The sequence below is a fragment of the Balaenoptera physalus genome (assembly GCF_965194825.1).
Source record: "Balaenoptera physalus genome assembly, chromosome: 11".
In the NCBI taxonomy this organism is placed as follows: Eukaryota; Metazoa; Chordata; class Mammalia; order Artiodactyla; family Balaenopteridae; genus Balaenoptera; species Balaenoptera physalus.
The window spans coordinates 15,703,559-15,775,647 of record NC_138896.1 but is presented as its reverse complement, the minus strand read 5'-3'; the positions used below and the strand labels follow the sequence as shown (position 1 = coordinate 15,775,647).

Here is a 72,089-nt window from a genome sequence, read left to right as displayed (position 1 = left end):
AGACAGATGTCTGGAATGACAGGCATGAAATGTCAGTCAGCTATTTCTGGGTGTTTGGATTTGAGGTCTTTTGTTGATTTCTTTATGATGTTTCTTATACTTCAGGTTGCTTAGTTTTAAAAAAGAAGCATGAATAATCTTTTAAAACTATGGTAATTATTTTTTAATTTAAAAATTTCTAAAAGAAATTAGAGTTAGTGAAAAAGATTTAAAATAATTATAAACAATGATGATATATTTAATTTATACATTGTATATTTGAATTCAAATTAGTAAAAATAGTTTATCTTTTTTATTTCTAGGAACTCATTATGAGATATTATGGAGGTTTATTTTCATTGTCTATGGTTTAAACTTACACCAGTTTCACCTAAATCCTTATAATTTTCTTTCTGTTACTATACACTGTATCTGTTGATTGTGAGTCCAGTTGATTTTAAATATATCCCTGTGTCTGCAAAGAAATTTAGTTATCAATCATTCCAATGAGGAAGAGCCACTTTGGCAGAGACAATCAGATAGGACAGTAATATAGTCCAATTGCAAGATGGACCATCGGGAAAGGGAGTTGTGCCACAGTTCTGACAACTTGTTGCTGGAAATTGTGCATAATGCAGACTGAGAGCGCATCACTACACTGAAAACTGTGAAGTTAACAATCGGAAGTTAGATGAGCAGATCAAAAATCAATGATTCTATTCCTCACTGGAGCAGGATCAAAGCCCAAAATATTTATCTAAATAGTGAAGATTAGCTAAATATGTGGCAGAAGACCCACAGCAATATACAATTATCATGTAGCAACTGCATGCTTCTCCCCTTCGTGGGGCTCTTCTCCTTGGCACTTTGTAAACATCTGGGATCTTAGTTAAACATTTCAGGCCCACAGAAACTAAACAAAAAAGGCTAGGAACACCTAGCTTATAAGCTTTCAAATGTAGACTGGTATAGATATTTAGTATAACTGTTTCAAATTTAATAGCAAAGAACAAATGAGTAGTAGAATAACAAATCACTCAATCACTTGGATTTGATTCAAGAGTTTATAGTAATTAGACAAAGGCAGAATGAAAAGCCTGGGTGGGAGTTGTCACCATTACACTTTCGGCATTAGTAACATCATCATAGTGCTGAAACCAGCTAGTTCACTCATTCCCAAGTATCTCTAGCTATCCATATGTACATGTACATCTATATCTATATATAAACATTAATGTCAATTCAGCAGAATAAGAAAATTTGTCTCAGTGGTTGGTTAGTACCTTGTAGACAAATCAAATGATTGAGTATTTCACAGTTCAACCAGCAGTTGAAGATACAGAAGAGAGTTAGAGAAATAGAAAGACATACACACAGACAGTCAGAATTGTCTACTTCTCTCTCGCAAGCAGCCCAAGATGTCTTGATAAATCTAGCAGTTTCATTCAGCTTTGGAAAAAATAGTTGGAGAAAGAAAAGTGTTGGGCTGAACAAATCCTACAAAGACTACCTAGAGTGGCCATGGAAAGTAAAGCCAGACTACAGAATCCCCGGCCATGAGGCTCCCAGAAGAAAGAATCATGGACACAGAAGGGCTGTGGAAGTGCTCTGATTCCCTTCTAATCTGGCTTCTTCTGGTCATGCTCAGGTCCTTGTCCATGTAATAGTGAAGGTACTATGATCCCACCTGCACTTAGTGAAGAATCCTAAAAATTTGCTTGAAAACTTGAGATAAATTTGACAGCTTGCTTCTCAATCTTCAAAGACAACATAACTAAAAATACAATAAACTACAAGTTAACGTTTAGAACCAAGATATTGATGCAAGTACTGAGTCTGGGATTTGATGGAAAAAAGTAGGCTTTGTTTTATATTTTGAGAATTTTCTTTGTGAAAGATGGCTTGTCCTAAGATCACACCAGGGATCTGAGAAGGAACCTGGTGTGGGCAAAAAAGAGAGAGAGCACTAAGTCACTCGTGGTCCCTGATGTAGACTTACAACTCATGTCGGTAGGGAGATGGCATTTTCCAATATTGGCAATTTAGCCAGTGTTCTAATATGAGCTAATTTCCAGGGGAATGTATTCATTGTTTCAAGCTACTTTTGGATCACAGTGAATTAACATTCGGTTTTCATTTCCAAGAATACAAGAATACAAGGTACAATGTTAGGCTGTCTGGGAACTGTCTTCTCATTTCTGAATGATGCCTAAGATTCCACCATTAGAGCACTTTCTCTTTTTTATAAGGCTTTGGTCTCTATTGAAATTAGGATATCACTTTAAAGATTATATTTCTAAAAAGTGAACCTGATGATATGTTCTAGCACTTAAAATTCTTCATTTGCTCCCTATTCTTTATGATGTCTAAAATCTTATACAAGTCATGTGAGGATCTTTCTGATTAGAGCCCATGCCTGAGTCCTTACCTTTTCTTACCAGACCTTCCCTTTGGTTTAATACCTTATTCTCCAGTCATTCTGTACTACAAGAATTTTCCTGAATGGATCAAGTTGTTCCAGCCCTCTTGTTTTCTCACTTTCTAGCCACTCTGCCTGGAGTTCCCTTATTCCTCTTTGCCTAAAATCTCCTGCCTCAGTAGTTGTATTGTGCTCTCTTTTTGGTGATCATTTCCCTGACTCCTTCAGGGAGATTTAGGAACTCCTTTCTCTACTTCTGTCCTTTGTATATCACCTTCGTGATTTTTTTATATTGTATACCACATATGCTATTCCACTTATTATTTCTCCTAAGAAAAATATTAAATTCCATGAAAACAAAAGCATGTTGTTACATTTAAGAATTAAAACAAGTAAAAATGAAATATAAACTATAATAAAATGGATCTTTAAAAACATGTAACAAAAATAAGTTAATCATGAAAAGTATAAAATTGTTTCTATTAGTCAAGAATAAGGGATATTTGACTCCATATGTCTTCGTTTAAGGTGAAGATGAGATGAGTAAGGTAACTTTAGATTTTAATTTTATGTTAAGCACATCCCAGCCCCCATGTATATATAATCAAAAAAAGATATTTAATTGATGTGAATAGGATAGGTGGGGGTTTTAGTTGCAAACAACAAAATTCACTGTGGTTACTCTAAGCAGACAAGGAGTTTATTAAAGGGTTTTGAGTAACTCACCGAAGGCTCATTAGGGCCAGAAAGCCAGACTTGGAGGCTATACAGCCATGAATAAATACCCAACCACACTAAGGAATCTCTTATAAAAAAAATTACCGGGCTTCCCTGGTGGCGCAGTGGTTGAGAGTCTGCCTGCTAATGCAGGGAACACGGGTTCGAGCCCTGGTCTGGGAAGATCCCACATGCCCCGGAGCAACTGGGCCCGTGAGCCATAATTACTGAGCCTGCGCGTCTGGAGCCTGTGCTCCGCAACAAGAGAGGCCGCGATAGTGAGAGGCCCGCGCACAGCGATGAAGAGTGACCCCCACTTGCCACAACTAGTGAAAGCCCTCGCACAGAAACGAAGACCCAACATAGCCATAAATTAAAAATAAATAAATAAATAAAAATTTAAAAAAAAAAAAAAAAAAAAAAAATTACCGCTGTTGCTGAGCAAACATGACTCTTAACACTGGGCACTGGTGCTTCAGAAGCGACAACAGTCCTTGTCCCTGAGCTGGGCAGAAGGTTGATACTTCTACGCGGCCACTTCTGCATGATGGTTACTCCTGAACCGAAGCCTCTCATGGATGTTCTAATTGGCTGACCCAGGTCAATCATTATACCCTAGCTACAAGGCATTCTGGGAATGTGAATTCTACAGAACTTCCACCTATGTAGAAAATTAACAAAATATGAGAAGTGCACAAAAATGTTGGCAGCCAAAAATGACACATGTTTGCAGCATTAATCAAATTTTTCCAGGTGACTTTATTTCAAGGAGCTATTCAAAGTGATCTCCAGCATCTGTTCTTCCGGAAGGTATCAAATTATCTGGTAATATCTATGAAGTAGTAGGGAAAGTGTTGCTTATCTAATTTTCTCTGCCATTAGATTGGACTGGGAAAATACTCATGAAGATCTTTCATCTGATCCTTCAAGGCTTTCTTAACAAGGTTGAACACATTTTCAACAAATATGACAGATGTGTATATAACTAGGAGGTTCAGACCATGGAAATTGCCCAACTAACCTCCCTAGAGTGTATATCCCACAGCTCCAGGGTAGAATTACTGTGTTTACTTTGACTTACACTTGGAATACTGAAGTGAGCTTACTTTGTAAGGATAGGCAAAAGACGCTAATTTGAAAAGCCATTTTAAATCATGTATGCCATCCCCAGATTGAAGGTTTCATCCAGAATCACTTGAAGTTTTTACTGTGACTCAGTAAAGTGAATGAGAAATTTTCTTGGCATTAAGCATCAATATGAGACAACATGTTTTTACAGACACTGCTCATCTCCTCGTCTAGTTGAAAAAATAATTCAACATGTCAGTAGGTTGCCCTAAACTGATTCACAATTTTAATAGCTTTGTTAAGTGTTCTTTTTAAATCTTCATGAACGTCTCAGGTGACAAGGACTTGCCTGTTCATTCAAAAGATTTTGCTTCTGGGACACATCTATAATGCCTGAAACAAATCCTCATTTTGAACCAGCATAGCATGAGTCATGTTTCTCATCTATGCTATTTTTCCTGTTATTATTTTGTTCATTATATTATTCCTATTATTCCTATTTTCCTATGTTATTATTTTGTTCATATATTTTTCACTAAGTTATCAATATCACCCAGTTTCAATTTCTGTATAGTTATCATCTTATAAAACCATAGTATACTTGTCAAAACTGAATTCTTACATTTTTATTAACTAAACTCCCAACTTTATTTGGATTTCATGAGTTTTTCTACTAAGCCCTTTTTCTGTTTCAGGATCCCATCAGAGATACCACATTGCATTTACTCTTCAATTCTCCTTTGCTCTGTGACAATTTCTTTGTCCTTGTTTTCATGATCTTGACTGGTCACATGTTTTATAGAATGTGCATCAATTTGGGTTTGATGTTTTTCTCATGATAAGATTGGGGTTTTGAGTTTTGGAAAGAATACCACAGGGTGAGATGCCCTTCTCATCACATTGTATCAGGGAGTATATGATATCGACATGACATCACGGGTGAGGTTAAAATTGGTCAATTAAAGCTTCTCCATTGTAAAGTTACTATTTTCCGCTTTCCAAACTCTATTCTTTGGAAGTATTAAGTCCAGCCTACTGCCATCTAGAGGGGGTGCACTACACATATTATTTGGAAGTTTTTGTAGGGAAAATTTCTCTTCTCCCTCATTTATTTATTTATTTATTTACTTACTTACTTACTAGCTCATCTATTTGTATCAGTATGAAATGATGTATATTTATTTTATACTTTGGATTGTAATCCAGTACAATGCTACTTATTCTATTGCTCAAATTCATCTTACTTTGGCCATCTCCCTTTGACATGCTTCCACTATTTTGGTTTTTTGTGCACTACTTTAATTTCTGGCATTAGACCATGCTCCAAGCTCATTTTGTATTTTCCTTGACCCAGCTCTAGAATCAGCCATTTCACCGATGAGCCATGGTTCCTTTTATTGGAAACTGGTATTTACAAACCAAGATATGGGTGCTGGGCATGTCCATATGTTTTTTAAACACACAGAACAAAATTATACAGAACACAATGTTTTCTTAGACTTTTTAAATTATCAGACAAACACCAGGAGATTAGCCAAGTTCAAAGTAATTTTGAATTCATCAGTTTACATCCTCTTGGTTGTACTTGGGATAATTGTCACTACTTATGTTTTTTGTGATGAATTGTTTTATTTCATAGAGACCAGAGGTTAATGGGAAGGAAGGGGCAGAGTATGAGAACTCTGGACCTCAGGGGGAGGGGAAATAGAGTAACCAAAGTCCAAGGAGAAAAGGTACAGTCCGTGGGAAGAGTGGGGTTGCCACCTATAGCCTTCATGCGTATTTCATTTGTTAGATAGGGCTAGCACTCATCACCGCTGTGAGGATATTTGCAGACAAGTCTAGGCTTGTCCGAGGAAAGTAATCAATTCAGGTTTTGGGTTTTAGTCTGTATTAAATTATTGGTTATTTTTCATTAGGATCAGGTGGTTAGGACAAAGGATCACTTTATTATTAAAGAGCAAATTATCCTTATTTTAGCTCTAACATGAGGGTCTTTTTTGTCTCCAGCAAGTCTCTTAATCATCCAGCATTCCTGGTGTCACAGTAACATACTATATATGTTGGCCTGTGACTTGAAAGACCACATCACATAGTGTCCAGTAGGACAAAGCAGGCTCTGCAACTCGCACAGTGTGTGACCTTGAGCAAGTTACAACTCTTTTTAAATGCTCAGATTCCCTACCTGTAAAAAAGATGAAAATAACAATAAGACCCAGCTCCTAGAATTGTTGTGGGGATTAAACTGGAGAATGTCTGTAAGCATTTAGTACAATATTGGGCATGTAGTAAATACTCAATAAAACCCGACAGCTGTTATTATTAAGGTTTTTGTTTTTTTTTTTTTTTCCATTTTAGGAGTCTGTGTTACACAGTAGAGTGAGAGGCAGGGCTCACTCTCTCCTGCGTGGATGAGGTGGAGGCTCTGGGCCTTCTGGTGGACGCTCTGATGTTTTGGCCTCTCCCTGCTAAGAGCAGCCAGGTGGCGAGTGTTGACTTCTCCAATAAGTCAAATACAAAACCTGAATTTTATGCAGAAAGTATCAGCTGACCCTTCATGATGCGTTACTTTACATCCTTATAAATATCATGTGACTATGCTTAAAAATTCAACCCACTCTTCCATAAGCGTGATTTCGAAGTGGGTGGGGGTCATCTAGGTGGTCATTTTGAGCTGCTGTAGTTCTAATGTTTATGTAGGTGAAGCTATATGGATTTTCTCTGTTATGAAATAACTTACTATGGTAATAAATAAAAAGAAGTATCTGTTGCTTTTTTTCCCATTGCACCTGAAAGGTTAGGGATTACTTTTGTCGGTACGTGTTCCCAGTGTGTATAGGTGTGAGCGTGCCTGTGTGTGCGTATTGCAACATTTTCTAGTCCACTCTTAAAACCTTTCCATATTTTGTCTTAAGAACATCGGCTAATATTTCAGCTTTCAAGTGGTAAGGGTCAGGAGGCCTGAAATATCTGCAGTGTCCTCAGGTAGATCTGCTCTGGCCAGCTCTTACACATATTAAGAGTGCCTTGGGCTTCCCTGGTGGCGCAGTGGTTGAGAATCTGCCTGCCAATGCAGGGGACATGGGTTCGAGCCCTGGCCTGGCAGGATCCCACATGCCGCGGAGCAACTGGGCCCGTGAGCCACAATTACTGAGCCTGCGCGTCTGCAGCCTGTGCTCTGCAACAAGAGAGGCTGCGATAGTGAGAGGCCCGCGCACCGCGATGAAGAGTGGTCCCCGCTTGCCACAAGTAGAGGAAGCCCTCGCACAGAAAACGAAGACCCAACATAGCAATCAATCAATAGATCAATAAATAAATCTAAAAAAAAAAAAAAAAAAAAAAGAGTGCCTTGAATCCTGAGAGCAAACTAATTCAAAAAGTAGCTATCCAATCCACATTCCATCTGATAGTGTTTTACTTTAAAATGTTAGTTTCAAAGAAACAACTGCTCTCTGGCCTAGACAATGTCAAATAAATTATACTCTTGAACTTGCCACTTATCAACAGCTCATTTTGGTATTGTACAAGTTCAGTCATATAATTTTGAGGAGAACAAGCACTCTGAACTCATTCTTCACTTCTAGGAGGGCACTAGTGGGTGTCCTTTCTGAAAACAAGGAAGAAATACCATTCCACTCACTATCTTCCAGGTTTCCTCTTTAGACTTATGCCAGATTCTAAGAGGAAATCACTAGTTGCCTTCTAGGTTACTGATTGAAAGAAATGTTTCCAAAGTCTACATCCGAACTGGCTTAAACAAGCAAAACTAATATATGGTATTAGAGGTCAAGATAGTGGTTAGCCTTTGGGGGCCATTGACTGAAATCAGACACCAGGGGCTTCTGTGCTGAAGTGGTTTGTTTCTGGATCTGGGGTGCTGGTGTGTTTATTTTATGAAAATTCATCAAGCTCTGCATTAATGATTTGTGTTCTTTACTGTAGGTATGTCATGCTTTATTAAAAAGCTTACTTTCTGTGGTACATCCAGACAATGGAATATTATTCAGCACTAAAAAGAAATGAGCTACCAAGCCAGGAAAAGACATGAAGGAAACTTAAATGCATCTTACAAAGTGAAGGAAGCCAACTGAAAAAGGCTACATATTATATGATTCTAACTATATGACATTCTAGCAGAGGCAAAAACAAAACAAAACAAAAAGACACTGTGGAGACCATAAAAATAGCAGCTGTTACCAGGAGTTAGGGGGCAGGGAGGGATGAATAGGTGGACACAGAGGGCTTTTAAAGCAGTGAAACTATTCTGCATGTGGATACATGTCATTATGCATTGGTCAAAACCTGTAGACTGCAACACCGAGAGTGAACCCTCATGTAAACTAGGGACTTTGGGTGATAATGCTGTATTGATGTAAGTTCATCTATTAACATAAGTGCCACTCTGGTGGGAGATGTTGATAATGGAGAGGCTCTACATGTGAGAGGTAGGCGGTACATGGGAAATTTCTGTACTTTCTACTCAAGTCTGCTGTGAACCTAAAACTGCTCTAAATATAAAATCTATTTTTTTTTTGTTTAAATCATACACTTATATACCAAATTCCCTTCTAAACAAGAGCCTTTCTTTTTCATCTTGAATCTCTCAGACACTTAGGCCATGTGGTACAAAGTTGTGTGAAGAGTGATGGGGAGAGGAAGACAGCAAAAGGATCTTAAAGCCAATTCCTTCCTCTTTATGGAGGGCTGGCCTATTAGAAGTGAACAAACATCTTTTAAAATAAGAATCATTTTACCATTGAGTTATTTATCAGTACTCATTATTCAGAGCAGCAAACAGAAGACTGGGATAAATCAACACTTCTCTGTATAAATTATTGGTTACAGGACGTCCCTGGTGGCGCAGTGGTTAAGAATCTGCCTGCCAATGCAGGGGACACGGGTTTGAGCCCTGGCCCAGGAAGATCCCACATGCCGCGGAGCAACTAAGCCCGTGCGCCACAGCTACTGAGCCTGTACTCTAAAGCATGTGAGCCACAACTACTGAGTCCACGTGCCACAACTACTGAAGCCCATGCGCCTAGAGCCCCTGCTCCGCAACAAGAGAAGCCACCACAATGAGAAGCCCGCGCACTGCAACGAAGAGTAGCCCCCGCTCGCCGCAACTAGAGAAAGCCTGCGCGCAGCAACAAAGACCCAATGCAGCCAAAAATAATTAATTAATTTAAAAAAAAATTATTGGTTACAGAATCCTTAGACTTTTGCTTGTTTTATAATTATTTAACATAGTTTTAAAATACCCGGAAGAGAAAGTAGATAGTAAAGTCACCCACTATGCACATAAGCAGATCAATAATATCAGTAGAGCATGACACATGCTATGACAGGACAGGGTGTTGTAAGAGCTCCTGGGGGCCCTGAACTAAGCCAAGAGAGAGGTCTTGAGAGGCCTCTTGGCGGTGATGGCACCTGCCATGACCTTTTGCACAAGAGTTGTAGACTGTTCTCTCAAAACACAATAACAGAGACTGTGGTGACCCTGTATGCACACAGTGGGTCAGAAAGCACCTCTATGTCCCCTGTGTGCAAGTCTAGTTGGTTTCAAGAAAGATATAGAAAAGTTAGAGACACTGCGGAGAAGAGTAATTCAAATAACAAAAGAGATTAACTTCCATGTGGGGATACCACGTGTTTCCATGTATGAGTCAATCTCATGAATACATCTCTTAATATTTGGGCCCTCAGCACCACTTTCTTCCCTCCCCACCCCAGTCACCAACTGGTGCTGCCTCAATTACTGATGGATAAAAACTGGCAAGCTGCAATTTTGTTTATGCAACATTCTGGAAGAAGACATCCACAGAAGGTGGCCTTAGTGGCAAGACTACTGTTGATCTATGTAGTGAATAGAAGCTAAAATATGAATTTTCAGGTTTGAGAATTTATGTCTATATAAATATACCTTATGTCTTATGATGTTGTGATAGAGTAAAAAGCAATTCAGACTGTTCTTAATCTGAAGCATTTAAAATAAATATTTGAGGAGAAGATTTGGTTAAATTTTATAAAAATCATGAAAAACAGAATTGACCTGTCTTTCTATGTCGCATAACTCCAGGGGTGCCATGCATCATTTGCATTGTGTTCAGTACCCCCTGGGGCTCTGCAGTGTGGTGACCCTGGAGATGGCGTACATTTGTACGGTAAATCTCAGAGTCCTTCAACTATGGGGTAACCACTGAAGCTGGAAAAATATAAATTTAAGACAAGTTAAATAATTTCTATCTAACATAGCTGATAAGAAAATCCTAAATCTTAATTTCTTAAAAAATTGTGCAGGCTGAAAATATAAAAAATAAATAATATAGTATTGGAATATAGTCCAAAGAATAAAATGAATATCTATGAGTCTATAATGATAACAATAAATGATGGACTAGATAAATAAATAGGGAAAAAGAGACAAATTTTCCTCACAGAAGAATTCTGAATACTATATGTTAATACTTTCCCTCCGGAAAAGGGAGCTTAATTACCTTCCTCTGAAGTGTGGCATGGACTTAGTGACTCATTTCCAAAGAATAGAACATGGAGAATGAAAAAGAGAAACTTTACAGTGGTGAAACCTGGCAGACACAACCTTTAAGCGGTCAAGGTCAACCTCAACAGTGACAAGCCATGTGGACATCATGTACCCCTAATATCATGTGATGAAATGGGCACCTTATCCTTCGTTTTTCTTTCCCAAAACTTACAACCTTAGTCTAATAATGAAAGAAATATCAGATAAACTCAAATTGAGGTTCATTCTACCAAATACCTGACCAGTACTCTTCAAAACTGCCAAACTGGGCTTCCCTGGTGGCGCAGTGGTTGAGAGTCTGCCTGCCGATGCGGGGGACACGGGTTCGAGCCCTGGCCTGGGAGGATCCCACATGCCACGGAGCAACTAGGCCCGTGAGCCACAATTACTGAGCCTGCACGTCTGGAGCCTGTGCTCCGCAACAAGAGAGGCCATGATAGTGAGAGGCCTGCGCACCGCGATGAAGAGTGGCCCCCACTTGCCACAACTAGAGAAAGCCCTCGCACAGAAACGAAGACCCAATGCAGCCAAAAATAAATAAATAAAATAAATAAATAAATAAATAAATAAATAAATACTGCCAAACTCATGGAAAACAAGGCAAGTCTGAGAAACTCAGAGACCAGAGGAGACTAAGATGACATGACAACTCAGTGCAATGTGGTCTCTCTAATGGGATCCTGGGACAGAAGAAAAACTGGTGAAATCCAAATAAAGTCTGGAGTTCAGATAATAGTTTTGTAGCAATGTTAATGTATTAGTTTTGACAAATATGCTTCAGCTATATAAGACATTAAAATTAAGGGAACCTGAATGAGTTATACAGGAATACTCTGTGCTATCTTTACAACTTTTCCATAAATCTAAAATTATTCCAAAATAAAAAGTGTATTCAAAAATATATAAATATATTCTAGAAGTATTTATTTAGGTTAATAAATGATAGACACACGATGTGATGTTACAGGAAGCCAGAGATATATGATGCAAATCTTCTACCTTTGGGGTATTTGTCAAGGAGGGAAATCAACCCAGTCAATCACTTATTAACTGTAAGATCTTTCAAAATTTGTATTCTCTTTCCCTGACTTCAATTTCTACGTCTTTAAAAACTGGGATACTACAATCTACTTTACAGGATTATTAAGTGAATCAAATGAGATAAGACATATAAAATGCACAGTGCCTGGCATATAGAAGGCAATTAATAAATAAACAGTGCTTTCCTTATTTTTCATAATACTTATCTTAAACTATCACTATCAGACAGGGTATTATTTTTTATATCATGAAACTAACCCCAACTGACAGTTTTTATAGAAGAATATTTTAAGTCTGAGAAGAAAGATCAATACAAAGAAATTTAGTTCTTGAAGGAACTGTTTTAGTAAGACAGATTGAATATACACAAAAATTTCATTAAAAAATAAGTGGAAAAGAAAACCTCTTAAAAAAGTGGAAATGAATCTAAAATCAACCGAGTGATTAAATGTCAAGGACAGGCAGCGAAAAGTAGAATAAGTCAAAGAAGACTTTCTGGAGGAGGTGAGATTGGGAAAGAGAAAAGGGGGATGTGTGGCAGGTTTGGGGAGGATTACATTAGAGGATGGCAAGTTGCTTCTGAAGCAAGGAAGCTTAGAGGCTTGGGCCAATAACCCACGGGCAAAATTGTGAAAAGTTCAGTGTAACCTCAGTTTTCTCCTTCTCTCCTTTGAGAAGGGCTCTTAATCCCTCCTGGTTTGGCCTTTCTCTCTCCCCTTAGCTTGAAGATCCCTCATGTCACCTCCCAGCTGTTGAGGACCATGCCAAGTGGGATGTCATCTAGACTTGCTCATGGACTTCCCAGACCTCTGGCCATTTATCACAAATTATCATCCAGGCATCCCATTCCTGGTGGCTCTTATAGACTTTAGAAGCTAATCTTCATTGCGAATGCCTGAGAATGAATTGCTATGCTTTCCTTCCCAGAGAGCATTTATTTTTAAATATTTGGTAGAGCCAAAAAGAGAAATAATTTTACATAGGGACCAAATGTGTAGGTATGTAGGTCGGCTGAAGCCTGGATCAGAGCATGGAAAAGCAATATGGTTAATGACAAGAGAAGCCAGAAAGTGAAGAGAGGAGGGGTAGGAAGGTACTGGAAACATTAAGAGTCAGGCAATGTAGTTCATCCAGAAGGCGCTTTCTCCACCTCAGCACTACTGACATTTGGGGCTGGGGAGGTCTTCAAGGCGGAGGTGTCCTGTGACTGTAGGATATTCAGCGGCATCCCTGGCCTCTACCCAGCAGACGCCAATGGCACCTTCCTACTTGTGACTACTGGCAACGTCTCCGTACATTGCCAAACGTCCACTGGAGGCAAAACTACCCTTGGTTGAGAACCACTGGGTTAGAGAGTCAGGCTGTTATCAATGTGGATGTTTTTCTATTTGTTGTGTGGAAGACATGGAGTTAATTTCTGGATAATTTCAGAATATCCTGCTCGGACAGTAGTTTGAATCAAATACTCCTAGTTGATTTTTTGCTCTTGTTTTTCTAGGTAGGATCAGTTGGTAGAGAGCAGTGAGGTCTCCCATTGGGAGTGTGCAAATTTTCCACACTAATGGGAAGTAGTCGCACAGCACCTCTCATTTTTTCCCATCAAAAGCGGCAGCTTCTGGGTGCTCTGTGGGTGTAGTAGAGCCCTAGGTGGAAGGGAGTGGAGACAAGTTCTGGCAAAGCAGATTTTTACATGTGGAGGGGGGAGTTTCCTGAAAAGCATGCTGTACATCTTCAAGGAGGATGATGAAGGCACAGATGTCATCTTTTAACTCCAGGAGGAAAACATATTTGCAATTAATAAGCAGCTTGGATTGGGTGACCAGTATATTTTAGGGAAATATTGGTCCTTAGGTAGTGTGATCATAATACTCTCACAAGAGACAGACTCTCTTCTGCATGGGGGACAGGATAGGACATGAAAAGGTGTGGAGGCATGCCAGTGTCCCTCTGTAGGTTTTCTCTTGCAAGGTATCACCTCTTCTTTTCTTTCATTCCCACCCATATGTGGGAGACCTGTCTTTGAGGTGGCATATGAAAAAGCAGCACAACAGTTTGAGATCTGGGGAAGAATTTTCAATTTATTCTAATTCTCAGCAGGTAATAAGTGTGATGATACACCTCCTCCCTACCCCATCCCCTAATGACCTCTGTCCACATTTTATTCCTTTTTTCTTCCCATTCCCTGGGAATTCTTTATATATTGTCACATTATTCTTTATGTATTTCTTTTCTTTATATATTGTCACATTATTTATTCAAGAGATAATTATTGAGTATTTATTATGTGCAGAGCCTGTCAGGCCAAGGACTGCTGGTACCTAGAGACCCCATGCTGCCCTCAAGTCACCAGGTGGTACAAGTGACCTGGGAAGGTAGCAGCAATAGGAGAGGGAGGAGTCTGGGAGAGGCAGGTGGGATGTCCAGAGGAGGCTGGCAACTGGAGATGGGCAGAAGTCCCAGCCTCAGTTCTATAGCCTGCATTGGGGTCAGGAATCCAGTCCCCTACTGAAAAAAAAGACCTGACAGGGAACTCTCCTGTAAGAACTGGGGTCCTAGGCAACTTATCCATACAGAGACTGAGAAGAATAAGCCAGAGGCCAGTGACAGGGACTGGATGGGGCCAGTCCCCAGCTGGCCAAGACCCCAGCTCCTTGCTAAGGGCAGGGACACTCTGATCAGAGGTAAACACCTCTGCTGTTCCTGCTACCGCTCACTCGCTGTAAAGTAAGCCTGATTGCTTCTGAGCTACCTCAGCTTCTGGTCTCTGCTTCCAACATTCCAGTGGTCCAGGAGCAGGACTGGCCTCAAGCCTTCCAGAACCCAACATCCAAGCATATCCATGTCCTAAATGTCGAAAAGGGAAGCAGTATAGACCAAAATAGGAAAGAGAAAGGAGAATGCTGATGGCTTAGGATTCTTAGAACTCTGCTTTCTCAATCACCTGTATCCTTGCATAAGAGTGCTTGGATTATCGTGTGTGTGTGTGCTTGTGTGTGTGTGTGAAAGAAGAACAAGTGATTTCTTTTCTGACATCACATAAAGTCTCACAATATACCTGTTCTCTGAAATAAGTGTTCTTGACCTGAGCTCCACGGCTGGGTTTCAGGAAATCTGTGACTCTGAAATTGTAAGCACTAGTAAATTTTTTTTCTTAGCAGGGAGGTCCTCAGCTGTCTTCAGATCCCCAACGAATCTGTGACCCACGTAGCTTAAAAATAGCTGTGCCGTGAGCAACAGGATCCTGGGAGCCTGATATGTGATAGAGAAAGACCTCTCTATTCATGTCACCCCTTCTTTTCCTCATTTTCCTCTTTTTAAAAGCTCCCCTCCTGAATTTGAGTATTCTCTCAAAAATCCACTTTAGAACACAGAGTATAAATCAATAATATAGGGTCTGATTCCATCCAAACAACTTTGAACACTAGCATACCATATCAATGACTTTCATTTACATTATCTTAGTTCTCACAACTACTCTAAGAACTAGATGTTAAGTGACTTGCTTAAAGACACACAGCAAGTAAATATTGTGCTGAGACACAAAACCTTTTCCTCTGATCCTGAGAACAGCAAGCTATCTTTTCAACTACCCCATAATCCTGCCAGGCTGGAGCAGGAAGACAAAGATCACAGTGATCAGAGATTTACCAGGGTCTGTTATATACCACTAATAATTCTTCATAACCACATAAGTCTCTACATCATACCATGCAGTTGCATTTAACTAATACAGAAACTGAGGCCAAGAATGGCCTTCGTCAGCAATGTCAAAAGTGCAGGGGACTAGATTTCTTAATTGTTGTTTCTCCTGAGGCCTTTAAACAAATGACAACAATGGAGAACAGTCACTAAAAGTTAAAATTCAGCGTACAAAAATCTGTGTTGATAATCTCGGAGTTGGACTGTCTTGAATCTCTTTGGACTTGTACGGACCCAAATGGGCAGGTCTACCCAGCTGAGAATTGCCGCCATTAATCAGATTATTCAAGGTGAAAAAACACTATTGCTTCTATTACCTGGAGACTTCAGGCATTTTGTTTTTCTTAAGAGAAGCTTCCTTTGGTCTGGCTTATCTGGATAATCCCCTGGTTCTTAGCTTTGTTTTGCTTGATGCCACTGTGATCATAAAGGATTTGATATTTCTGGAGCAAAACCATTTACAAATATTATGGAAATAGTGCTATGAAAAACCATTTTCAGCAGGGCAAGGGCTTCTGTTAAATAGGCTTCTCAAACACACACACACACACTATTAGGGCTCCTTTTGCTGTGTGGAAAGAACACCTTTATTTTATCTATAGCCTTCTAAAGCTCCCTTCGCCTCACGTAGGAATGCTGCATAATATAAACATAGATCATGTTTATGATCAGCTAATTTTTCCTCTGTTCAGCGATCTCCCTCCCTCTTTCTCTCTCTCCCTCCCTTCATTTCTTTTTGCCGTTCAGTGCTTCTAAAAGCCCCAACAAATATCTGAAGAGCTGCAATACCCACAGTAAGTCCTCGTTGTGTTATGAGCTTGTAAGACACACAATACCAACCCCACTCAGTAATCTTGTCAAGCCTGCCTCTCCACCTTCCCATCCTCATTCCAGGAGCCTATTAAATTAATGAGATAGAAGTCCGCGCTACAGCGGTCGACATGTTACTGGTGTAGAGCGTCGGCGCTGTTACAGTGTGCCTGTTTTCTCTCCTGGGACGTTTAATTTCCGCTTCTCAAATGAGCTGCGAAGCCGTGAGGCCTGGCAGTGTTCGTTCTCGGCACTCCGTGATGCAGATAATGAGGGTACTGATAGGTGCCTAGGAGACTGTGATGGCTCCAAGCGCAGCCATGGTCTGATAATGCTTTATGCCAGCAGTGTCACAGCGGAACCGCTATCATCCCTTAAGGAATGGTTCATCTTTATGTGTAATACAGCAGCTGTCACCTAAATGGCTAATGGGGAAGCAAAGTAGAACCAGAGAGCTAGTAATCTTTGTCACTTAATAATTTTAAAGTTATCAGACTTCAGTGGCTCCTGCAAGTTCCAATAAAAGTGCACTTGCCGATTTTATGCTATTTGTGGTGGCTTAACTGTAAATTGAGAAATCCGTGGTGCTGTTCTGTGCAAATCTAATTTAGTATAATTTGAATAGCCAAGTAATTAAAATGTATTATAGGTATAAGATGCTGGGATGGTGGAGTGCTTGCATTTAAGAGGAAGATTTATTGGGCTTGCAGCATCCACTGTGAACCTTCTACAACCACATTAGCTAACATCTGTTGGAAAATGTCGAGATGCAGGGCAGAAGACATGCACGCAGAATGTATGCTTTCATGAGTTGGAACAACTAACCGGAAACATGGGGTAGCACTTGCAATTTAAATTAATTAGTAATGGGACCTGTGTCTGCACGGGCACACACATGCATGAGTGAGGGGTATATGGGTGTGTGAAGGGGCATGTGTGTGTACTCGTAGGTACATACAAACACACATCCTTTCTAACTCACTTCCAACTCCTACAGAGTAGGAATTGAAGTTTGATTGGATTTAAGGAGCAGGGTAATAATAATGGAACAGTTAATACAAACGATGTCTGTGTTGACACTGTCCCATTAGTATTTCCTGGCAGATTATTTTGTTTGCTTTGCCTAAATGCACAAGATTATAGGAGGTCATTTAGTAGGCTAGGGCACTGGATTCTGAAGGCAAGCCAAGCTAATTTCAATCACACCTACAAACCAGACTGTTAATCTTTGGGGAGTTACAGCACCTGTACTGGCAAAGGTTAAGAGGCAAGAGATTCTAGAAGGCACAGATAGAGCAGTTGTCCAGGGGAAGAGGTAGCAAAAGAATGGACCCATAATTCTCTTAGGGAATAAATTAACAGACATTTTGAAATCTGAAAAATATTCTCGTAGATAACTGTGAGGTATACTGCCCAAACAAATACAAAACATGTTCCAAGGAAATACTGACCAGGAGGCAGTCAATGTGCTTGCTAACAGATGAGAGAGAGTCAAATGCGTGTGAAATATATTTAAGCAGCACTACATATTACATTCTTCTCTTTTCGTCACTGAGTGGTTTGGGCCTACTGTCAAATGTGAGTCCCACTAGGAGAAAAATAACTGGGATGGGACGGAGGAATTGAGGTTCCGGATGACATTCGACATCTTCACTTCATCTCTGCCTTCCAAATCATTCTGCTATTCTCTTTCTAAATCTCTGGTCAAATATGAGCAAAGCTAATGAGAAATTTCAATGCTGTAATCAGCTTCCCTCCAAAGACTGAGCTTCTCCTGCTGAACTCACTTACTGGAGGACCTTAGGCAGTCATGCACCGGGGGTCCGAAGGTATAAATGTTTAGTTCAGGTCCCTTAAGTCTCCACTTTATTTACAGCACATCTCAGAGGATGCAGTCATAGCTGACTGTTTTGAATAAATAGATTTTAAACAAGGTTTTTAGAAGCACTCTCAGGTTTCTGATATCTGAGCCAAAACCAGGTACGGACACAAGTGTTGGAAGCATTTACTAACACCTGCAGTCTCCTCAGTCATGTGTCTCTTGGCAAGTAAGAAAAGAAACGCAGATACAACAGTCATCAAAAAAAATTAGACTGGTAATGGAAAAATAAAGAAGAAGTCTGCATTTGCCTAATAGAATAACAACACGATGTTCAACATATAATAAAATTGGTAAAAATTTCTTCAGTTGGGCTTCCCTGGTGGCGCAGTGGTTGAGAATCTGCCTGCCAATGCAGAGGACACGGGTTTGAGCCCTGGTCTGGGAAGATCCCACATGCCGCGGAGCAACTAGGCCCGTGAGCCACAACTACTGAGCCTGCGCGTCTGGAGCCTGTGCTCCGCAACGAGAGGCCGCGATAGTGAGAGGCCCGCGCACCGTGATGAAGAGTGGCTCCCACTTGCCACAACTAGAGAAAGCCCTCGCACAGAAACGAAGACCCAACACAGCCAAAATAAATAAATAAATAAATAAATAAATACATAAATACATAAATTAAAAAAAAAAAAATTTCTTCAGTATTCATTAGAAAATTGCTAATCACCATGAGCTCCTTATGGATCCTTATGGATGTGATTAATAAGCTCTATGCAAAATCCATTCAAATTTAGCCTTCTTTAAAGTGCACTTAATATAAAATGTCATTATTTTAGGTCAGATCTTCATTTCATTGCCATTTCAATGGGAAGCACTGTATTTGTGATTTGAAAATCACAGAAAAGATGTTTTTTCTGAGGTAGGAGTTTGAAAGTCAATATTATCAGCATTTAAATAAAAGGAAGCTAACATGTCAAATGTCTTACTTTTCTCATGTATTCAAACCAGGTTTGAATCCTTTCTGTTTTTGAAAAAACAAAGGTTTTGCTCCACACAGAGCGCAGAGGTAATGATTGTGCATCTGTTGCTGTAATACAGCAAACTGGGAAGAACTAACTACGTGCAATTCAATAAAGTATATTTAGCATATTTTCATTGCACCGAATATCAGCTGATCCACCTCTTATTAGTATAAATGGCATAGATTAGTGTCAGGCATTTTCAACAGTGAAGAAATTACAGGAGTCTGCAAGGCTCATTAGGCTCTGGCTGCATGTTAACGAGGGGCCAGGCCTTATTAATAAGAAGAGGAAAAGATAAAACTAAGCTGCGAGGAAAAAAAAGGAACAAAATACTCCTTTAAAAATTCTCCAGCATTTAAAAAGTAAGACGACTGCACTGGGTGATTCTTTTCCTTCCTGATTTTCTAGACATTTGTGAAGATCTGTACTGCCCTTTATTTATTTTTTTGCCTTAATGTAAAAAACATTATCCTGGTTCAGTTAATGTCAAATAAATAACAGAAACCGTGTTATTCTAGGCGAGTGAGATGGTTGTCAACTTATGCTTTTGATTAGCCATTCTGCAGTCAAGTTCAGGTTTTGTATTTACACCTCTACTTTCTCCCACCTCAATCAGGTAAGGAAGATGGGGAAATAACCTGCCTCGGCTTTCAGAAATAAGAGGATTTCTGACTCCCTCCAGCTTCCACACCTCACTGTGTTTGAATATCTCGGTGGCAATATTCGAAGAGCAATCCTTCCTTGGAAAGGAAGGTAAAGAAGAGGCTTTGCATAGTGTCACATCCAATGAGGACTTTCTCTGTTAACCCAAAGGTCAGTGTGATGAATTCTGATTGGAGAAAAACAACTCCATAATTGGCATTTTTGCTTAAATTTTGAGAAATTAATAAAGCCTGACACCAGAGCACAGGGAAAATAAGAGCTACACACAGAAGAGTAAAAATAAGGATCTTGGCTAGAGGCCGTGTTGATTTGGAATTGTGTCAAAAGGCAAAGAACTGAGAGCAAAGGAAAACCCTCCAGGCTCAGTACATGCTATGAGATGCTTTTCAAAAAGGGAGAGAGAAACAAGTTACGTATCTGTCAGAGTATTAAAATACACGCACATTCACATACATGCATATACACACATACACACCCTCACAGTGGAGCAATTTTATTGCACAGCTTTTAAAAGCAACACCAAAATAAACGTAAATGATCAATTTTTAATGCAAAAATTAAAACCGCTCACACTGCACTTCTGCAGAGCCTTTCATCTAAGACTATTTCCATGTTTCTTTTAGGCTACATTGTTATAAAAAGATAAGCTTTACATTAAAGGAAAGATAACTGTGTTAAAGTAATAGTCTATTGTTGAACAGTCAACGGTAATTAATTTAGAGTTTCAGGATGTTTTGAATCATCCTTCATTAATGTTTATGATAGTATCCCAAAAGCTTAAAAATCACATTTCTTTTCTACCCATTTCCCTCCATTCTAATTCATCTATTGATTTCTCCCAACTGTGTTCAAAGTCAAAGTGAAATGATCATGACTCTTGAGGCTTGTTTTGAACCAGCATTATCACTGGCATCCTTCCAGTTCCAAAACACTGCCGTTTCTGGTAGGTGACAATTGTAAGGTGAGATGGGCAGTTCTCAGCACCAGGCCCATTTTGTATTTGCAGCATGTCTGCATCCTGCGCGCCAACACGGAAATGCGTGGATGCTGGGATGTGGAGAGGTGGGCGGGTATTCAATGCCTTCTAACTTCCACTGCCTCAAATTGTTTGGATGATTGAGGCAGTGGTAATTGGCATCTTAATCTGCATTAAGATTTTTTTTAAAAGCTTCTTTTCTCTATTTCACATGGCTTGTTTTCACAGACCAATAATCGGTTGCAAATTATTGCAGATCTGCAATAATACATTTAGAAGTATTTCCTCCCAGTAAAATGTTGTGTACATACAATATTATACCCTCAACGTATCTGAATATATGCTTATATAAACACTGTGGTTTTTAGGTACTGGATAAGGCATTTTCTGAGACAGTTAAATCAAATATCTGGGAAGGCAAATTTTTAAAAAGTAAGAACTACATGAATGTGTCCATTTTAATCATACCAGTTTCATCAAGGCAACTTCTGTGAGATAATTCCACAAAAGTTTCTCACAGAGTCAATGTGAAGGAAGCAGTTGTCTCTCTTTTCTTTTTAATCTTTAATATGGAGACATAGAAATATTTTCTGACCATCATTTTTCCAAGCAGGTTTTACCAATAGAATTGGAATCCGGCTCATGGAAACTTCGAAAATCTCAAACCTCCCAAATCCCCATCATGAAAGATCATGTGTATTATTTGATTTTCTAAAGTGAGAAGACATACATTAAAAAAAAATACTTCTCTTATTGTTACATTTCAGGCACGTTTACTGTTAGCTGCTTGGCTTCATTATGTATCATAGTCTGAATCTACAAATCAAGTATAATTAGACTTAGCAAACTGATTGGATTTCTAATTAAGCTACATTGGAAACAATGCACAATCAGTAAATACTCTGACTAGGTACATTTTAAAGAGCAACTCTTGGGGTTTTTGCTGATGACTAGACACCAGTGTCATTAAATTTGTTGGTGGCAAGCAAATTTTAAAGCTAAAATAGAGGCAATTAGTAAAGATCTTGAAATATTTAATCACGTTTGTCCAATTAGTATGCAATTAGGCAGTGGTGTGGCGTGGGACAGGCATTCTGCTTCTGTGCTTGGTGCAGAAGGATCCCTTTGAAATTTTGCTGTTTAGTTTATTGATATATAAAAAGGAAGTTATGGTTGTAATTTCCAATTTAAAAAAAATACTGTGCAGATGGTCTGACTATATATTTAACAATGTTAAACAAATCCAAACAAGGGAAGCATGTTACCTGAAATTACACAGCTGTGATCTGTGAATAAGCTCTGGATCATAGTAGATTACAGCTGTGCTTATCTCAATCCTTGAAACCGCCAGGCATTTTATACTGGAGAAATCTGGAACCTGATAAGCTCGCCCAACAGGTCTTAAAATGATTGGCATCTCCTTACTTGAGCAGATGCACCCTTCCTGGTGGTTAGCTCAGCTCCTAGGTCTGCACCTCTGAGTTTCAGTGGGTTAAATTTTATGCAGAGGGAGAGATGGGAAGAGATCCTGCAAGAAGTCGATTTGGGAGGTATCAATAAGCTGGAGAGCAATGTTACTTGATGTTCTCATTGCAAACCAAGAGCTCCTATCTACTTAGCTATATCCTTGGGATGGGGCAATGTCAGTGGGAGGTTTGGCATGCCCACTGCAAAAGGAAAGAAGAATGTCCCTTGTTTTAAACACTTAATTTGCATTGCCCTGCCACGAAATAGAGTACTAGTCTCTTTAGTTTTGCTGGAAAGCCAAGGGCATTTTCCTGACATTCTTGTTTGGATGATCTTTGGAAAGGCAATACCATTTCCATTTTAAGAGAAGGTTATGGAAAGGTCACAAGGCCATATGTGTCTCAGGCAGCAGTTAGACCCAGGGCTGACTGACCTCAAAGACACCTGGGAAGTGCCATTCCATGGAGTTGTCAGATAAGACAATGAGGTGACTGTAAGAGAAAATGAGGAACATAAACGGTGGGAAGGGGCTTCCCTGGTGGCGCAGTGGTTGAGAGTCTGCCTGCCAATGCAGGGGACACGGGTTTGAGCCCTGGTCTGGGAAGATACCACACGCTGCGGAGCAACTAGGCCCGTGAGCCACAACTACTGAGCCTGCGCGTCTGGAGCCTGTGCTCTGCAACAAGAGAGGCCGCGATAGTGAGAGGCCCGCGCACCGTGATTAAGAGTGGCCCCCGCTTGCCGCAACTAGAGAAAGCCCTCGCACAGAAAAGAAGACCCAACACAGCCAAAAATAAATTAATTTAAAAAAAAAAAACAAAAACGGTGGGAAGGGGTGATTGGGAGTAGGAAGGGGGGTTGGGAGGAGTGGAAGGATGTACTAAGAAGAAATCACTATGTACCCAGGTATTCTGTGGAACTTACTCGAGACAAACGAATGTCTCCCATTTTCTTCTGGGATATTGACTTCATGCTTAGTCAGATTTAACAATCTAAATACCATCTTAACTGGGAAATGAAAAGATGTTTATGGATAAATATACTTGTCTTTCTAAACCCTGGTAACCTAATAGGGTAAAATATGTTGAATCTCAGGAATCTAAGGAGGGATTTCTGGATGTAGATGCAGTTCTCCTAGGTGCATCGACATTTCATGTTACCAGATGTAATACAGTCTGTTGGATAACCTGGAAACCAGTGAGAGGAAAACCTCCTAGGTACTTACAAATGGAAAGGGAAGAGTTCAAAAGAAAAGTAAAATAAAAAATGTCCTTGAAAAAAAATGACAGGTGAATTTATGTGGAGGATGGGATTAGAGTACACAGGAATATAAGACTTTATAATAGGTTTACTGGGAATTTAGTTTAGGAAGCCTTTATCGTATTTATTTACATATCTACCTTCTTTCTCTAATTCTGAAGGTATTTTTTTTTTCTGTCTAACTTTCTGGAAGCAGGTTACAATTATCATAAGTCAAAGCCAGACATTTTGAAAGCTTTGAGTATAATTAAATTTTATACTGAGATTAAATTACATTCTTAATTAATTCTATATTTAGAATTTTCATAAATTTATAATTCTAAATATAGAGAATTCTAAATTAAAAAATTTAGAACATTAGTGAATAAGTTAGCCATGCATTGTTCTTCTGTCTTGCTCTTGCCTGAGCAGGAAAGGGATTCTAGCCTGAAGATGTCTGCTGTTGTGCATGGTCCCAGTGAAGTCTTGAGGGCTAATGCATTCTCAGGCCCTTCCGCCACCTAGACTGATAAGGTAGGGAAGATTATGTTGATTTTTACAAAGATGTGGCAGAACGGTACTTGAGCGGGTTTGACAAGGCAGGTAAATTTGTGCTCGGCATAGCCCTTCTTTGCTTTGTGGTCTTTCTACAGTATTCCTCGTGCCCTCCCCTCGGAGTCTCTATGTTTCTCTCTCTGGTTTTTCTACACCCCACTCCTACAACCTGCTCTTGGAAAGCCTTCTGGATAGGACTGACCAAATTCAGCAAATAAAAATACAGGATGCCCCGTTAACTTTGAGTTTCAGATAAAGCCATGAATAAATCTTTTTTAGTATACGTATGCCCATATATTACATGGAATATACTTATACTAAAAATTATTTGTTTATCTGAAATTCAAATTTAGCCAGGAGTCCTCTATTCAATCTGGCAATCCTACTTCTGGAACACATTCACACTAAGATATAAGTAATTAAGAAAAGCATCATCTTTCTCCCAAGGACAAGTCTTTTTTTGTGTGTCAATCAGAAACTTAAGTGATAGGTGGATGGCTTAACGTTGAAATTTTAGGCATCCATTAAGGTACTGGTTCTCAATTTTGGTTGCATATTATAATCACCTGGGAAGCTTTTAAAAACTCAGGCCAAAACAATTAAGTCAAAATCTCCAAGGGTGAGACCCAGCCATCAGTATTGTTTAAAGCTCCCTAGTGATTCCAAAGTACAGCCAAGTTTATAAACTATTGAACTAAGGAAGGGTTCTCAACTAAGACTGCACATTAGAACCACTGAGAGAATTTTTTAAGAAGTGTTTATGTCTGGACCCCAACCCCAGAGGGTCTGACTTAACTGGTCTGGGTGGGGGTCTGGCATTCACAGTTTTTAAACCTCCCTGTGAGATAGAGAATCACTGAGTTAGAAGACATGCAAAAGGGTCTTTTGAGGAGCAATGGGTCATCCTAGCACTTTATAAATCACACCAGAGTCCTAACGTGCCCGTATAGAAAGCTATATGTGATGCTTGTTTCCTGCAGGAAAAGATACCATCTTTCCCCACAGGATCAAATTTATCTGCTGCCCAATGTAAATCAGGGTCTTATATTTTGGAGACACTTAGGATGCCCCTGACAGTTGCCTTGGGAAAAAAAAAATCAGATGTGACTGTACAGTATTAAAGGCAATTAAAAAAATAATAATAAATAAAATAAACTGTATCCTGCTGAGCCAGATGGGTAGATGAGGGAGTTGCCATGGAATAAATGATTATCAGGAGATCTAGACAACCAAAGCAAGAAAGAGGCTGGACATGAAAAAAATGGACAAAGGAAAAAAAAAAAGATTCCACAGAAAGAGTGAGATGGGAATGAAAATATTAAGAAGGATTAATTGAACCCAAATGAAGCTTAGCTTGGTAGGAGATATTTTTGTTTTGTTGTATTTTATTTTTGCCACAAACCAAAACAAACCCTAAGGATGTGATGTGTGTGACAAGCAGCAACTAGGAGGGACTAGTGACAAAATTGGCTGAAATCATACTAACCTATGCTGTTGAGTAAACTCACTCTAGACAGTTGATAGACGTCAAATCCATATTACTTGTGACCCAACGTGCCCTTACAGCAAAACGTATTTGTCCATCTGTCATAGATTGTACAGTCCAGAAAATGAGAATTCCTCCAAGGTACTGGCCCTGACAAGAGAGTAGCTAAGCTAGAAAAAGATGCGGGGCAGGACCTAGAGCAGGTACCAAAGCCCCCTAAGAAGAGTGTGAGCAGATCCAGAGCTGGGCTGAGGTCAGGGACTGATGGAGAAGAGCAGAGGCTTACCCCAACGTGCGCACGTGAATACACGTGTGTATTTTGAGGATGATCCCAGGTGACACACAGTAGGCGTTGAGGAGTAGGTAAAACAAGAAGAAATTGGAAATGTATGCTAAAATTCCAGAGGAAGTTGCTGGGCAGCTTTCTGCTGAATTGAAGCCTCCTTCCAGGCCCCTGTGACCCTCCTCTGAGAGTATGGTCCTACTGCTAGATACAGACGTGGGTCTAGAGGTACACAAGGATGATTTGCAATGCTTGCCTTGGACGGAGTCTCTTTGAATGGAAGTTGACTTCTTCAGAGCCACTGCAGAAGGACCAGCCTCCAGGCCCATGTTTTGTACCATAACCCTAATCCTTACCCACACTGCCTGTCTCACAGCTAATTGGGACAGGTGTGGGTATCCTACTGCAGAGCAGAAAACTCTCAAATTGGACAGCACCTGTAACTCTTCAGAAAAAATTCAAACTGAGTCAATCAGCTTTTCTCTCTTGGAAATATGAGCTAAGACATTGTAACAAGTATGTTCAAATGGTGGGAAGGGGGGCTGCTTGGGGTAGAGCTGGGGCAGGAGACGCCCAGGTGGGTCATGTTTAGGGGGATTGGAAACCTTGACGAAGCAAAGGCAGCAAATAATAGAAAAGAAATAGCAAGAGAGATGGCACAGATGTGTTGAGAAATGACGAGCCGTGGGCAGAAAGAGATGATACTGCCTTTGAACGGAAGAGTAGCTGATCCCTGGAGCCTCACTGATCTCTAAAGAGTTTTGCAGTTCACGGTCCAGTTCCAGTCTGCAGGTATCCCTACAACAACACTCTGTCCCCTTTTCTTGTATTCTGAATGGGTCTCTTTTGCCCTAACCTGTCACAAGCATCCAACTAAAACAGAAGGGCACAGAATAGTTTGTAGCCCCCAGGGGGAAGAGCTACTAGTCAACAGGCACATGAGAAGAATCCCCCCTCTTCTCAACACCCTTAATGGGTCCCCATCGGACAGGTCCCGAGTGCTATATAGTGGGGCTCTGGGCATCTTCTCAGGACTACTTGTTCTCTAGTTCTTCAGAGCCCCCCTCCCACCATCCTGGCTTGAGAGTGTTCTACCAGCTTTCCCCAGGCTTCCAACTATAGGTTGCTATAATTTATAATCTCACAGTAATATTTTAAGCCATTGCTCATTTCAGCCCCAGCCCCGAGTAGAACACCTATCCTGAAGGTCTTAGTAGCGGCAGAGCTGACTCTTGGGTGGACAGGAAAAAAGAAGCTGTCCGCTTGGACTGACCCTCCCTGTACCTCACATTCCTTATTTGTAAAACGGGGATCGTAACCTAATTATGAGAAATTAAATGAATTAACACATGCAAAGCATTTAGGAGCGTATCCAAAAATATTAAACTCAATAGACATAAGTGATTGTGTCCTACGTTCTGTTCTTCTCTCAGGGACTTCCATTCTTTTTATAAACCCACCTACCTCCACTTCCCTAACTTGAACGTCCATCAAAGGTGAAGCTGTCTCTTTACGGTTGGCCTAATTGTCACCAGCAAAGCCTATTAACAATTCCCGGCAAGTAAAAATAGAATCTGGGTAATAAAGTCTAACCTGTTTTTTTCTTTTCCTTTGTCCTTCTGGTTTAACTTGCTTACAGGGTGCCGCGTGCAGAGGCCTCGCACCTGGCACTTCAGACCGGCAGTTCCCAGCGCAAAATGGCTGCACCAGACACAGCTCAGCGGGCCGTGTGCAGAAGTGCTGCACGTGACACCTCAATGCAAGACGGCGGCGGGGGGCCGTGTGCAGAGACGCTGCTCCGGCGCTGCGATCCGGAGCTATGAGCAGCACGGCTGCGCCTGGCCCAGGACAACCCCACCCCTGCCCCACCTCCCGCTGCCGGGAACCCTATAAAGCAGCCCCGCCCACGGCTAATGGGGGGAGCATGCGCTCTAGAGCGTGAGCGCGCACCTCTCCATTCTTGGATTCAAGAACGAAGCTTTCCTTTGCTCCTGAACCAACTAGGTCTCGTTCTGTTGGCTCCAGCAACACCAGGCTGAAGGAGCCTTGCTGGGGACCAACTAGGAGGCTCTGGAACTTGTCTTTGACCAAACACCCTCATTATGCTGCCTACTTCCTCCTTCCCTTGCTGAACTTGCTTTGTCTCAGGTGTGGAAAGCACTTTAATGTGCTAATGGAGACGATATCCCACCTTGTTAAGCAACCCATTTGGAATTCCAATGAAGGGAAGTTCAGGCTACTCAGTGGGATTATTTTAGGCGTGAATATTCGAAATGATCATAGAGCTTCACCCCCCATTTAACCTGATGGGAGACTAGAAAGCATGGCCATTGTGTCAGCATCAGAGCTCAGATGGAAGCAATGTTGATCGGTGTCTCCTCTGGTTATTATCTGGGCTGCTAAAAAGAGCAAAAAGCTAAACGTAGCAAAATGACTAATCATGACTAAATAACATCAACAGAATCGTAATGACCATTTACTATCCACACCCACCAAAAGTAAGGTATTATGCTGACCAGTGTATGCAAATGATCTCCCTTAGTCCTTCAACAAGTCTGTGAGGTATATAAATGTTTTCAACTGTATTTTTATCGATGGGAAAACTAAGGCCTCAAGAGGTTAAATGACTTTTCCAACAAAATAGCTAGCAAGGGATAAAGCCAAGGTCTGAATCCCAGTCTGTACACCTGTAAAGCCCAAGTTCTTGGCCTCCATACTGCACGGGACATGATAACCCAAGTGGTTATGACTTGGTGCTGGTGCAGAATCTCTACCCTGCATGTGTTCGAGTCCCATGCTGGGGGCCTTAGAATCCACAATAAGGAGAAAAACAGACTTCAGGAATAAACAGAAGTATGTTGAGCTCATCTGCACCTTTTTTTTTTTTTTTTAATGTTCTGTTTTTAAGGACAGCAATAAACAATTGAGCAGATTCTCCTTTTTGGACAGACTGATTCTAAGCTAAATGCATTTTGTATATTCTGGGGAAATCCAAAAGGTTCAGAGCAGAGATTTGAAAACAAAGCAGGTCATTGATCAGAAATATACTTAGACACATTTCATGTGAATTTTATTTGGCTTTGAGAATTCTGTTAATTTCCAGAGGCCTCTTCAAGTAAATGATGGCCCTCTGGAGAGTCATGAAAACAGTCAGGGAATCTTTGTCTCTCCTCCCCCAACCTCTCCACCCCCAGTTGGTACTCCTGCCTTTGCTACACACTTTTGGAAGGGAGAGAGTGATCACATGCAGCTTAAATTTTATTCATGGAAGAGTATAGTTAAGAAGTAGGTAGCTTGGGCTTCCCTGGTGGCGCAGTGGTTGAGAATCTGCCTGCCGATGCAGGGGACACGGGTTCGAGCCCTGGCCTGGGAAGATCCCACATGCCGCGGAGCGACTGGGTCCGTGAGCCACAACTGCTGAGCCTGCGCGTCTGGAGCCTGTGCTTCGCAACAAGAGAGGCCACGACAGTGAGAGACCTGTGCACCGCGATGAAGAGTGGCCCCCGCTTGCCGCAACTAGAGAAAGCCCTCGCACAGAAACGAAGACCCAACACAGCCATAAATAAATAAATAATTCCCATTAAAAAAAAAAAAAAAAAAGAAGTAGGTAGCTTCCCTCCTAAGTGTGATGCTTTGTGTAGCTCCGTGGTTTAGTCACCATACTTCCTTAGTGAGATCTTCCCAGAGGACTGAATACGGTACCCACGAAGGCTGTATTTTTTGCTGGTCCAGAACTTTTTGGTGGGGAGATATTTGTGCATCAAACGCAATCTCTCCTACAGCCTACAGTTGCCTGCCAATCTGCACAGCTGGTGCAGGACTCAGCTACTTTGAAAGAGGAGGGAAGATGGCTTTCTCCTTTCAGCCTCCCCCCCACCCCCCGGCTCCCCACCACCAGCCCCCCTCCTCCTGGTGACACTGCTCCCCCTCCCCGCATATTGTACAAAACCACGTGGATTTGCTGAACAGGTCTGTAAAATTAATTATACTGTGAGTGCTTGGTAACCAATGAATTGTAAATTGTACCTTATTAAAACAGCATCAGAGCTCTGACTGATCTATTCTTCTTTGGGGAATGAACAAAGATAAGAGCTCTATGTGCTTTAGAGGTCTTTCTTGCCACCTTCCAGCAGGCATGGAGAGGAAATATCAAGTATTTTTGCTCTGTTTTGTTTTGTTTTTCTGCCTGCTGAATTAAATAGAAAGTATCTTTTTTCTCTGCCTGTTATTAAATTGTTGTATGTGTCCTCACAGTTCTGTTTGTAGCCCCCAATAAGGTAGTGGGAACTCAATAAATACTATTCCCCAGCAATTGTGATAATATGTATCCATATATGCTCCTACACAAACGCAGTGCCGTGTCAACCTACTGTGAACAGAAGATATATGACATGGCATGGTAATGAAATAAATTGTGTTGATATAGTGCTTTTCTGCAACAGCTCAGGAAGAATTCAGAGTAAACAGTAGGAGACATAAAAAACATCGTTGAGTATTTGCCAGGGGCCTTGTGGCTTCAGTTGAAAAGGAAGAATCTGGAAGAAACGATTTTTCTTGTCTCTCCCTTCTAGACACAATAGGATGACCCCTGGGAGTTTTTTGTGAACCTCTCTTTTTACTGAACTATCTCCCTGATGCAGAATTTCTCAGCATCTTTCTTCCTGCCATGATGATTCCTTCCAGGCGCATCACACAGTTCTCCATGGAAACTTTCTCTTTCCACAGCTGACCAGGCCTGCTGGCCCTGGGAATGGAGCTGCCAGGCAGCCCCGCAGCATTACCCTTGCAAGCGGGCGTTCTAGCTAAGAGAACTGATGCAGGTACAAGGCAAAGCTCAGGTCATTCCACCCCCCAAATAAACCAAAATGTTTCTCAACCCACCATTTCAGGAGGAAATAGGATGCCTCAGAACTGGGCTGTGCAGGACCAGATATGCAATTGGTAGGGCCCAGTGCCAAAAGAAAACGTCGGCCCCATGCTCAAAAATTCTGAAGAATTTCAAGACAGTGATAGCAAAGCATTAAACTAAGTGTAGACTCTTCCAAGGGCAGAACCCTGAACAGCCCCACAGGCTACACACCCAGGAAGCCAGCCCTGGTGCAGAGGGACATTTGCTCAATGGTTTGTGAGGGCTTCTGAATGTTTGGTGCACTTCAATGTTCTAGTGGCCTGATTGGGCCATCAGACAAATTGAGGATTTCTTCTGGCTGGGGGAAGATACTGTCATCCATTCTTTTTCCCACCTGGAGCTACAGTGGGATCACTTCTCCCATCTCCATGGTCAGAGGGCAGCCATTCTCAATATGAGACTGCCATGGCAAAGAGGTCGAAGGGGAAAGTTGTTTTATGATCAAATCTGAAAAGGCTATGGGGGTGGGGGGGAGCTCAAAAAAGCATGAGAGAGACAGACAGAGAAAGACAGAGACAGAGAGACAGAGAGATTGCCATAGAAGAATGGACAGAAATCAACTTTCTGATAGAACGTTTATCCTTAGACATAGTTTCTCATGATTTTTCTGAGCACTCATTGTTGCCATCTTCTTGCCCTCCAAAGAACTCCTGTGATTTTGAAGGAAAAGATGACAATCATTTCTTTTGTTTTATTTTCAGTGAGCATATTCTCACCTATTCCTTCATATTTCGTTTGGTACAAGGAAGCAGGAGAGATGACCAAGGGACATGAGGACAGAGTGGTGACATGCTAACAGGGAGGATTGGGGGAAGAAACCATTATACAAATGGCTTGGGGGAATGATGTAATCACAGCGGAGAGCAGCTGGTGGGCAGGTAGGAGGGGGACGGGATGAAGGTGGTATTAATGAGCTGTACCCAGCCCAGCAGGTCTAACTTCCTGCAAGACCTTCTGATTTCTCCGTGACCCTGTCACCTTTGTGAGGACGTCAACCTGGCTATTGTCCTAGAAGGACAGACGTGTTCAGCTGGACAGGCATATGGAATGTATTCAGGCATATGTCTTCCTTTCAAGATCCTTATAGCCAGAATTGTATGTGAGTACTTTAGGGGAGTAAACAGATCAGCCCCGAGGGACACTGGTCCAGGTGATAAATTCAGTTAAGATAAGAAAAGAAAAGGAAACGGAGCAATAGCATGTCTTATCATTCATTTGCTGCTTTTGTTGTAGAAAATGGTTTTTGCTGTCGCCACAGAAGAAAACCAGCAGAAGTGGTTAAAGTACTAGTCTAGCCGCACTGGAACAGCCCTTGTTGGTCATCAGAAAACTAAGCCAAAAGGTTGCACCTTCCCCTAGACAGGCAGAAGAGGTTCCTGCAGGCAATAGGCCCTATTTATGAGTGTAGTGTGCCTTAAAATTCAAAAGAGGGCAGCAGATAACTGACACTGCCTGTAGGACCAGGAAAGTGTGTAACCTGAGGAATGTCAGCAGGAAAATCTGCTGGTTTATCAAAACTCCCGTCCTGCAAGGGTTAGCTGAGCCAGAAATTTGTGTTTCTGGAACTGTGTGTTTAACGTCGAAGCAAATATTTGATTCATGGGATCTAATGAGCTTTGGTGATGTTGAGGGCAAGTGTGGGCCTATTGCCCACCACGGCAGTCTCATACCACGTTATTTAGTGGTTTAAAACCTGTGATGCCGATGTCAGCAAAGTCAAGGCCGAAGTACAGGAGAAATGGCCATGAGGTTGAGGTGGAGAGACTGCCTGTATGCTTTTGCTGCCTTGTAAGTACTTTTGCTGATATTCTGAAATGAGCAGGACCTTCCCCATGGAGAGTACACAGTCTCTCCCTGCCTGGTAAATTCCACAGGGACTGAGGTTCCCAGAATATGGAAGAAAGTGATTCTCTTATTCTCTTTGAGATTTTCCAGTGCTTCCAGAAGAAAGTGTATGATGGGAAGGACAGGCCCCAGCTCCCTGGAGATTGGGGTTTCAGGGAGGCTGGGGGCAGGTGGGGTGGAGAAGGAGAAAACGTTGTGGAAGGGGAAGAGGCCTGAAGCACTTGGGTTAAAAGCAAAGCACCGTCCTCAACCCAATCCTGCAGAGTTAAAGTGTTAGGATTTCATCCCTAGGATCATTTCTTTGTGATCCTGTTTCCTAAAAAGAGTAGTAATCAGGTGTTGATTCCAAACACAGCCTCCCAGAGAAATTCTTCTGTGTCATTTGGCAGGGACAAACAGTGAACAGAAAGGAATCTTCTTTTTAAAATCAACCCTGAAATGATATTGCAAGGCTCATAATAGTCTTTTAAAAACATTTGATCTGGATTTAAGTAATTAATTTTCATTCTCGATCTTTTTTTACTAAAAGCATTTTAAAATCATGTCATCTACCAAGAAAGCATCAAATACGAAAAGAATCTAGAAGATGTTGCCTTTTAAAAGTTGAACCTTCTTTATTTTGAGCACATTTTTGATTTCTAGAAAGAATTAAAGGTTTTTTACTCCATCAGCAAGTTAGATTACACTGTGAAGAATGTCCATTGAGACTTGGGAAAATGCATGTTGTTTTTTTTTTCCATAACCTAAAATTAACAGCTGCTATACTGTCTAGGTACACAACTGATGCTAGACAAAGGGTTTCTGAGACACATGCCCTAAAATTGTGGACTGATTTAATATTAAACAATTACTATGGAGCTGAGGAAATCAGCCCCTTTACAGATGTTGGCAAACAGAGGATTCTCTTCTTATGTATTATAATAAAAACCAGACTTGGCAAGTGCTAACTGGTCTACAGTTATTGTGTATTTCTTTGTATTCTTTAAAATATTGAGGCAGGAGATTATTTTTTACTAGTGTTTCACATGTCATGGAATTAGAGCTGCAAATTGATAAACAAATTGATAGGGTCTCTAGTGCCCCATAGGGTCATTAAGGACTTCTGGAGCTTTTGTAGGTATCCTTGGAGTCTACGTGTAGAATAATATAATCCAGAGTAATCATGAGATCTTTCACCTCAAAATAACTCTAGGCAAAATGATACATTTCTCTTTTCCAGAGCAGTCATCTCTAGAATTTCAAAAAAATAGTTTTGTTCTCCTGAACATAGCTCACTCAGGAATGACTCCAGTCAATCCTCAAATTATAAATGCAAAAAAAAACCCAACAACAACAACTGATGGGAACATACTGTATAGCACAGGGAACTCTACTTAATGCCCTGTGGTGTCCTAAATGGGAGGGAAATCCAAAAGGGAGGGGATATATGTATATGTATGCTGATTCATTTTGCTGTTCAGTAGAAGCTAACACAACATTGTAAAGCAACTAGACTCCAGTAAAAATTAATTAATAAAAAATGCAAAAAGAAAAAAAAGAAAAAAAAATAGAAAATGACTGTATTTACAAAATTTTCATGGGAAGTAAATGATCCACAAGAAAAAAGAAATACACATATCACAACAAATAAGAACCTGATAATATAAATAACCATAAATCTATTGAACTTAATAAAGTTAAGGAGACTGCAGGTTGGAAGTCCTGAATTTTGCTGGCAGCTCTGACCTTCCACTAAGTCATTTTACAAAAGGCACATTTTTACATTTCAGAGCCTCAGTTTCCTTTTTGGTAAAGTAAGGACATTTGATTTTACTTCAAAATTCTTATTTTATGATTCACTGAAGTATTGCAATTGAGCCTGATTTCTTTCCCTTGTTGAATTAATCTCGGTTTTAGTTTATGACAAAGCATAGCTACCAGAAATTATGTTAAGCGTACATTATAAAGATAGACTTTTCTAAGCTATGAAGAAATAGACAAAGTTTAATGCTGCTTTTAACTTTTGTTTCTCTCTTAAATACCACCTGGAATCCTGTGTACCACTCCAGTGTTATGTCTTTGGTTTTCAAAATTGTTTCTCTACCGGGAGAATATTATTAGGGTGCCAGATTATTGAGCCCTGAATGTGGGAGTTTATGTGTGGAGTTCCTCCCTCTGCCCCCATCCTCAGCATCTCTCTCAGTCCTGTAGCACTTAGCTATCTATCAGAAAATAGATCAAAAAGCAAACAAGCCTTCCGCCTGACCATGTTAACAGCAAAATCAACAGCTATAAGGCCACCATTTTAATTTCCTGTAAACCATCATCTATCTTTTTCACTATCTGCAGTGCCTTCTCACCACTGCAGTTCCTTCTTGCTCTTCAGACTCCCACCTTTTCTCAAATCCTTCTTCATCCATCCACATTTATGTCATTTATGTCTTCCATATGCAGAGTACCCCTGGGTTATTCTGGAGAAAACGAAATGACAAAGAAAGCAGTTTCTTCACTTAAAAGGTTTAAAATCTTGATCTCCCCGAAAGGTTTGTGCGTTGTTGAAATCTTTGTCCTCCCTACTGAGGACCCAAGTGTGCACACATCCCTTGCTCCTTCATGCTTGATAACCCCGTTTTCATACTGGAAGAGGGCAAGTACACTTTTAGGTCTTAGAATATGAATAGAGGCAAGAATGATTAGAAGAAAGGAACTAACATATACTGACTAGTTCATATGGCTGGCACTATGTTAGGGGCTTTGCACACATGATCCTCATAAAAACTCTTACTGCTAACTATTGTAACCCCATTATAAAAGAAAGCTTTAATAAGGCTCAGAGAGGTTAAGTACCTTGCCTAAGGCCACACAGTAAGTGGCAGAGTTCAGAATCTAATTCCACAGACTTACTAATGTTTCCTTTTATAAAGTTCTTATTCACAATTTTGAAAAAAGGGAAGCTAGTGTCTCTACTGCTTTTAAAGTCATAAAAGTCATATATAATTTTAGCAAGAAGAAATCTATTACATGAAATGAAGGTACAATTGTATCGTATCCCAATTTTACATGCATATGGTATTTTAACATTTGCTAGCCATGAATTAGGACAGTTCTAAGGCAAACACAACAGATTGGGGCAAGCCCAATTAGACTGTTTTTCTGCATCATGTTAAAGGCAGTCCCTTAGGATGATATAATATACTAGGAGAAACGAAATATTTTTTCTAAATTTGTTTATCCAGAAGAATCTCTTTACCATTAAAGTAATACTGCTCATTGTTGCCTGTGCAGGCACACCTTCTCCAAACATTTTTTGGGTCATCATACAGATATAATCACAGAATGTAATGATTTGGAGTGATGTATAAGAGGGTAGAAACTGACCTCTTTCTTTTATGTCTTTCCTTAGAAATTGTTAATGGAATGGGTAAAGCAAAGTAGGTTATTATGAATGCCTTGAGTCATGGAGAGACTGGAATGAGAACCAAGGTGAAGGAGGACTCAGCGTCTCGCCTGTAGTCTTGTCCCAGCAGCCGCAATCCACAGTCTCACTTTTGAAGCCCTCTCTCCTATTCATCCCCTGCTAGTAAGAACTTCCCTTCTCCCACTAGAGAGTATTCCCATGACCTTTGGTTGATATTGTATTACCCCGTCCTCTTTACTTGATCAGAGCTCCTGGAAAATTGGAAAGTGGTGAAAAAGAAGGAGAAACACACCATGTGTGGCATGACAACAATAGCCGAAACCTACATAACATTTTACAGCTTACAAAATACTGTTTCTCAAAATGGGGTTCCTGGGAGACTTGTCTTAGATTCCCAGGGAAAAGCTAAAATGCAGATTCCTCATTCCCACCCTATACCTGATGAATCAGAATCTCAGTGGAGGGGAGAGAGGGATGGGTGGAACTCAGGAATCTAAAATTTAAAACTCTCTCCCGATGATTTTTTAATATATACCAAAATTATGACCATTGTCTTATAAAATATTTTCATACATGTTACTTTCTTTGTATCGTTCAAGAACCCTCTATGCTAGGTAATTATTATTATATACCCATTTTACAGATGAGGCAATTGGAACTGTGCAAAAGTTACTTGCCTGAGGGGACACAGCTAATTAGTTGTAGAGCTCTGAGTAGCACCCAAGTCTTTTGCCTTGGCCGCATAATCCGTGACCCCTTCCCACACCATGAGGTCTCTGTTGAATGGATATAATAGAGGATATAACAGTGGAGGATAATACAGGGTTCAAATCCTTTCATGCTTTTGGTTTTGGACTTAAAAATTCATCACCAAACCCAAAGTCACATAGATTGCCTCCTATGTTTTCCTCCAGAAGCTTTACAGTTTTCCACGTTACATTTAAGTCTATGATCCATTTTGAGTTAATCTTTGTGAAAGGTGTAAGCTCTGAGTCCAAGTTCATTTTTTGGTACATGGACATCCAATTGTCCCAGTGTCATTTGTGGAAAAGACTATCCCTTCTTCACAGAATTGCCTTTGCTCCTTTGTCAAAGAGCTTTGATCCTTGTTGTAAAAGTACTTTACTTCTATTCTCCTTTTTAAAAGGCAGCCAGATCAGTCCTGCATTTAATGACTCTTTGTTTAGGATTAGGACCCCATCTTTTTAGGAAAGAACATGAGGTAATTTGTAGATGAGAATATGACCTAAACCCCCTAAGAGTGAATTGGAACAGAATCCATCCATACTGAGGTTTGTGGCCCTGGATTAGAGATAGAAAAACCAGGTTCTAGACCTGACGCCACCATTCACATTTTGGGCTTGTCTCCTTCACTGGAAAACTCGGGGGATATTACAAGACATATGCTTACTTATCATATGATTAGTAAGGTAATTACTAATAAGGTTACTAATCATACGATTCCGCTTCTAGGGCCCCAGATCATAATAAGGGTAGTGAAACTTCCATCTGGAAAAGGGTTTCCCATTCTGGCAGCAAGCTTGTTCTCTCAGAACTGACTCATGAGGATTCACTGCATTTCTTGCTGCTGATCTATGATACCCACGTCACTTCACCAGTACCAGAGAGCAGAGGCCTAAGACACATGCAGAGACCTGATCATGCAATCTTTCTGAATACCCCCTGCCTGCGGCTTACACCCCAGACCCATCACATCCTGCGCCTGTGTAGCCATCCCTCCTCACCCCATGTTTTCATTTCTGGCACTGAGGTGTCTTTGTTTACTTATCCCAGCTGGGATCAGGAATGTTTCTTTCTTTCTTGGAGGTATAGGATCTGTTCAGCCTCTCTTCTCTCCTTCTCAATCTCTCCTTCCAACTCTCTCTGCCCAAGGCTGACCACACTCCCTCACTCTCAAGAACACACAGCTTATCTGTTTTCCATGTTTAAGGCAGCCAAAGGCTTTAAAAGATAATGAAAATCTCTCAACTGCACTGTTGAGTTGCAAAGAATTTGCTAGATTTGCTGGCACAGAGAGTTACAGGAATGTTCTTCTAGTACTTTGTGGTCTGGAATCCCTGGAGGGTCAGGAAGCTACAGGAAACACAGACATGTGAAAATAATTATACTATAGCAAGGGGTGTGTTGGCTCTTTGGGGGGTGAAGGGGAGAGGCATCATATACTTCTTGCAGAAGAGGGGACAGCTGGGTCTTACAGGATGGTGAGGAGGTCAACTATAGCCTAGACTGGGAGTGGGGGTGAAGGGATTCAGGCAGGGGTAGCACCATGTACCGAGGAAGGGAAGCATAAAAAAAGTGCCATTTTGGATGTGGATAGGTCAGCCCTACCCACAGATGGGCAAGTTGACTTAGCTGGTTTGGCTGGCTGGGCAGGTGCCCCTCCCCCCCCCCCCCCACAGTGTTCCACGTGTGTCCTTCCTGAGCCTGCTCTTTTCTTAACACTCAGGATATCAATCATACTCTGTCAAGACTAGAGAGATAAGCATGCTTTGCCGTCTAGCACCAGCAGGACGAGACCATCAGTGCAGCTGAAGCATAGACTGTGCTTCAGGGCAGCCAGAAGTAAAGGAGAGAAAGGACTGGGGGGAAATGAAAGTTGAAGGATCCTTCCATCCAGGTCATGGGGGCAGGAAGAAGACCTTGCCTAGCCCTGGGTTCTTCTTCTATCTTACGGTGCAGCTCCAAGGAGGAAGCCAAGCACCCCGTGTGACTGTGGGGATCTGAAGGAAGCACGTGGATTGCTACGTTCATCCAGCAATGGCAGTGACTTTTAGGAACCGAATTGGCTGGCACCCTAATCTTGGATTTCCCAGTCTCCAGAACTGGGAGAAATCAGTGTTTGTCGTTTAAGCCACCCAATCTATGGTACTTTGTTATGGCAGCCCAAATTCACTAAGACAATAAGGAATTCAGAAAGAGTGACATGTTTGCAGAAACCATAAAATGCTGTTTCAAATCTACTGCACTTGAGAGGCAGAGAGGACAAGAAGGCAGTTAGATATATTGGGCTGAAGCTCAGTTGTGAGTCAGTGTAGATGAAGGGGCAAATGAGTCACTGAACACTCTGGGAAGATAGATACACTGTTAAGGGGATATTCTTAATGCAGAGCAACAGATATTTTACCATGCCCTGGTTAAGCACCGTAGGGCATGCAAAGATGAATTCTGCATAGCCTTCTATCTTAAGGAGCCTACTTTGTTGTAATTAGGGCCATGGACTCAGGTCCAATATGTACAAAAAGTATTTCTAAGAAGTATTGCTGAAGTAAGGTGTAAAATTTATGTCTACAAGTTTAGGTCTGTTTCCCTGGCTTTCTCTGAGGTTTGACATATAAGTACGTACCCCTTTTGTTTTCATTCTTTTTTTTTTCTTCAGATTACTTATGAGATTAAACCAAATTCTAGGATATGATAAACATGAGAATTGATTTACTTGCTCTTTATTTTCTATCTTACTTTATGCTTAAACATAACATGGCTAACTCATAGCTGTCCAAAAAATGAAGGGTGCATCTTTACGAAAATCTCCAGTCTTAGGAATTAAAGTGGAGAGAGAATGGAGGAAGGTTAACACAGTTTACTTACTTTTTAGAGCAAAACACCTTTTAAAAAGATATTTTCCTGTATGTTGGTTAACTATTTTTAGGTAAACACACACACAGAGACACACACGCAGCTACAGTCTCTCAATTGACTGCTAAAGCTTATGAAATGTGCAGTAAATATTTAAGAAAATGCTTAAAATATTTAAGAAAATATTTAAACATTTAAGTAAATATTTAAGAAATATTCTAAAATATATGAATTTGCACGAAGGACAACTGCAGGACTGCTGTACAGTCCTTTAGAAATTAAACTTTGGAGTGAAAGATAAAATTTTAGAATTTGAATTTAATAGGCATGCTAAAAGTGCTGATATGCACTTTATAGCATCACAAATTGAGAAACGGTAATTTAAAGCAAATAATGGTATCCTGTTTCACCAGAAATTTGTATATTTTGCCAATACTTTTGTAATATCTTAGAAAATCTCTTTCTAAAGTATGAGATTTCTTATTGAAAAAACATTCAGATACAGTGGATTCATACAGAAAATTTGTCTTCGGTCTCTTTATTTAAAGATTTTAAGTTTAATTCCTCTTTAATCACATTTTAGCCCGTGGCATACACGTAACACATTTTGTTCTTCCCCCAGAAACTGATGTGTTTACTCTTTTATGGACTCAAAGGGGCTTTTCAAATTAACTTCAATTTTTATGGCCCCTTTTTCATATCCCATGTGTGAATTTACTGTGCAGACTTATGAATGATGGAACCACCTTCAGCAGCTGACTGTCGAATTGCTTTGCTTGGGTGAGTATAGAAAACCTTTGGCAATGTGGTTCAGACCCGAGTTTAGCACTTAAGCGAAACTTTTTAGAACTGGCCAGGATATAAATCAATATGAAGGAGGCACCTGAACGCAAAAACACACTTTTAAAAATTCATTAAAAATTTGAAATTATTTTCAATTAAGTTTCTACGACTGCAGTTTGTCTCTCTTGAACAAATTAGTTCCCTTTTTAAGAGTTTTCTTTATCTTTTCAAGTATCTATTGTGTCAGTGCTCAAGGTAGAACTCTAAGTAAAATTACAATTTTAAAACCTTTTGGGCAATGATTCTAATTAATATAATTAATATTTTAGCAAAATGTCATGGGCTGTAATTGAAAGAAATCGTCTGGGTCTGAAGAGTACCTACTGAGGGCAGCCCTACTAAGATTAATTCTGAGGTGGGTAAATTAATTTCCTGGACTTGCAAAGCAGCAAAGGGAAGCTTTTCCCTCCGCAGAAACCTGGAGGGGTTGGTCTTTGGCCCTGTTGAGACCCAAGGGCTAGCTGGGCTGATTAACATACATATAATTAAAGTGCATCAGCTAGAAAGGCAGAGCCAGTTTTATTTGGCTCTGAACTACTGTGAAATAATTTTTCTGTCTACATTATTTACCGTGTGTGTGTGTGTGTGTGTGTGTGTGTGTGTGTGTGTGTGTGTGTGTGTGTGTGTGTGGCAGAGGGGAGTCTAGTTTCCCTGAATATCATTCTGCTGCCTTCTTGGGATTCGTGCTTCCTCTCCTAGCAGACACCTAAGAGTAGACAAGATTTCCCTAGCATTCAAACTAGATTTTCTTTCCGTTCATATCACCATTTTCAAGACACATTTTTCACCACCTGGTAAGAAACACTGTAAATAATTGAGGTGATCCATCAAGAGACCCATTCTTGATAATGAAAAATTGCATAACTCAGTAGAAGTCAATTAAAAACCACGAACTTCAGAACCCTTTGCTCAGTGAAGATTTATTATAGAGGCATTTAATACAATAGATTATGGGGTCAAAATTTTTTAAAGTTCTAAAAAGTCAGTTAAATCTTGACAATAAACTTAAGATTTATACAATATCAAAGTATATTAGTTCTTCAAAATGAAAAGTTTTTTCTTTTCCCTCCTTTAACATAAAATGTCTGAGATGTTCAGGATTTTAAAACCACACGAGAAACAACATCCCACAGCGAGATTTTTTTTTTTTTTTTCTTTGTAGGTTTTAAATGATTCTTACTCTTTGGTTGTGCCTATACAATGAAAAGTAGACAAATTAAATGAGGTAAGTCAGGATATTTTTCTCTGTTAAACCAAATATCTGAATAATTAGAACTACCTACATACATGACTCAAAATGGTTTTGTTACCTGGTTACTTGGTTAGGACACAGCCAAAATTTAACAGAACGAACTATCTTATACAACTGCATATAATTAAAAAAAAATAAACAGTGACTTTGTTTCTTTAGAGACATCCAATGCTGTGTGAGTGGCCAAGGGGAAAATGCCAAGTCTCTCAAATGTAACATGCATAATACTTTTCTTGCCTTTTAGTGGTTTTCCATGGCCCACATATGAAATTAAGGAGCAACACCTATCTTCAAAAATCAAAAATATTTATTTTGAGGTACCTAGTCTCCCAGCATAAGTTTAAACTGTGCTTAGATTTAGGTGGAATATGGTACTCAGGCCTGACAGATGCCTAACTCCAGCCAACAGAGCACATGTGACTTGCTTCCTACTGAAATTAAACTGCCAAATAAAAAGGAGGGATTGTCCCCTTTCTTAATAACAACGAATGCAATCGTTATAATTCTTCAGGTTTGGAATTCCAGCACTGCTCTTGTGTTTTCCTCTTGATGTGTGACAAGAATGAGTAATATCAAAAATAAAAATAAACCTCATTTAAACAAGCAGTCCTCTGACTTTATAAGCCTCAACATCAAATACATCAAATTCTAAAACTACCTAAGACCCGTGAAATGTCAAAGCTGAGGGGATGACACACTGGAGATAGGGGACAGACTTTTTAAATCTTTCAATTTTTTTGAACCTACTAGCATTAACTTTGTTCATTTCTGTTGAGATATTGCCACTTCAACTGACTACGAGAAGCCATATTTCATATTCATATAAATATTTGACTTTGACCTCATAAAAAGTCCCTTGGGTCTATAATACTTTTATTCTTGTATAATCTAAAACAAATCCTTTCCTTTTAAAAATCAAACAGACCACGTTACACACACAGTTGACTATTTACAAAGCACCCAATTAAATCCTACTTAATTCTCTCTCACTCTAAAAATTCCATCTAACTGGTGGGTACTGATCACATTAAATGCATAATGCTCACAAGCCCTGAAAGTCCTATCTAACCTAGAAAACACTACCTTCCTTAAACAGAAAATAAAGTCTTAAAAATAAGTGTAAGGTTTTGAAGAAATGAGACCAGAAATCACAGTACAAGACAGATAAATCTACTTTAATATTCACATGTAAAAGTTGCACATCTCAAGAGATTGGACAGTAGTTTAGCGGTTAACTAACATAGCTATAGTGAAAACCATTTTTATAAAAAAATAATCTAGATGCGGTCATCAGAATTTTTGGTCTACTTAAAGTTAATGTTTGAAGATCGACTTTTACCCCTGCTTGAAGGATTTGCCATTATGCCTTTCAAATTTTTTTCTCCCACTGTTGCCTGTTAATATTCTTTGGAGGAAGGAAAGCAGAAAGTGTTCATTTCCAAGAGTTTGTCCTTTGGTAGCAAGCAGAGAACATTTTTCATTTCTATGATTTAAATAGTCTGTACAGACATGAAACTTAGTGACATTAAGTTTTAGTGTAAAATGAAGAATGATAAGTATTTTTTCACTTTGATTAAAACAGATTTCCTAAACTCGTAAGGATCCAAGCATTTCTCCATCCTGTAAGCAAAATCATTCAGAATCCATTTTGACCTCAGTTAAAAAACAAAAAACACACTTACTCTTTATATATTACACTATCAAACCCTGTACTTAAAAACTGATAAAGCATATTATCAACATGTATGCTTCAAATACAAAGATTTCAATCTAGGTTAAAGAAAACACATTTGAATGGACTCAGAACAAGTTTATTTTGTGATTAAACATCTCATGCAGTCATGCAGGACCACTAGCTATAACTGTTACTTCCGAGTCTACAGGACACTGGGCAAAACAAAAACAAATTAAAAGCCAGGCCAAACAGAAAAGACATTCAAGATACCAAGAGCTCTTCAACTGAGCTGGAAAATAATTTTCCAAAAGAAATATTCCCATAGATTAAAAAAAAACACACACATAATATTTACAAAAAAATATTTAATTAAAAATATCTTATAATTACAGTAGTCTATTAAAGCATATACTTTCTCACACTTATAGAACATCTCTATATATACATGGTATGAAATGTCACTCAGTTAACTATACAATATGTAACATTCCTGCAGGGAATAGAAAGTTCCCTGCCCCCTTATAATCATCTATTTTAAACAATAGATGTAAAAAAAAATATCTACAATGCTCTGGTATATTAGTAAAGCTTCAAAACAAAAATTGAGCTCCTTGGTCACAAAGTAGGTTTCTAAAAGTCGGATTTGCTCTTTATCTTTTATCAGTCCTGTCACACTTAAGCTTAAAAAGTTTAACTGCACCTCCAAAAAACACAGAAATGTACAATTTACAGCGGTTATAAACGAAACAAAACAGAATACGTATGTAGAATGTTTATGAACGTGCAAAAAAAAAAAAAGGATGAAAGTTTTATTTTTCTTCCCTCTCTCGGAATGACGAGTGAAACGTTTCTAGGATTTGCTGATGTTTTTTTCCTTTCCTCCGGTGGCTTTTTCTCTAACTTCTGCTCTTCCCCCTCCCTTTCTTGCGCTCCTGGCTCGGGCTCAGGCGGCCGCACACCTGTGGAAGAGGAATGAATAGAGGGGGTGTGTGAACCTTCCCGCTGCAGACTAACTGGCGCCACCGACCAAACTCAAGACATGCTTGATCAACAACCCAAAACAAACCACCGGGTCAGACTACACTCGCAGTTCGCCGCCCGGCCAGGCGCCGAGCAGGCAGCTGCGGGCCCCCGGGAAGCCCGTATAGGGGATCCACTCCCGGGTCCTGCCTGCGTCCTCTTTCGTGGGTGTCAGAGTGCGCGGCGGGGCCACTGGGCACCTCGCCCACGAGGGTACCCTCCCTCGGCGGGGAGAGGACAGTCAGAGCCCGCCGGTCGCTGGGGGCGGCACGGGGGGTGGCGGGAGCGTGAGCTGATCCGTCTCCATTTAGAGTGAATCCCCAGTTGCTGAAGCTAAGTACGGCTTCACTTACTAACCGGGTGGCAGGGAAAGAGAAGGGGTGTCCACCTCCTTGGGAATTTGCCCTCAGAAATGCTGGAGGCAAAGAACGCCGCTGTGGCTGGCACCGGAAGGCGCCGGGGACTGGCGTCTCTGGCGACCGGCCACACGAGAAGGGAAACGCGCGCTCACCTGGGCAGCTAAGCTCAGCGGCACAGAATGCTGTCGCCCTGCTTGTTCACCGCGCCGGCCTGGAACAGCAACGAACACCAAAGGAAAGGTGAGCAGGCGCGAACAACGCACTCGCCACGGTCTTCCTCGATTCGTTCTCGGAACCCAGGCTGGCCCGCCGACGCCCCCACCCCGGCCTACAGCCCTGGGGACGCCCCTTTCCCCGGGCACAGGCTGGTCCTGACAGGCCACGGTGCGCACAATCCTAGTCCCGCCCCGCGCGTTCACCCGGCCCGCCGCTGGCGGCCCCCGGCGCCGGAGGAGCGGGAGGGTGCAATTGTCACTCTCGCCCCTGCCCCGAGGAAAAGGGAGCGCCCGCGTCCCACCACCCCGCCACCGCCCTCCTGGACTCCGACGGGGTCCGCCCCGGGCCAGCAGCCGGCCTCTCACCGGGTCGGTGTTGAGCGCGGTGAGCGGGGTCCGCGGCGGCGCTGCCGGACAGGTCCCGGCCGGGTGGTGCGGCGGCGCCGGCGGCGGCGGCTGCCTCAGCAGAGCCGGGTGCGTCTCCAGCGCCAGCTGCAGGTCCAGGATGTAGTCGATAACGTGCTGCAGGATCTCCACTTTGCTCACTTTCTTGTTGGGCGGGATGGTGGGCACCAGTCTCCGCAGGCGGCTGTAGCAGTCGTTCATATCGCACTGCAGGCAGAGCGCCGGCTCGTCGGCCGCCGCCTCGGCCGCCTTGCAGCGCGCTGCCGCCGCCGCGGCCGCCGCGGCCGCCGACCCGCCCAGGCTGTGGCCGTGCTCGGCCAGGCAGCGCAGCGCCAGCTCCCCGCCGCCGCAGCCCGACGGCGCCTTACGGCCCGAGGGGCGCACCGGGCTCACCGCCTTCATCGCGCGCACCCTGCGCGAGCGGACCCGGTGGGGCGAGCGAGGGAGGCAGACAAGCTCCAGGCCCCCGCCCGCGACCGGCTCCGCTCCCCTTGCCTTCGCGCCCCGCGCGCTTGGTCCGCGCTCGGGGCACTGCGAAGCTCCCGGCGATTCCGCGCCCAACAATTGACGGGAGGGTCGCTCCGGGTTTTGCGAGGGGATTTCTGCTCAATGGGCGACACTCGGCCGAGACCAAAAGGCAAGAAAAATCAAAAGCACCGGAAGGAAAGCAGCCCACCGGGTTCCCTAGTCACTCCCTTCGGACCTCTAACCCGACCCCCGCCGCTGCGCTCCCTCGAGCCCGAGGTTTCCCCGCTCCGTGCACCGACTCACAACCGCGCCTCCGCTACGCTCTCGCACGGCTCGCCGCGCAGCTGTATTTATAAGCCGCGCGCCCCGGGGGCGGGGCCAGCGCGTTGGCCGTGTCGCCGGGCGAGGGAGCAGAGCCGGGCTGGGCTCGCGAGCGGGTGCGCGGAGGGAGGCGACGGGGGCTGGGGCTCCGGGAGATGCTGGGGGGCGGGAGCTGGGCAACCCGAGTGGAGGGGTGGGCGGGGTTCGGGAGTGGCCAGCCAATCAGGCGGACGGTGCCACCTCAGGGAATGGCGCTCGGGCCAATGGGAAGGGCACTCCATTCCGTCAACGCCGTGGGTGGGGGCTCTGAGAAAAGAGAGCTGGGTGGGAGTCGGGCCAGGCTGGTGTGTGCCTTAGGGAGGGGAAAAGAGAGGGAGAAGTTCCTGCGAAGAACTGCGGGAATGTGCGGCTGGAATTCACTCTCACCCCGGCTTAGGCGGCTGAGGGAGCGCTGGCCCCTGCTCGAGGCTCTCCTGTCACTCCGAACAGCGCGGCACCCAGGGACCCTCCGCCACCCGTCACTCCATCCCTGGGATTCCAGCGCCTTAAGAAGGACGCTGTTCAAGAAGGCACGTTCGTTCTTCTCTCTATTTTCCCCCTCCATTTCTTTATTCGCCTTTTCACAATTGCCGAAACCATAATGATGGAATGGAATGCGGAGGCTTTCTGTTCCTGTTTTTAAAACGTTAAAGCTTAGGGGGGGAAAAAAAAAAGAGAAAAAGAAGGCCAAATGCAGATTTTTGGTGAAGGGACGTATAAGTAAAACCAAAACGTCGTAGGGTTTTTCTTTTACCCATCTAGATGCAAAAGTGGGCTCAAGAAATGCAATTGCCTTCAGCATTAAATTAGAGCACGTAAATATTAAAAATGCATGGGCACGGAGTATTTAAAATTTCACCATGACATATAATGTTAATCTGTTTTATGTAAAATTCATACCTGTAACTTAATGTAGGCCATTAATGCCCTGCTTCACGTACCCCGCTTTAAATAAGATACTGAGAGTGTCCAGAATCTCCTCCTTTTGCAACGAAGCATTAAAATTCACACTTCCAGTCCCTGGAGTCCTGCTTGGGCCCCACCCTGCAGAAAAGTCTGCTAATTAAAGATGTTTCTGTGTTAGATTTCTAATGGGAAAGCTGTCCTTCAATGGCTCAAAACAAAATTGCACAATGAACTTTGATAGGGCCTGTGTGTACTCTGCAAGAAAAACTTGAGCCCTTCAGATAAGAAATGAGCATAAAAACTCTCTGTCAGTGGGGACATGAATTTTGTGTGCCTTTACCCTGCAAACCTCCCACCTTTAGACAAGCTAGGAGATGAATTAACTCAAGAATTTTCTTAATTTATGTACATAATATGGATTGATGCCTTCGTTTTTATAGATAATTGAAAGAAAGAAATATGGACCTCATTTTTTCTTGTCTACCCTCTGTAAGGAAACCCTCCCTTCCTTCCCAGAACTGAAATACCTGAATCAGGCAGGAATTTTGTTTAACCACGTGGGTACTTTATGACTATTGCATTGCTATTTCCCCACAGCACATTCCTTTTTCCTGATGAAGTGAGGAGTGACCTTTTAATTCTGGTTTCACAGGTAGATGCAACAACCCTCCTCTCCCCTAATCCTTATGCGTTAAGGCCTCTGATAATTGTTTGAAAGCGAGTGACAGTCTCATTTACTCATGAGCATACCTAGACGGTCTACATACACACTTATCAAGAAACGCAGAATTAGAAAACCCAAAAGAAGGCTCTCTTCTAAATATAGGCATAGTTTTATACAGGCTTAAATTGATATAAATACACACAGAGTGAATATTGTCAATTTAGATAGAAAGCTGGGCAAGGGAGCCCTGCTGGGTGTAAGCTGTTCCCCTGGAGCCAATCACATCAGCATAGGTGATAATAATAAAAGGATATATGTACAGATGTTTTGTTCCATTGATTTTTTTCCCCCTCCTTCCTAGAGTTTAAAAACTGCTCCAAAATTTAAAACCTAAGATTATTCTCTGTTTGGCAAAATGTAAGTATGCTAATATGCCCAGGGCACACTCACACTTCAGAACTTTACATGTCCTAGGTTGCTTAAAATTAAAATTTAAGTTTGAAATAGGTGACACAAAGGGACAGTCGTATCCATCTTTCTGGACTTGGTGACACCTCAGAGAGCCATGCCCTGGGTGTGGGCAGTGCCAGATACCAAAGTTTCAAGTTTTTTGGGGGTTGCTCTGTGTGTGACTCAGTCCTTCTGACTGTGGAACTCTGGGGGGTAAATTAAAGGAATGTACTCTGGCCACATGATCAAGAACACCCAGGAAAAATGTGATCTCCAAATCCTGCCAGCAGAGGAGGTAGAATCAGTTATTGTATCCCTCTTTGTGAAGGTGGGAAGGCAGGAAGATATTAAAAAAAAATCAAAGTTCTACATAAAACGCGATACAGTGGAAAGAAGGTATACATCCTGTGCTTTTTGGCCCAGGAAACGAGAGTCCTAGGAGCTACACAGCGTTATGTTTTTGATTTTTAGACACAGTCACTTATATGACGTCAAAGCTGAAGTCACGAAAGACTCCAGGCACTGATAGTTCAAAACAAGAGGTTACTCAGCACTTGCCAGCTTTTGGAAAAACCTTACAAGCGACATTATTTCTGCCGTGTAGAAAAAGAAATTCAGTTTCCCACGACTCTTCCTTTTACTTCAAACTGCTTCCCTCGCGCTTGTAAAAGTAAGGCAGGCTAGCCAAAAGCCCTTTGCCATGAAAGTGCTAGAGACTCCCAAAATATACCTCAATTGGAAACGGGGGTGAAATATTCATAGGAGAATTGCTAGGGAGTCCTGGTGACCAGAGTCATGTGTATACCCCTCCTCCAGACAAAGGGGTCTGCAGCCCTTTCTGGGGATGCTTTCTAGATGCTAATCAGACCCTCCCTGAACTGCAACACCCAGGCTCTTAGAATTCACAATCGCCCTGTGTTTACATGAAGCAAGGGTATCCAAGCATATTGTGCTATTCAGCCCAAATGCCTTTTTAGGACTTGATACTTCTTTCTCCATGGCCTGCAGTGAAACAGTGGGTGGGCTCAGGCACACAGATAAACATGAGCGTTCCCATGCCTTGGTCCCTCTCTGGATGTAAGTGGTCACTGAACAAGGCACATGCATTCTTTCCGGGCATGAGAAACCACTATGTACTCTGCTGCAGGAATGTCCCTTGCTCCAAAAGAGTAAATTGGGCAATGAGGCAATTCAAACTCAAGGCTGCTTTATCTGGTACTAAGCATTACAGACTTACTCGTGCTACCCTTGGACTGCTGATACGGGTCCCGGAAACGCTGATAACCTCTTGGTTTGCCCGGTCTTGGAAAAGGCTTATAGGAAGAGGACTTTATATACTGAACATAGCTGGGCAGTTGTGGCCATCAAAAATGCCAACTTCAGGAGTTTTGAAAGGTAGTCTGTTGAAATAAGATGTAGGTGATTTTTTTAAAAGCTCTCCTCAGACAGATTAAGGACAAAAAATGAGAAGACAGAGGTGTCATTTGTTTTTACCTTAAGAGACATCAAGAACATGGGCTCAAAATCAGCCTGGGCTCCAGTTTTGGCTCCTTGATTTACTAGTTTTATATCATTAAGCTGGATTCTTAAATTCTTGTGCCTTTATATATGAAATGAAGGTAAAACTATCTACTTCATAAGGTATTTATAATAAATATGCAAACTTATATAAAGTTTTTAGAACAGTGTCTGGCATATAAGGTGTGCAAAAAATGTTAACATTTATTATTATTTTTGGTAAATAGTTCCTCCCAGTTTGTGGCTTGTCTTTTCATTCACTCAATCTTTTGAGAGCAGAAGTTTTTAATTTTGATGATGTTCAGTTAATCAATTTGTTCTTTTAGGGATCATGCTTTTGGTATTGTATCTATCTAAGAAATCTTTGCATAACCCAAGGTAACAAAGGTTTTCTCCTATGTTTTCTTCTGGAAGTTTTATAATTTTTAGGTAGGGTTGGTTTCACAGTCCTGCAACTTATTCAGTCACACAGGGTCCTGCGCATAGAAGGGCCCCATGCTTGGTTTAATGCTCTGCTATTAGCATTTTGAAATTCTCAGTAATTTCTGAACAAGGGGACCCGCATTTTCATTTTGCATTGGGCCCACGATGTGTAGCCAGTGTTGGTTTTATGTTTATGTTTAGGTCTATGATCTATTTTGAGGTTACTTTGGTATGTGGGTCAAGATATGGATTGAAATTAAATTAATACTTTTGCATATGCATATCCAATTGTTCCATTGGATTGCCTTTGCACCTTTGTCAAAAGCTGGTTGTATATATGTATGGGTCTATTTCTGGCCTCTGAATTCTGTTCTGTTGGTCTATTTGTCTATTTTTACACTCTGACCACACTGTCTTGATTACATAGCTTTATAATGTCTTGAAATCAGGTAGTGCTGATTGGCTGATCTTCCAGCTTTGTTCTTTCTCAAAGTTGTTTGGCTAATCTGGAGATGTTGCATTTCCATATGAATGTTAGAATCAGTTTGTGAATTTCTTCAAAAAAGGACTTGTACCCAAAATATATAAAGAACATATATACCCAGGATATATAAAGAACTCTCAAAACTCAATAATAAGAAAACAACGCAATTAAAAAGTGGACACAAGACTCGCTCGGACAATCCAGTAAGTAAGATATATAAATGACGAACGCGCACATGAAAAGATGCCCAGCGTCACTGATCATTTGGGTTGTGCTTCAAAACTACAATGAGATACCACTACACACTTGTCAGAACTGCTAAAATTAAAAAGGCTGACCATACTAAATGCAGGTGAAGATGTGGAACAACTGGAACTCTCTGCACTGCTGGTGGGAATGTAAAAGGAGAAAAATCACTTTGGAAAACAGTTTAGCAGTTTCTTAAAAAGTTAAATGTACACATATCATATGACCCATCCATTCCACTGCTAAGCATTTATCCAAGAGAGAGAAAATCGTATATCCAGGGGCCACGAAGGGACATGAGAATGATGGATGTGTTTATTATCTTGATTGTGGTAATGGTTTCACTGATATATAATATGTTGAAACTTATCAAGTTGTACATCATATCTATATCTATATCTATTGTGTGCCAATTATATCTCCATAGAAGTATTTAAAAGTATTAATTTTAAAAATTAACATGAGGATCTCAGAAGAGTTCCTTCCATGAATGCACCAGGGTTTGTTTTCTATCTTCCATAACTGGGCATTTTATAGTCTCTCTCTCTCTCTTTCTTTTAAACTCTGTATCAAATTGCTCTCAAGCAGGCATCATAGGATTAACTGAATTCTGGTGAGACACCCTCCAAAGCAGGCATTAGACATATACTGCTTCACTGTATCAGCTGTCATGGTTATGCATTAACATATTCAATCACTTGCCAGAAGTAGATTCTAATAAAACCACCTCCACTCCTCCCTGTTTGGTATTGTTCTGATGTGACAGGGATTTGAGGCTCTGAGGAGGACTCAGCCTGATTATTTGAAATACTTTTCCCTTTTGCAAAAACTAAAGCTATGTTCTGGACTCTCATCTCCATGCTTCACCCCGGTTGTGACCTCTTCTGTCTCAATTACCCCAAATTAGCAGCTGCCTTGGGACAAATGCACACTGAGTGGAGAAGATAAGCAGCCTCGTCATTCTGTTTTCAGGATGGCCTAGGATTTTTTCCTCTTCACCATTTCCTTCCCAAGAAAATAAACAATCTAACAGGATTAAATGCATTCATTTCCAGAGCAGGGAGCAAAAATTCCCGATAGGCACCATATTTTTGCCTTTAAAATCCTATGGCTCAATCTGTAGCCTCAGCTTCTCCATCTGGCAAGAGAAGGGATTTACAGGGATGGAGTGAGGATTAGCTGCTTTGAAAGCCCCAGAGGAAAGGCAGTAAGTAAACAATAGGGGGCAGTATACTTGCGCATAATAGATACTCAATGTCCATTAATGTCTGTGCCATTATTGGAAGGGGCTTGTAATAGGTAAAATGGTTATGAAGATGCCAAAGAGACCAAGTTCCTGCTTTAGCTTATCATTATCCTTTAGCAGAGAAATTCAAAACAAAATTTATTTGTTTGTTTGCTTATTTATTTATTACTTAAAAATTCGTGCCAGTAAATATTGATATATATTTCTCTGCTTCATTCTTTCTTGGAGCAGGTAATAATGTGAGGCTTTGCCAAGAAATGTTCTGCTCATAGCACAAATCATTGCTAGACTTCACTGATGGAGGGGTTTAGTTATATTTCCCTTTCTTTTAAAGTGAACACAAAATAATCTCAGAATATAGAAAGAGCACAATTAAATGTGTTTTAACTACTTAGAGGAAAGATACCAAATAAACAGTAATCTGCTACACATCTTGAAACTGAATGTTGAATAGGAATCCATCACAGCAAATCTGCCTTCGCTGAGAAAAAACCTTCCCATTTTGTTGATATCTAGGTCATGGGTCCTAAGAACAGATACAATGTTCAAGGAACAGTTGCATTGGGGCTTCCATGGTGGCGCAGTGGTTAAGAATCCACCTGCCAATGCAAGGGATATGGGTTCAAGCCCTGGTCTGGGAAGATCCCACATGCCGCGGAGTAACTAAGCCCATGTGCCACAACTACTGAGCCTGAGCTCTAGAGCCTGCAAGCCACCACTACTGAGCCCACGTGCCACAACTACTGAAGCCTATGCGCCTAGAGCCCGTGCCCTGCACCAGGAGAAGCCACTGCAATGAGAAGCCTGCACGCTGCAACGAAGAGTAGCCCCTGCTTGCCGCAACTAGAGAAAGCCCACGTGCAGCAATGAAGACCCAACGCAGCCAAAAATAAATACAAAAAAATAAATTCATAAAAAGAAACAGTTGCATTATATTTACCCTGAAGAGGAATTTTGGAGACATTTTTGTAGAACTCACGCAGTTGTCATTGGTTATTGGATGGCTCACAGTGTCAGCGAACTATGTACCTGCGGTGGAAAATGAGTGTGTGGAAAGTAGATGAACAGCATGAAAACTCACTTGTATGTAGAATAATTAAACGAGTACATTTTTCTCCTTGTGCAACAAAGCACCAAAGGAATTAAAGACGCAGAATTAAAGGAAAGAGACTGAGTTAACTTTGAACTTTATCAACGTTGGTAATTGTATATAAAAATAGTTCACTTTGAACAAACCATCCCTTTGGGAGGGATTACAGGTAGAACTAATTTCTCTTGAATAAAATTAAATGATATTATAATCTTAAATGAAATATTTTTTCTTTTTTTTAAATTTTTAAATTTAATTTTATTTATTTTTTTATACAGCAGGTTCTTATTAGTCATCAGTTTTATACACATCAGTGTATACGTGTCAATCCCAATCTCCCAATTCATCACACCACCACCCCCACCCCCCTGCCGCTTTCACCCCTTGGTGTCCATATGTTTGTTCTCTACATCTGTGTCTCAATTTCTGCCCTGCAAACCGGTTCATCTGTACCATTTTTCTAGGTTCCACATATATGCGTTAATATATGATATTTATTTTTCTCTTTCTGACTTACTTCACTCTGTATGACAGTCTCTAGATCCATCCACGTCTCTACAAACGACCCAATTTCGTTCCTTTTTATGGCTGAGTAATATTCCACTGTATATATGTACCACATCTTCTTCATCCATTCGTCTGTCAATGGGCATTTAGGTTGCTTCCATGTCCTGGCTATTGTAAATAGTGCTGCAGTGAACATTGGGGTGCATGTGTCTTTTTGAATTATGGTTTTCTCTGGGTATATGCCCAGTAGTGGGATTGCTGGATCATATGGTAATTCTATTTTTAGTTTTTTAAGGAACCTCCATACTGTTCTCCATAGTGACTGTATCAATTTACATTCCCACCAACAGTGCAAGAGGGTTCCCTTTTCTCCACACCCTCTCTAGCATTTGTTGTTTGTAGATTTTCTGATGATGCCCATTCTAACTGGTGTGAGGTGATACCTCACTGTAGTTTTGATTTGCATTTCTCTAATAATTAGTGTTGTTGAGCAGCTTCTCATGTGCTTCTTGGCTATCTGTATGTCATCTTGGGAGAAATGTCTATTTAGGTCTTCTGCCCATGTTTGGACTGGGTTGTTTGTTTTTATAATATTGAGCTGCATGAGCTGTTTATATATTTTGGAGATTAATACTTTGTCCGTTGATACGTTTGCAAATATTTTCTTCCATTCTCAGGGTAGTCTTTTCGTCTTGTTTGTGGTTTCCTTTGCTGTGCAAAAGCTTTGAAGTTTCGTTAGGTCCTATTTGTTTATTTTTGTTTTTATTTCCATTACTCTAGGAGGTGGATCAAAAAAGACCTTGCTGTGATTTATGTCAGAGTGTTCTTCCTATGTTTTCCTCTAAGAGTTTTACAGTGTCCAGTCTTACATTTAGGTCTCGAATTCATTTTGAGTTTATTTCTGTGTATGATGTTAGGGAGTATTCTAATTTCATTCTTTTACGTGTAGCTGTCCAGTTTTCCCAGCACCACTTATTGAAGAGACTGTCTTTTCTCCATTGTATATCCTTGCCTCCTTTGTCATAGATTAGTTGACCATAGGTGCGTGGGTTTGTCCCTGGGCTTTCTATCTTGTTCCATTGATCTATGTTTCTGTTTTTGTGCCAGTAAAATATTTTTTTTTTTTTTCTTTTTTTAATTTTTATTTATTTATTTATTTATTTATGGCTGAGTTGGGTCTTCGTTTCTGTGCGAGGGCTTTCTCTAGTTGTGGCAAGCGGGGGCCACTCTTCATCGCGGTGCACGGGCCTCTCACTATTGCAGCCTCTCTTGTTGCGGAGCACAGGCTCCAGACGCGCAGGCTCAGTAATTGTGGCTCACGGGCCTAGTTGCTCCGCGGCATGTGGGATCTTCCCAGACCAGGGCTCGAACCTGGTGTCCCCTGCATTGGCAGGCAAATTCTCAACCACTGCGCCATCAGGGAAGCCCCATGTGCCAGTAAAATATTATCTTGATTACTGTAGCTTTGTAGTATAGTCTGAAGTCAGGGAGTCTGATTCCTCCAGCTCCGTTTCTTTCCGTCAAGACTGCTTTGGCTATTCGGGGTCTTTTGTGTCTCCATACAAATTTTAAGATTTTTTGTTCTAGTTCCGTAAAAAATGCCATTGGTAATTTGATAGGGATTGCATTGAATCTGTAGATTGCTTTGGGTGGTATAGTCATTTTCACAATATTGATTCTTCCAATATAAGAACATGGTATATCTCTCCATCTGTTGGTATCATCTTTAATTTCTTTCATCAGTGTCTTATAGTTTTCTGCATACAGGTCTTTTGTCTCCCTAGGTAGATTTATTCCTAGGTATTTTATTGTTTTTGTTGCAATGGTAAATGGGAGTGTTCTCTTAATTCCACTTTCAGACTTTTCATCATTAGTGTATAGGAATGCAAGAGATTTCTGTGCATTAATTTTGTATCCTGCAACTTTACCAGATTCATTGATTAGCTCTAGTAGTTTTCTGGTGGCATCTTTAGGATTCTCTATGTATAGTATCATGTCATCTGCAAACAGTGACAGTTTTACTTCTTCTTTTCCAGTTTGTATTCCTTTTATTTCTTTTTCTTCTCTGATTGCCATGGCTAGGACTTCCAAAACTATGTTGATTAGTAGTGGTGAGAGTGGACATCCTTGTCTTGTTCCCGATCTTAGAGGAAATGCTTTCAGTTTTTCACCATTGAGAATGATGTTTGCTGTGGGTTTGTCATATATGGCCTTTATTATGTTGAGGTAGGTTCCCTCTATGCCCACTTTCTGGAGAGTTTTTATCATAAATGGGTGTTGAATTTTGTCAAAAGCTTTTTCTGCATCTATTGAGATGATCATATGGTTTTTCTCCTTCAGTTTGTTAATATGGTGTATCACATTGATTGATTTGCATATATTGAAGAATCATTGCATCCCTGGTATAAATCCCACTTGATCATGGTGTATGATCCTTTTAATGTGTTGTTGGATTCTGTTTGCTAGTATTTTGTTGAGGATTTTTGCATCTATGTTCATCAGTGATATTGGCCTGTAGTTTTCTTTTTCTGTGAAATCTTTGTCTGGTTTTGGTATCAGGGTGATGGTGGCCTCATAGAATGAGTTTGGGAGTGTTCCTTCCTCTGCAATTTTTTGGAAGAGTTTGAGAAGGATGGGTGTTAGCTCTTCTCTAAATGTTTGATAGAATTCACCTGTGAAGCCATCTGGTCCTGGACTTTTGTTTGTTGGAAGATTTTTAATCACAGTTTAAATTTCAGTGCTTGTGATTGGTCTGTTCATATTTTCTATTTCTTCCTGGTTCAGTCTTGGAAGGTTATACCTTTCTAAGAATTTGTCCATTTCTTCCAGGTTGTCCATTTTATTGGCATAGAGTTGCTTGTAGTAGTCTCTTAGGATGCTTTGTTTTTCTGTGGTGTCTGTTGTAACGTCTCCTTTTTCATTTCTAATTTTATTGATTTGAGTCCTCTCCCTCTTTTTCTTGATGAGTCTGGCTAAAGGCTTATCAATTTTGTTTATCTTCACAAAGAACCAACTTTTAGTTTTATTGATCTTTGCTATTGTTTTCTTTGTTTCTATTTCATTTATTTCTACTCTGATCTTCATCATTTCTTTCCTTCTGCTAACTTTGGGTTTTGTTTGTTCTTCTTTCTCTAGTTCCTTTAGGTGTAAGGTTAGATTGTTTATTTGAGATTTTTCTTGTTTCTTGAGGTAGGCTTGTATAGCTATAAACTTCCCTCTTAGAACCGCTTTTGCTGCATCCCATAGGTTTTGGATCATCGTGTTTTCATTGTCATTTGTCTCTAGGTATTTTTTGATATCCTCTTTGATTTCTTCAGTGATCTCTTGGTTATTTAGTAATGTATTGTTTAGCCTCCATGTGTTTGTGTTTTTTACATTTTTTTCCCTGTAATTCATTTCTAACCTCATAGCATTGTGGTCAGAAAAAGATGCTTGATATGATTTCAATTTTCGTAAATTTACTGTGGCTTGATTTGTGACCCAAGATGTGATCTATCCTGGAGAATGTTCCATGTGCACTTGAGAAGAAAGTGTAATCTGCTGTTTTTGGATGGAATGTCCTATAAATATCAATTAAATCTATCTGGTCTGTTGTGTCATTTAAAGCTTCTGTTTCCTTATTTATTTTCATTTTGAATGACCTGTCCATTGGTGTAAGTGAGGTGTTAAAGTCCCCCACTATTATTGTGTTACTGTCGATTTCCTCTTTTATAGCCGTTAGCAGTTGCCTTATGTATTGAGGTGCTCCTATGTTGGGTGCATATATATTTATAATTGTTATATCTTCTTGGATTGATCCCTTGATCATTATGTCGTGTCCTTCCTTGTCTCTTGTAACTTTCTTTATTTTAAAGTCTATTTTATCTGATATGAGTATTGCTACTCCAGCTTTCTTTTGATTTCCATTTGCATGGAATATCTTTTTCCATCCCCTCACTTTCAGTCTGAATGTGTCCCTAAGTCTGAAGTGGGTCTCTTGTAGACAGCATATATATGGGTCTTGTTTTTGTATCCATTCAACAAGCCTGTGTCTTTTGGTTGGAGCATTTAATCCATTCACGTTTAAGGTAATTATTATTATTTTTTTAAAATTTTTATTTATTATTTATTTATTATGTTTATTTTTGGCTGTGTTGGGTCTTCGTTTCTGTGTGAGGGCTTTCTCCAGTTGCGGCGAGTGGGGGCCACTCTTCATCGCAGTGCGCGGGCCTCTCACTATCGCGGCCTCTCTTGTTGCGGAGCAGAGGCTCCAGACGCTCAGGCTCAGTAGTTGTGGCTCACGGGCCCAGTTGCTCCGCGGCATGTGGGATCTTCCCAGACCAGGACTCGAACCCGTGTCCCCTGCATTGGCGGGCAGATTCTCAACCACTGCGCCACCAGGGAAGCCCCTAAGGTAATTATTAATATGTATGTTCCTATGACCATTTTCTTAATTGTTTTGGGTTTGTTTTTGTAGGTCCTTTTCTTCTCTTGTGTTTCCCACTTAGAGAAGTTCCTTTAGCATTTGTTGTAGAGCTGGTTTGGTGGTGCTGAATTCTCTTAGCTTTTGCTTGTCTGTAAAGCTTTTGATTTCTCCATTGAATCTGAATGAGATTCTTGCCGGATAGAGTAATCTTGGTTGTAGGTTCTTCCCTTTCATCACTTTAAGTATATCATGCCACTCCCTTCTGGCTTGTAAAGTTTCTGCTGAGAAATCAGCTGTTAACCTTATGGGAGTTCCCTTGTATGTTATTTGTCATTTTTCCCTTGCTGCTTTCAATAATTTTTCTTTGTCTTTAATTTTTGCCAATTTGATTACTATGTGTCTTGGCGTGCTTCTCCTTGGGTTTATCCTGTATGGGACTCTCTGCGCTTCCTGGACTTGGTTGGCTGTTTCCTTTCCCATGTGAGGGAAGTTTTCGACTATAATGTCTTCAAATATTTTCTCGGGTCCTTTCTCTCTCTCTTCTCCTTCTGGGACCCCTATAATGCGAATGTTGTTGCATTTAATGTTGTCCCAGAGGTCTCTTAGGCTGTCTTCATTTCTTTTCATTCTTTTTTCTTTGTTCTGTTCCTCAGCAGTGAATTCCACCATTCTATCTTCCAGGTCACTTATCTGTTCTTCTGCCTCAGTTATTCTGCTATTGATTCCTTCTAGTGTAGTTTTCATTTCAGTTATTGTATTGTTCATCTCTGTTTGTTTGTTCTTTAATTCTTTTAGGTCCTTGTTAAACATTTCTTGCATTTTCTCGATCTTTGCCTCCATTCTTTTTCTGAGGTCCTGGATCATCTTCACTATCATTATTCTGAATTCTTTTTCTGGAAGGTTGCCTATCTCCACTTCACTTAGTTGTTTTTCTGGGGTTTTATCTTGTTCCTTCATCTGGTACATAGCCCTCTGCCTTTTCATCTTGTCTGTCTTTCTGTGAATGTGGTTTTTGTTTCACAGGCTGCAGGATTGTAGTTCTTCTTGCTTCTGCTGTCTGCCCTCTGGTGGATGAGGCTATCTAAGAGGCTTATGCAAGTTTCCTGATGGGAGGGACTGGTGGTGGGTAGAGCTGACTGTTGCTCTCCTGGGCAGAACTCAGTAAAACTTTAATCCACTTGACTGTTGATGGGTGGGGCTGGGTTCCCTCCCTGTTGGTTGTTTGGCCTGAGGCAACCCAACACTGGAGCCTACCTGGGCTCTTTGGTGGGGCTAATGGCAGACTCTGGGAGGGCCAGAGGAGTACTTCCCAGAACTTCTGCTGCCAGTGTCCTTGTCCCTATGGTGAGCCACAGCCACAGCCTGCCTCTGCAGGAGACCCTCCAACACTAGCAGGTAGGTCTGGTTCAGTCTCCCCTGGGGTCACTGCTCCTTCCCCTGGGTCCCGATGCGCACACTACTTTGTGTGCGCCCTCCAAGAGTGGAGTCTCTGTTTCCCCCAGTCCTGTCGAAGTCCTGCAATCAAATCCCACTAGCCTTCAAAGTCTGATTCTCTAGGAATTCCTCCTCCCGTTGCCGGACCCCCAGGTTGGGAACCTGACATGGGGCTCAGAACCTTCACTCCAGTGGGTGGACTTCTGTGGTATAAGTGTTCTCCAGTCTGTGAGTCACCCACCCAGCAGTTATGGGATTTGATTTTACTGTGATTGCACCCCTCCTACCATCTCATTGTGGCTTCTCCTTTGTCTTTGGATGTGGGGTGTCTTTTTTGGTGAGTTCCAGTGTCTTCCTCTCGATGATTGTCCAGCAGCTAGTGTGATTCTGGTGTTCTCGCAAGAGGGAGTGAGAGCACGTCCTTCTACTCTGCCATCTTGGTTCCAGGACCCAGACAGTTTCTATATCACAGCAAGGCACCAGATTCTCGCTGCTCTCTGGCTTCCTGGATTCTTGTTAAAGGCAGGCCAGGATGATCAGATATCAAGGGTGGCATAGTGGAGGATAAAAAATGTGAAATATTTTTTCTTAAGACAACTGTTTGACCGAGTAATCTAAAAATTAGATAAAGCACTAGATAATACTTGGTCTGATTGAACCATATCTACCATCTTAAAAACATCTTGTTCATTAGGTCAACATTAAGGTATAATTCTCTTTGCATTATGATCTAAAAAATGAGTAAAACACATATCAGGAAAAATAAGACAATTACTGTGACAACATTGTAAAAGTGCTACATATATTGTCATTGAGGCTTCTGGGCATAAGACTGGAGTTATATGAGATCAAAGAAACTTGTTGAAAATACTTTAACATTGGTCATCCACCCATTGTTCTGTCTTTATCAGGAATCTACAATCTGTACTACATAAAATGATTTTGCCCTTTGGTGGATTATTAAATGGCCATTGTCCATCAACAGACTTCCCAGAACTGCCAACTCTAACTTCTGGTGAACATGGTTGGAAGAACGGTAATACTTTCTTTTTATCCATCTGCTAGAAGCATCCTCATGTACCAAAGAGATACAGGCTTAAAACCTCTATATTAGAATTATATCACACCCAACTCTTCAGCCTTACTTTTAAGGCTCTCTGTTAACTCATCCTTCTCCAAAACTGTTTCGATTCAATTCAGTTCAATTCAAGTCAATCCTGCACACATATGTCTTGTACACCTATTGTATGACAAGGCTGTGTTCAAGAAAAATAAGCCCCTTACGTACCTCATTGAGCTTGCTATTTAATGTAAATGGTTTAAACAAATTAAAAATTAATCAGTGCAATACAGTGCATTCTGTGCAATAGTACAGGCATGGATGGGGCACAGTGGGAGCAAAAACCAAAGCCTGAGTCAAAAAGGAAACTTCAAAGAGGAAGAGTTACTCAAGCTGGATCAAGAGTTACTCAAGTTACTCAAGCTTGAAAAATGACTTCGTCAGCAGAAGAAGGCTTTTCAGGTAGTGGGAAGAGCAAGTGCAGAAGCTTGGAGGAGTGAAGCTCCAAGGGTGTCCCTTGTTCTCTCTGCTTCAGTCCAAACACTCAACTTTCATTTCCTTACAGTCAGCTAGTACTTTTCTTCCTCATCTCATGATGGTCTTCCCATCTAAACAATTTTCCACTCTTCTTTCATCCAATGCACAGCCACCAACTCTTTCAAAAACCACTGTAGGTCTTAGTGCAACATGATTTCTTCATCTGGGAAGCCATCTGTCATTCATTCCCTCACTATAACTTTTTTAGAGTAACTTTATTCATTTTCCATTTTATAATATATATACAAATTGCAAAGAAATTCCAAACATAAAGAAAAACATAAAGATGAAAAATAAAGGTCATGCACAAACCCACACCTAGAAATAACCACTGTTTATATTTTATTGTGCATATTTCCCATGAATATAAATATTATTTCTTGAACAGAGATTTTAGTGTGCAATGCATACTTCTTGGAAATCTAATTTTTCACTTTATATGGCATGGATATATTTCCATGTCTATAGTTACTTGTCTTTGTCATAATTTTTATGGTTGCATAGTGTTCTATTATATGGACATGCCATGACTTATTTAAACTATTATAGGTATTTTATTATTTCCAATTTTTTGCTATGTCCTCTTATCACATCAGTAGTACACGACAGTTTGCCTTTGTTGGTATGCTACTATGCACTTCTCCTTAAGCTATGTCAGGATTGTGTGTTTTATTTTACTTTTTTATTTATTTTATTTTTTGCCTCACCGCATGGCTTGTGGGATCTTAGTTCCCCAACCAGGGACCAAACCCGGGGCCCTGGCAGTGAAAGCCCCAAGTCCTAACCACTGGACTGCCAGAGAATTCCCAGGATTGTGTGTTTTAGATTTTCAACTGTCAAAAGCATCTTAGAGGAAAGGCCAGTTCTTCCTTCTCTTTTGCTACTTTTTGTAGGTAGTAAAGAGTTATTCATATAGTAAGTGCTCACAGGGCTGCTCGGGGCGTTGGCAAAATCTTCCAGGATGACATCCTAGTGAAGGGCTGGTCAGAGGTGACCTTCAGATATTGCACGTATTCAGAGTGTGGCTAGCCTGTTGAAATGAGAGAGAGGAAGGGTTGGAGCAGAGTAGTGGTAGATCCATCAGGTCGGCTGACATCCCAGGAAGGTTCTTGTCTACTTAGCAAAAAGCTTTAGACAGGCTGCTAAAACTTACGAATTTGCTGGAGATGTCTCAAGTGAGGGAAGTGGTGGGAAAGAGAGGTCATAGGGGTAGAAAAACCTCTCATTCCTTTCTTTCAACTCTTTATTTTCTTGCTCAATTATATCCTACAGCCAGAATTTAAATACAATTACAAACAACTTTGACAATGAAGTTTATGTCCCCTCTGCACAGCAACTAATCACTATATTCACCCACATTGACCCAAACCTTTTTATTCCCCTAGGTCTACACTACCAGCCTTCCGTAGTGACCACCATAGTATACTCCAATGGCAAAAGGTAAACCATCCATTCTATTGATAAAAATGTAAATCTGGAATAAGTAAATAGAAAAGGCATTTATAAAAGGAAGGGTTTTTTTTGGACATTCAGGTGCTCATTCATTTTATTGAACAACCAAACACAGAACTATGTAACTTAAGTAGGTATAAGGTCCCATTCAACAGTAAGAGTTTAGAAAGGGTTGTTGTAATAATGTATAACATTATACATTATAACTTTTTTATTTTGGCAAAATCCATCTTGGAATACAAACATCTTTAGTATAAAAATGATTCTTCATTTTCTCAATTGGAGTATGATAAGTGTTTTAACTTGTTGTTGATGAGACAACGCTTTTGTAACCCAGGAGGTCAGAAATCCATTATTTAATTTCTGAAGGGACAGGAAAGAACAACAGTGGAGCGCTCTTCCATCATCCTGCCGTAACATGTTCGCTGAGCCATCAGGCTCCTGCGGCGCCTTTATATCTGCCCCGCTGAAATGAAGAAGAGTGGTTAGCATCTTACTGAAATGGTGGTTCTAAGATATTTATGGCAGGTGTTATAAGGGGCTTCTTCCTTCCTTCGGTCTTGGATAACCTAAAAAAAGCGTCATCTGTCTTATGCCTTGATAAAGTTTAGAATTGTTTCCAAAAATGGGAAGAAGTAGTAGTCACAGTTCTATCTCTGTTCTCATTACTAAATATCTAGACAATTCCAGATTTTCAGGGTGAGTAGACAGGTGCAGCCTGCAGTGTGGTAGCCAGCTCCAAAGACCATTTCTCAATAGTCCATCACCTTGCTAGTGGGATGGTACATGGCAGAGGAGGGAAATTGGCTGAAGATCTCCCTGTTAGTTATTATTCCCTTGTCGTGAGTAAAAATCACATGTCTAGAACAGTATGGCTTCTTCTCTAGGCCATTTCATTCTTATAATTCTATCATGGTTGGAATACACGCTGAATAAAGGCTATTTTGTAGCCAGCAGAAGAATTTGGATTAGTGATTGGAAAGTCTGTGGGTACTAACAGAACAAATAAATATCTCTGAACCAATGTTTCAGTGACAACACAGAAAAGAAAATACAAAGGTTGGGGGCAGGAATCCAGGTCTGACATCTAGGAAAGTAAATACAAGGTGGCAAAAAATATGAGAGAAGGTATTTTGAACCAATTACCTATTTTAACGAGAGTCTCTGGAACGTGATATAAATATTTACTAGATAAACACATAGAATTTCCCCTGTATTCACGTACTTAAAGCAGAATATAATGATCTGGGTGAGAGGTTGGACTGGAAATTATCTAGGTCCCTTCCAAATGTAAATTTCTATGATTCCATGGCATTCTTACATCACTGTGCACGCTATTCCCACTTAATTTGCAATCTCCAATTAGCTTTGCAATTATAGTTTTAGTAAAATGCTTCACTGGTCTTCACTTCTAAATGCCTAATACCACTTTACTACAGGCAACAAAGAGATAAACAGGCACCTTGGTGATAAAGGTACTTGGCCTATATCAATAATACTAATATTTCGGGGCTTCCCTGGTGGCACAGTGGTTGAGAATCTGCCTGCTAATGCAGGGGACACGGGTTCGAGCCCTGGTCTGGGAAGATCCCACATGCCGCGGAGCAACTAGGCCTGTGAGCCACAACTACTGAGCCTGCGCGTCTGGAGCCTGTGCTCCGCAACAAGAGAGGCCGCGATAGTGAGAGGCCCGCGCACCGCAATGAAGAGTGGCCCCCGCTTGCCACAACTAGAGAAAGCCCTCGCACAGAAACAAAGACCCAACACAGCCAAAAATAAATAAGTAAGTAAATTTAAAAAATAAAAATAATACTAATATTTCATCTTGCAAGAGATTCAGCACTTGTTTTTAAAGCATGCCATTTGCTTTGTGCATATGCCTTGTACATTACCCTCTAGCACAATAGTCTCATCTACAACTTGGAAGATATTTATATTCACGTAGTGGCTATGTTTTTGAAATACACAGTATGGCTTTGTATTATCAATTCTGACTTCCGTAAGTCATCCAAGAAAACTCGTCTGTCCTATCACAAAGATGAATTCTGGTTATCCTCCACATTTTTATTGACTTTTTTCTAGGAAGTAGAGTCTATGTAATTCTCAAAAGGATTTGCAACATATGCAGCAGTGCATTGTCAAACTCAGTCTTCTAATTAAAGCAGGGAAATAAATAGCCAGTTCCCCTATATTACTTGGAGTTCACAATTTAGGGAAGTGCATGCATTCACTCTCTTATCTCTTCAAATACCTAAGGTACCTAAACGTGAGGAGGCTTGACTCTATTGTATTATCTTTCATTCATTATCTATCACTTTGTACTTGGTCCTTCTGTATTTCCCCTGGAGATGTAAACTTTTATAATAATAATAATAGTAGTAGTATAATAGTTATTGTATGTATATTTATTCTGATCAATAGGTTCTAGAGAATTATACTCTGCAAATATGGGTTACTTTAAGGATGTCGTAAGATAAATCTCTTTTACCATCTTAAAAATCACTGGCAGAGTGAGGGCATTGATAAAATGGTAGGGATTGAAAGTAGACTAACACAGATTTCCAAATGTTGGTGTGCAAAACAATCTTCTGTGTACTTGCCCAAAATACAGGTATCTGGGAACCACCCCTAGTTTTTCTGCTTCAGGTGATTCGAATGCAGTGATTTAAGGACCACATTTTGAAAAATACTGGTGTCCTCAATTGTAAGTATAATAATAAATTTAAAAAAGCAAACACTGTATATATGAAATTTCATCAAGTCTATAGGTAAAGGTAGGTAATTCAAGACATAACTGTTTGAGTGCTATTTGTGCAGACATCACAGGAGTTGACACACTATGAATGGAAATGAACTGCGGAGGGAATAAAGTGGCATGTTGGTGATGATGATGTGATAGCATATAATACCTACCATTTATTGAATTGTGACTATATTCTAGGCATTATGAAATGGCTTCACTTATAGGTATGTCATTTAATTCTCACGATCCTGAGAGGTAGCACCTCAAAATGCAGGACTGAGTGAAATTATTTAGCAGTTGCAATCAACAGAGTAAATGTAAATTAAGAAAGTTAAAAAAGCAAAAAGTCAATCAGAGCAAAGAGATTAATAATCTCTAACTATATAAATATCTATAAATATACATATATACTCACTTTCAGAAGGCTAATCACTAATCATTTATGTGCATGCTATATTTTTAAGCTTAGAATTAAGCCAGGGATGGTTAAGGGAAGAAATTGTCAAAAAATAAACACAGAAAGAACCAGAGCAGGGTAAACTGGTTTTCCAAATATAGACTCTTAGGAGTGAAAGGAGGAGTGGAGTTTCCCCAGCCAAGTTTCACTTTGGAGGAGAACTCCCAATACAGTGTAACCACCCGCGCAGCTTTGGCAGGGCTGTTTATCATAGCCAGCAAAGGGGAGGGTGGAGCCCTTTTTCTGACAATGGAAACTCTTCTCAGAGTTCAGTGAGAACAACGTGAGCTCACTCCCTAAAAGATCTCAAAATTCAACAGAATTGTAAGTCATGAAAAACATAGTATTAACTGTAGTACTTTATTTTTTTAAATTTATTTTTATATTTATTTTTGGCTGTGTTGGGTCTCCGTTTCTGTGCGAGGGCTTTCTCCAGTTGCGGCAAGTGGGGGCCACTCTTCATCACGGTGCGCGGGCCTCTCACTATCGCGGCCTCTCTTGTTGCGGAGCACAGGCTCCAGACGCGCAGGCTCAGTAATTGTGGCTCACGGGCCTAGTTGCTCCACGGCATGTGGGATCTTCCCAGATCAGGGCTCGAACCCGTGTCCCCTGCATTGGCAGGCAGATTCTCAACCACTGCGCCACCAGGGAAGCCCCTGTAGTACTTTATTTTAAGACTGAAGTTACATATAATGTATCTTTTTATGAAGCTGAACTATGTAACTTCTGTAATTAATGTTATCTGAAGATAAATCGAAAGGTACAGTTTCAGTTATGCAAGGTGAATAAATTCTAGAGATTTACAGATAGAGGACAGCGTGTTGCCTGTAGTTAACAATACTGTATTACATACTTAAAAATTTGCTAAGAGAGGGCTTCCCAGTGGCGCAGTGGTTGGGAATCCGCCTGCCAATGCAGGGGACATGGGTTCGAGCCCTGGTCCGGGAAGATCCCACATGCCTCGGAACAGCTGGGCCTGTTCACCACAACTACTGAGCCCACGAGCCACAATTGCTGAGCCGCGTGCCTAGAGCCCATGCTCCACAACAAGAGAGGCCACTGCAGTGAGAAGCCCATGCACCGCAACAAAGAGTAGCCCCCGCTCACTGAAACTGGAGAAAGCCCGCGTGCAGCAACGAAGACCCAACACAGCCAAAAATAAGTACATAAATACATAAATAAATAAAATTTTAAAAAAATTTTGCTAAGAGGGTAGATCTTAAGTGTTCTTATCACACACAAGAATAACAACAACAACAATAATAATAATAAAGAAAGAAAGCAGGAGGAAACTTTTGAAGGTGATGAATATGTTTATGGCATAGACCTGTAGTGACAGTTTCATGGACATATACTTATCACCAAACTCATCAAGTTGTAGACATTACATATTTACAACAAAAAATAAAAATTAGCCTTGGAGAAGTGATCAGACTTGCAGCCTAATCTGGCTGCAGTCCTAACTCTACCACTGACTGGGTGAGGCTCATGTAATCTTCTCCCCTTTAGCTTCCCCATCTGTCAATGCAATAAGAGGCTAGAACTGCTTGATCTACAGGGTTCTGCCCAACTCCAATAGTCTATGCTTATATTTAATTAATTAGTTCATTTGGGGTCTTGTTTTCAAAAAGAGTTATGTTGTAAGCCGCCATGATTTACCTTCTCCAAGAATAATAGCAATGCCCTCAAGCTGTTTTAAGCAAGGGTCAATGGAATATTGAGAGACATAGGGGGAGAGCCACTGGCTGCTGTGTTGACACCATTCTATACACAAGGACAGGGGTAGGCAGGAGGTTACTGTAATAATCCAGGCTTTGACTGGGCTGACTCAGCAGACGTGGTGAGAAGTAATTGGATATATTTTGGAACTATGGCCTGTGGGTTGTTAGGGGAAAGAGGAGTCAAAATTTTCTGTAGTTTTTGGTCTTAAACAACTGAAAGGACAGAGTTGGCATTTATTGATGGTCGGGCTGGGAGAATGACAGTTTAGTTCTGCCCATATTAAATTGAAATGCCTACTAAGGATCCAAATTGGACCCAAATTGGATATCTGAATCTAGAGTTCGGGGGAGATGTTTGCGCTCGAACTATAAATTTGGGAGTGATCGTCTCCATATGGATGGTATGTAAAACCACAAGACTGGATAATGCATTCTAGGGAGAAAGGATAGCTAGAGAAGGGGGTCCAAGGATCAAGTTCTGTATCACTTCAATGTTCAGAGGTTGGGGAGATGAGGAAGAAGCAGAAAAGAATGTGAGAAGAGAGACCAGTGAAAAGGGGAAGTGAAGGGAAGAAATAGTTTCAAAGAGCAGGGAGTGCCTTAGACAGGTCCAATGCTCTTAATATAGTACAGGCTGGAAGAAACCTTGCCTGCAAGGGAAAAATCCAATAGCAATGGAAACTACTTTATCGGCCTCATCTTCCAGCTAATTCTTTGTACCTTGGCACAGCAAGCATAGGAAAGAAGGAAGACTTTTTAATTAGATGTATTTAAAATACAGATAGGAACATATCAATCTGGGTTAAAAAAAAAATATATATATATATATATAATCACCTGTTTCCAAATTCAGTCTGCTAGGGCACCATGCAGTAATTTCTTCCAAGAAGAAATTTTATTTTTCTGTGTTTTCAATGATGCAAACTATCCAAAGAGCCTACTTTCCAGTGGGAAGAATGGACTGTAAAAGGATTTTTTCAAAAATCTCTAAGTGAAAAAAATTTTTTTCCTTCTTTTTTTGTACTCATCATATGAATGTATTCCTGGATTTCCTTGTAAATAAGATACATGAAATGAATGAATGAGCTCTAACATAATGTCTGTTGATTAAGGGACACATTCTAGGCTCAGTTTCTCACAGTGCTTTGCCCGTAGCTTTCTGAGCAGTCCCTTCAGCCAGCACCTTTGACACTAAGATCTGTCATTTAGAACACCTCTTACTTGCTACCCTCCTTTCAGCTCTGACTACCCCAGATCAGGTGTTTTCCAGGTGGTCTGTGAGGGCACCTGTATTTTTTCACTTCCTCAACTGTGGGCAGGAAACAGCTCTGACAGCTACCCAGAAACTCTGGTTATGAGTCTAATCTCCTCACTTGTCCAGTTGCTTTGTAGGAATCAAATACAATTTTTCATGATTACATCATTCCCACTAGCCCCTCCTCTATTTGATCCTTTTTGCCTGTGGCTTTCCTGATCACATTTATGAGGATAATATTTCCTCACATGCTCAGAGAGAATGCTCTTCTTAGTGGCTTTGGGGAGAAGAGGCCCCTTTCCTGGCCTGTGGTCTTGGAGAAGAGTGATTCAATAACATCACCATTAAACTTACATTCTCTACAGCGTAGATTCGCTAGTTTTCCTAATTATCTGGTATTTCAAGTCAATGGATGTTTAAAGGTTTTGGTTTTCAATTATTCAGATTGTATTTGTATAGGTACGCACCATGGGAGTAACCCAGTGAAACATGCTGCCTGCTATGTTAAGTTGTGCACTGTTTACTTGACATTACCTAGAAGCATCTGCTTATCATCACATAATTTAGCATTTTATTCTGTTTCCACAGTCACCTTAAATGCCATGTAATGGCAGTACATTGAATGTTTCCTTTTCCCCTTATTTATCAGAATAAAGTATTACTTTATACCAATAAAAACAAAATAATTTTCTGTCTTTACTTCCTAAATGTTCTACAACAGACATGAATTATTGGAACAACGAATAAAAAGAAAAAGAAATACACCACCAAAGAATTTCTACTGTAAAAATTTTTTTTTGCTGTTCTTTGTTTAGTGTTATTATTAAAGGATTATGGATTACTTCCCAGTGACTTTTCTAGCTTAATGAGGGATCCTGGGAATGTCAGTTCTGGGTGAAGACAATAAGCATAAAAAACAAGATACATATGCCTTTCCCCTAGAATACAAATATAAAATCCAATCGGTCTGGAAGGCAAAAAGCAGCACAGACATATATTTATAAAGGAAGCCATAAATATCCTGCATTTTGGGGTGCCTGAGTCATATCAGGTTGTAGTATTACATCATGAGGCAATCTTTAAGTGAATCTGATTTCTCTGTAGGTGATATATATGAACATAATTCTTACCACTCCAACTTTTTTAAAAAATAAACTTTCATTTGGAATAATTTTAGATGTACAGAAAAGTTGCAAAAATAGAACAGAGAGTTCCCATGTACCTTTTACTCAGTTTCCCCAGATGTTAACATCTTTCATAACTATGGTACATTTGTGATGATTAAGAACTTAACCTTGTTATATTACTATTAACCAAATTACAGACTTGACTTGAATTTAACCCATGTTTCCACTAACATTCTTTTTCTTTTCCAGGATCCAATCCAGGATACCAAACTGCATCTAGAACTCCAACCTTTGAGGAAAATTAGGACCAGAGTTAGAGCTATAAAGACCTCAGATCTAATGGATAGAGACTTAGGTTTGGAATCAGGAAGAGTAAATAGAAATAGCACAGATGTAAGTCTTGGAAAAACCTTAACTTCAAAGATGCAGCCATCATTATGTTTTACTTCAGGCAATTTATATATCTGATGGAAATCTCAGGTCATCTGGTATTCCCCTTTATTGTCAGAATTTAGCAAGGGCTCTTTTAAGTCAAAACATTGAAAACCCTATTAACTGTGATACACTCCTGAACTTAAGCAAAGGGCAGTATCTCAGAGATTTAGCAGTATCATCTAGATGAAAATGTGTATATAATATTCTGAGATATAGTTATCTTCATACGTAGTTACTATCTTATGTATCTCATCTCCTTCCAGTTTATGCCTTATCCCTTGACCTGTAGCTACAGTAAGCATCACAATGTTTCTTTAGTTTGTTCATTCACCCAAAACAGGTATTGAGAACTACTTTGTGCTAAGCACTGGGCTGAGCTCTGTGGACCCATTAGTCTTTTGGATGAACCCAGACAGGATAGCCGGGCTTTATTGTACAGTGGATAAATGCTAATAGAGGTATTCCTAGAGTGCTGGGGAAAGAAGCATAGAAGACATGCATGGAGAAGAGGAAACTCATGCAAAAGACTTGGAAGCATGAGGTAGCATGGCCTTTTGAGTGTTCATGCCTTGCCTGGGAGACATGGCAGGGACCGGAACTGGATGTGTGGGTGGGGGCTTGGGATGACAAAGACCTTGGATGCCAACTGAGGGGTCTGAATTAATCATGCCGAGGATGGGGAACCAACGATCAAATTTTGCTTTGGAAAGATCAGTGTAGAGAATGGATTGCCGGAGGAAAGAATTTGAAGCAGGGAAAGCAGAGGGAACTTTTGGGGTAGTGCGGTTTATGCAAGAAACTACAAAGCCCTCCTCTCTCTTCTTTGCTTGACCAACATCTAAATCATCCATATAGGAATAGGTTGAAATGCTACTTCCTCTGAGAAGCCTTTCTTCCCTACTCCTCAGGACATACATAGTCACTCACTCCTATAGCTCTTTGCTCATAATTTAATTATAGTATTTATCACTGAGTGTTGTACGGATTGTTTGTCGTGTCTATCTCCCTACTGCAGTGAGTTTTCTAGGTCAGGGCCTCTGTCTTATTCATCTTGGCATCTTTAGCATTTAGGACAGTGCCTTGCACAGAGTGTCTGCTCAAACATTTGTTCAGTGAGAGACAGAATGAATATTTGCCAATCACGGATAGAATGCATGAGAAAGTTGATCTTTCCCCCCAAACTGAATATTCATTATTACCCAAATTAATTTTTGCAAAATTCCATGCACGATCATTTAATTAGTCCAATTGAGGAAACAAGGAAATGAGACTCAAAGAAGAAACTGTAAGTCTTTAAGCAATTGATATAGATTAGAATTGCTTGGTCATGATTAGATAATCAAAATTTGTGAGTTAGCAAGTAAAAAAGAAATGTTTATGGATGCAAACTCATTGTGGAATATATTATAAAAATGAAGTTGTGTGATTTACCTCAACTGTATTATGTGGACAGAAATATCTTTAGTTCTGAGGGTTATCAGTGGGGGTAAGCAAAATCTCTGTTGCTGCTGGGTGCTAATTTTCTGGGAAAAGAACTCGATTTAGCCTATTTGGGTCTCTGTTGCCTAACTTATAAATAGTCACTTGAACCGGAGGTCACAAAAGGAAATGCCTAGAGGGGCCAGGTGAGTAGCAGAAATGAAGAAAGGCAGCTGTTGCAATAAACTAGGATGTTGGAAACACTTGTGAACTAGAATCATGCCTGACCCATCTCAAGGTGACAGCCCTTACTCCGATTCAACAGATAGCTGACATGCAGGAACTTAGGGTCAGTTTGCTGTAATTTTTTTTTTTTTGAGAAGCCAA

The 72,089-nt window shown here is 40.7% G+C and overlaps 1 protein-coding gene and 1 long non-coding RNA gene across 5 annotated transcripts; one reads left to right on the top strand and one right to left on the bottom strand.

The window, feature by feature from the left end:
* Positions 1–42,769: 42,769 nt before the first annotated feature.
* ID4 (inhibitor of DNA binding 4) lies at positions 42,770–46,165 on the bottom strand. 2 transcript variants are annotated; one of them, XM_082411754.1, is made up of 3 exons: positions 45,257–46,161; positions 44,828–44,886; positions 42,770–44,255 (listed from the first exon to the last, which is right to left on the bottom strand). In XM_082411754.1, exons 1-2 carry the CDS (start codon positions 45,695–45,697, stop codon positions 44,842–44,844), a joined length of 486 nt encoding a protein of 161 aa, XP_082267880.1. In that variant the 5' UTR covers positions 45,698–46,161; the 3' UTR covers positions 42,770–44,255; positions 44,828–44,841. The 2 variants fall into 2 exon arrangements, with proteins under 2 accessions (XP_082267880.1, XP_082267879.1); XM_082411753.1 differs by lacking the exon at positions 44,828–44,886 and having other exon boundaries at positions 45,257–46,165.
* Positions 46,166–46,311: 146 nt separating this feature from the next.
* On the top strand, positions 46,312–71,719 carry LOC309638854. 3 transcript variants are annotated; one of them, XR_014251353.1, is made up of 3 exons: positions 46,312–46,653; positions 62,479–62,533; positions 65,192–71,719. It is a non-coding gene; the product is annotated as an uncharacterized lncRNA (long non-coding RNA). The 3 variants fall into 3 exon arrangements; XR_014251354.1 differs by having other exon boundaries at positions 46,315–46,653; positions 70,098–71,719; XR_014251355.1 differs by lacking the exon at positions 46,312–46,653 and adding an exon at positions 55,489–60,532.
* The last annotated feature ends 370 nt before the right edge of the window (positions 71,720–72,089 follow it).

Coding starts and splice junctions, on each gene's coding strand:
- ID4 (XM_082411753.1), bottom strand. CDS start 45,697: ATGAAGGCGGTGAGCCCGGTGCGCCCCTCGGGCCGTAAGGCGCCGTCG. Junction 44,256..45,256: donor CCGCGCTCAACACCGACCCG/GTGAGAGGCCGG, acceptor CCTCTTCCACAG/GTGTGCGGCCGCCTGAGCCC.